This window comes from Stenella coeruleoalba (genome assembly GCF_951394435.1).
Source record: "Stenella coeruleoalba genome assembly, chromosome: 8".
In the NCBI taxonomy this organism is placed as follows: domain Eukaryota; kingdom Metazoa; phylum Chordata; class Mammalia; order Artiodactyla; family Delphinidae; genus Stenella; species Stenella coeruleoalba.
The window spans coordinates 107539470-107607974 of record NC_137154.1 but is presented as its reverse complement, the minus strand read 5'-3'; the positions used below and the strand labels follow the sequence as shown (position 1 = coordinate 107607974).

General features: G+C 58.0%; 1 protein-coding gene across 5 annotated transcripts; it reads left to right on the top strand.

Moving 5' to 3' along the window:
• The first annotated feature begins 12069 nt into the window (after positions 1-12069).
• On the top strand, positions 12070-59927 carry IGSF9B (immunoglobulin superfamily member 9B). Of its 5 annotated transcripts, none has more exons than XM_079930035.1 (20): positions 12070-12280; positions 21274-21471; positions 22920-23066; positions 27922-28073; positions 28322-28439; positions 29496-29637; positions 29915-30060; positions 32211-32353; positions 32640-32780; positions 32865-32981; positions 33226-33376; positions 34153-34264; positions 36306-36481; positions 37863-38089; positions 38795-38879; positions 40684-40845; positions 41103-41148; positions 41710-43359; positions 50552-50673; positions 53610-59927. In XM_079930035.1, the coding sequence occupies exons 1-20, from the start codon at positions 12217-12219 to the stop codon at positions 53816-53818; spliced, it is 4308 nt and encodes a 1435-aa protein (XP_079786161.1). In that variant the 5' UTR covers positions 12070-12216; the 3' UTR covers positions 53819-59927. The 5 variants fall into 5 exon arrangements, with proteins under 5 accessions (XP_079786161.1, XP_079786160.1, XP_079786162.1 ...); XM_079930034.1 differs by having other exon boundaries at positions 32637-32780; XM_079930033.1 differs by lacking the exon at positions 12070-12280 and having other exon boundaries at positions 20913-21471.
• Positions 59928-68505: the final 8578 nt, after the last annotated feature.

Below are 68505 nucleotides of genomic sequence, written 5' to 3'. Positions count from 1 at the left end.
CACTTGTGTACACATGCACGAGAGTATCCAGGAATGGGCATCAGACTACATGTCTCCACGCGAACACCTACGTGTGGCCGGTGCCCTTTGTGCACACACTCATCCGTGTGCCTTCCTGGGCACGTGCGCACGCATGTGTGCGTATGGGCCCGAGTGCACGTGCGTGTCTGTGTGCGCACGTGCTCACGTGCACAGTTTGGGTGGGCGGGTCTGTGCTGGGCGTGACCTCGGGCCGTCGGTTTCCTCGAGGGGAGTTTGTATTCATCCCCCTGCTCTGGGTCGATGGCATTGACCCAGGAGGAGTGAAGGATCAATTGTAATTTGGTTGCAGGGCTGGTGCCAGAGTGAGTAGAGCTGAAGAGCAGTTGCAGGGGCCGGGCCCTGCGCCTGACAGGCTGGTGGCCTGGGAGCAGCTGGGGTGCCGGGGAAAGGAGACTCATTCAAGGGGGTCCCAGCGATTCTGCCTCGAGCCTTCCTTCCTCGCTGGGCTTGGGACGGGCTCAGGGTGAGGGCTGGGGGCCAAGCTTCCTGGCTTTGGCCTTGCTGCTGGGGCACGAGCACGGGAGCCCTTGACAGATGCTTTGCCGCCCCCTCCCATGCATCGCTTACATAATAATAAAAACACATGTAATTTAGTCAAGGCTTCTAGCTTCTCCACAGGGTTTCACTCTTCTTTTCTCATTTGAACCTTAGAGCATAGTCCTAAGGTGAGAGAACAAGCATCACCCCATCTTACAGGTGAGCAGGCATAGGCCAGGTGCACGGGGACAGTCGAGTCACCGCGGACAGTTGGGGTGGAGCCGTGCACCGTCCCAGCCCAGCCTGGGGCTACACCAGCGATTCTCCAGTGCAGCACAGACATGCAAGTGTCTGGGGTGAAGGCTTGTGAGTAAGGATGGCTTTGGAGGCTGGTTCCCGCACATTAGGGCAGCAGGTCCTCAACGTGTGGGCCTGAGCCAGAGGGGGCTCTGCAGGGCGAGTCCTCAGGCCTTTCCTGCTTCTCAGGAGGGCTGGGCCCAGACCTGAGATTTTCACTGATGCTCCTAACGCAGGTGGACCCGGAGCCACTTGTGGAGAAGCACAGCGCTAGGGGCTGAGAGGAGGACATCTGGAAAAGCTTGTTCCAGCTCAGGGTGAGGACGGTCGGGAGAGGATGTGAGTGATGGGCACCATGTGGGCCTGCGGTAGGTGGAAAGAGAAGGGAAGGTGCTGGGGGGGGGGGCGGTCCAAGCCACGAATAAAGAGGGGGCAGGACAAGGACCCTTTAGAGCCAGGGTGTCTGGGGTTCACGGGGTTCCCAGCCTCCCCAGTTCAGCGCGTGCTCCTGAAGAAGCTCATTCTTTGGAATTTAGAGGAGGAGCTGCTGTGTCTTTCTTATGCATGAGGGCGATCCAGATTGAGTCGAGGGGGACACGACAGGAGATGGAAAAGGGGCGGGAGCAAGACAGCTGGGAGGCTGTGCACCTTCGTGGCTCTGCTAATCGCATCAGGCTCACAGCCATTCCTAGTGAACGGCTGGGTTCGTGCTGCCAGCTTGAGGGGCAGAAGAAAAGGACTCTGTCCTGATGGGTCATCAGCCAGGAGAGGAAGGCAGGAAGGACCAGGCTGGGGAAGATTCTGGAAAGGAGGGTTGGGAAAAGCAGGAGGTGGGGTGGTGTGAGGGGTTTAAAGGCCCCTCCGTCCCCGGCCAGTGACTAGTCTGTCTTATGTGGAGCAAGTGAGGTCGGGGGGCAGGGAGCTTCCAAAAAGATGGGGCTCTTCCCCACGTCTGTGGAGCAATTCATTTCTGAGAATCAGAGAATCTCCTCCAGGATGAGTCAGGTTGGGGTTCAAGGACTGTTCAGGGGTCTCCTTTCCCCGAAGTCAGTTGCAAACAGAGTTCCTGGTCTCCACGTCCTGCTTTTTGAGGCAGCAGGGGGGCCTGATACCCGCTCACCCTGGCTCTGCTATGAGACCCTCCTAGGACGCTCTGGGCTACAGCAGCAGCTGTCCCATCACAGCAACTCCCAAATACGCCACCGCAGGTGACACGGTCTACACTAGGGCTGTGGCTGCTGGGGAGGGAGCTGGGGAGGCCGCAGTTAGAATTGAGAGGAACTTCCTGGGAGACTTGAGAATGATCTTAACGCTTCACAGAGCCATTGGGGTGCCAGGCCATCATGGCCTGAGAAGAGTGTAGCCCCAGTGAAGGATGCTCACGGCTGTGGCGTGGAGCCCCTCTCTCCTGAGTGACGTGCCAGGCCCCGGTGGCACCGAGCCCGTCCTGTTTCCGGCACTCATCCCGGTTCTCGCTCCCGGGAAGTTACTCGGAGCACGAGCCAGGCTGGGAGGCATAACAACTGGCCCTCACGTTTGTGACAAGCCTTGTCTGCAAACTACAAACTAGGCCCCTGATGTCACTGGTGCACAGGACACCGAGGAGGAGGTGGTGCAGCATCACGGTTCCGAGCACGGGTTCTGGAGGCAGCTGCCTGGGTCTCAGCCCTGCCTCAGCTCCTGCCGCTGGTGGGATCTTAGGCAAGGGATTTCATTTCCTCTTCCGTAGAATGGGGATGTAACAGAGTGTCCCACCTAGTGTCACGAGAATTCAGTGATCTGCTCTTTGTAAAATGCTGGGAACAGGGCCAGTGCATAGGAGGCTCGGTTAGTGTTAGCTGCTTCGGGTCAATAAAACGAGAGCTCAAGACTTAGCGGGGTAAGCGAGCGGCCTGGTTTCAGAGCTAAAATTTGGCAAGGCTGGAGCTCAAACGCAGATCACCAGCTCTCAGTCCCTCTTACCAATCAGATCGGTATTCTCTGCACAGACTAGTCAGCTCCCGGGCTAGAGGGCCATGGGCTGGAACCCAGGGCTGCTGCCCTCGTCACCCTGCCAGGCATGGTGCTGGGGGCCTTGTGGTCTTCAGCTCATGTGACCCTCACAACAGCCCCCGTTTAGAAGACCCCAAAGTCCAAGGATTGGGACTCGAAAGTCTCTGACTCCAGTGCTGCTCTGGGTGCAGATCAGGGAGACCCAGAGTCCCCCCCTCCAGAATGGCCCAGGGGTCCCCGGCAGGTGGAGGCGCTGTCCGCAGTGCTGACTCTGCTGTAACAATCCTCAGACCAGGGGCTCTCGTTGCTCAGAAATTGGGATGCTGTGTAGCTGGGAGAGCCATCTCTCCTGGGAGCGGCGGCACCGAAAGCTCCCGGATACGGCACGGAGTGTGCAAGTGTGCATACACGTGACGCGGGTGCTGGGCACCGGCGAGCGTCTTGGAGGCATCTATCCGTATCCCCGTGGTTCTGCGCAGGGCCACATATATGTGTGAAAGCGCGTGGGCGGCAGGTCCGAACGTGGTGCCACAGCACCTGTCCGCGTGGGCGGTGAGAGTCTGTGTCCCTGGAGTGTGTGGCGTGGAGAGTGAGGACGGGGGTGAACGACTGCAGCGCGTGGTGCTGGCGGTGCGGCGTGGTGAGGAGCCCCGCGAGCTGGGCTTCATCTCCACCTCCGCCCCGAGCCGCTCACGCAGATGCACACACGCGCGCACACACACCTGCACCCTCAAGCCTGTCCACACCTGCGTCTTCCACATCCACGGGCACAGGCAGCCCAGCAGTTGTGCAAGGCACGCGCACACAGAACGTGAGAACGCGCGTCCACTCAGCTGCCGCCCTGCGCCTCCGCGTCCTGACCTTCAGCCCCTCTTCTCCGGAGCCCCTGTTCCTCGTGCTCCCCTCCAGCCCCTCGGCAGTGGGGGTCCTTGGCCTGGTGCTTGTGGCAGATCCACTCACGGGGCCCGGCACCTGCACGGCCGCTTTTCCTCCAGACGGGCTTACAGGCGGCTCCTGCTGGCGCCACCTGCTGGTGGCCTCTCCCCAGTGTCTGCACAGGTCGGGGTGGGGAGCTGGGCCCCCGGAGACAAGAATTGAGGCGAAGCCCAGAGCCGCCTGGACGCGGGGTTCAGGGCGAGTCTGACGAAGGTGGACGTCACTGGACAAGGCTCCTTGGGGCCTGACTTAGGCAAGAGGACCGGATGCCATGCTGGGCCTCCTGGCTGGGAAGGCAGCAGGTCCGTGCACGTGGGACGCTCGGGGGCGGAAGGCTGAGGCACCCACCTGCCGTGTGAGAGCTCGGGAGGATGTGCACTCCGCAGGCGTGTACAGAGGTGGACATGACACGTGCGTGGCTGTGAGAAGAGATCCTGCTTATGGAGGTGGGCACAGGCGTGTCCCGCATCACGTGTGTGATTTTTCATGTGTGAGTCCCTGCAAAGGTGTGTGCACTGTGTGTGTTTGTGGAGAGAGGTGGGTTCCAGTGGTACAAACACACCACGTGGTAAAGCCTTGGCGTTATCATGCCAAAGGCTTCAACCTAGGCAGGGACCTGGGACGGGTCCACATATTTTCCTGGGCTGTGAACCCCTGACCCCACCCTCTAAACGTGCTGCCCGATTTCCAGCTGCTTCTTCCCTTCTCTCCCTTTCTGCCCCCCTGTAAATACCCGTCGTTCATGGGGGACAGTCAGACGCTGGAATTCTGCATAGAGAGAACAGCCTCTCAGGGGCCTGAAAGCAGCGGAACCAGCCATGGACCCCCTTCTTGTCCACCAGGGAGGACCGTTGCTGCTGAGACGGCAGACCATCCACCCGGCCCCGTGCCCCGCGCCTTTCTGCAGGGCTCATGCCTCAAAGAACCTCCACAAAGGACAGCAGCCCCGGGCAGAGAAAGACTCTTTCTCCCACAGCAAATGCTCTTTTCAAACCAGCCCCCTCCTGTTGGAATGGAGCAGGGTCGTCTTGGTGCCCCTCAATTAACCTTGGGAGGCTGCCAGGAGAGCAGCCGTCATGACAGCCTGCCCCCCTCCCTGCCCTCTCTCTGCACAGCCCTCCTTCTATGGGCTTATTGTCTGGGTCCCCCATGGGATCTTCTCAGCGCCTCAACTGGCCTCTCCCACAAACCCTCCTGCCCTGGGCTTCCCTGGCAGCCGTGACTCCCCGCCCTGCAAGGCCATGGGCTTTTCCAAGTGGGTTTCCTAGAAAGGGAGGGGGGAGGGAGCTTAGCTTCGAAGCCTTCAGAAGTTGGGGCTCTGGAAGAATTCTCCTCCTTTCCAAAATGGCGCTCATCGCTGTTTACGTCTTTCTCCCACCCTACCCCAGGGAACACACCCTTCTCAGAACACACGCCAGAATCTCCCTATAGCTGGTTCTTCCCGGGTTGGGTCGGCAATCCTCTCCTGTGCAGATAAATCTTCACTCTGTCACATTGTTTCCTAGTTTCTAACCACCTAGAAACAGACACTGGGCTGCCAGCAAGGTTAGAGGTTCAGCACCACCTTCTAATTTTAACCGGCGCCGAAGCAGCTGCGTCCCACAGGGGCTCCTGGTACACCTCCTCCTCCAGCTATGGACTGGTCACTGCGCTGACCGTTAGCTCTCTGTGTTCTTCTGAACATCCCTATCGGCTGTTAGCTGTAAGTTCTGTGACAACGAGGATGCGTCTGCCTTTTGCTCATCCTGCACCTCGCGGGGTGTTTGGCTCACAGTAGGTGCTCAGTACACATTTGTGAGTGCCAGCTGCTGATTACATGGTTGGACGTTTCTGGAATTCCCAGCGAGGCTTAGGGAAGTCGCACAACTTTCTTAAGGATGCACTGTTGGTGAGACAAGGCAGGGAGGGGACTCAGGTCTCCTGACTCTGGGTCCAGCAACTGGTTCTTTACACCATATTTACCTTGTGTCCAAGCACCATGGCAACTTGTTGCTGTGGTACTCTCTGCAATGGATGCTTTTTCCAAGAATAAATCCGGTTCTGTCTCCAGGCTCCCCATACGACTCTGAAACCCAACGAGGGGAGGAACAGAGAGGAAGAGAAGGAGAGAAAATTGGGCAGTGAGGGCTCGTGATAGAGGGGGCAGTGAAAGAAGGAGGGGGCAGGGGCAAAGGGGTGGGGGGTGAGGGTGGAGCCGCTGGGTGCAGAGGAGCCTGGGGACGGGAGGGCGGGGCTGCATCTGCACCCGACCTCTGGCTCCTGTCTGGTCCCCAGCCCCCCCTCCTGTTTCCTGCACCTGGTAGAGCGATGCTCATGCCAAGGCTCTGGGGGAGGGGGGGCATGGAATAAAGATGCCCTGGGCATGTCCTAGCACTCCCGCACAAGGCCCTTTTGTGTGGGGGCTGAGAACCAAGTGTGGAGGGGCCCGAGAAAGAGAGGGCTGGGGGTGGGATGTGCGCCAGAAATAGACCCGCTCGAGCCCTCCAGCTGTGGCTGCCCCCACCCCCGCCCGTCCATCTGTGGGCCCAAAGAGGAAGCGCAGCCCCTCCCCTTTCACTGCCTGGGCCCCTCGTTCCCCCCGCTCCCCCACCGCCCTTGGCCCCTTGGTTTTACTTGAGCCGATAGAGATGCTTCTCTTCAGCCTTTCCTGGCCCACCGGTTCCTCAGTCCTCCAGTGCAGTCTCTGCTGTCCCCGTGTCACCGTACCACCCCGCCTGTAGGTCCATCCCCACGCACGCCCACTGAGCACCGCCGCCCAGCAGGCACCAGGGTACGGAGAGCAGAGAGTGAGGCAGGCCAACTCTGCCCTGGGGGCTCCCAGACCAACAGGTACCCTGGCAGCAGCCCCTGTTCCCCATCCTGCCTCCTCTGCTCCCTCCCTGAAGGTTTAGCTCATTCCTCACACCCTCCACTCAGCTCTCACCTGTCTCCACCTTCTGGAGGTTCGAGCCTGGACCACAGTCTCTCCCCAGGCCCCCGCTGACAGAGTAATAAGTGTTGCTCAAGGGCCCAGCCTGATCCTTCCAAATGGCTGCTAAGCTCCCGGGGGACAGGGCTGCTGGCTTGTCACTCTTCTGTCCTCCTCCTCGGTGCCTGGCACAGTGCTGACTGCAAGCTGGTTCCGAGGCTGCCTGTCAGTTGGAGAATTCCTTCTTCTGCTGCGCCTTGAGCCCTGCTCCTTGATCTCTCCATTTCCTGCGTGGTGGCATGACTTGTTCTTTGGCGGATTCCCCATAAATTCCTGATCCTCCGCTGACATCAATCTTTTGCCAATTTCAATGATGCCAGGAGCTCCAATCCATGGCTCCATGTGCCTCTGCAGAAGCTTCCACACTATACTAGAATCTCTGGTTGGTCAACGGTCTTGGGATGAGGCCGGGCCCAGCTTTTCTCCGATGTAATGCAGCAGGGGCACAGAACCGGAGACAGAGAAATAGCACATACGTCCTTTCAGATTCCTCTCCTGCAGACCCTCATCCCCATTACCTTCTCCTGTCCCCTCTATGGATGGAGAGAGTATGGCTCAGACAAAAGAATGACCCAGACCCCCAGCTTGTTAGGGCCAGAGCTGGATGGCCCCTTTAGACACCTGGAAACCAGAGCGTGGAAGTGAGGGCCACAGCTTTCCACCTGCTCCAGTGCCTCGCTGCCGGGCCTTTAGTTCCGGGCAGGCAAGGGCAGACTCAGGTGGAGTCCTGTCAATCATTTTCTGTGACGCAGCCTTTGGCATGGTGAGGGGTTTCTGAAGAGCGACGGCCGCATATTCCTGTGGGTACTTCACAGGGAGGGCTGTCATCAGGGCTCCTAAGCTCTGTAGGACAGATCTGACGCAAAGCGGAGAACCTCTTTCCTGCATTCTTACATTAAGCCGCAAAAACATGAAACATGTCTTCTTTGAGACTGTTCAGAGATGGCCTGGAAGGCCGTGAAGGAAGAGGAGCGTGGCTGGTGAGGCTGAGAGGGTTATCATCTGGTTTTCAGATAAAATCGTCCTAAATTATGGCTCTACTTTCTTCCTGGGGCAAAAACTTGATCTCTTTTCAGCCAGACAAGAAACGAATACAGTTTGGCTAAAATTCCAAGAACTGGCACCCACCTGCTATATCCCACCATACACACGGTTCTGCAGCATCACGCTCTGTAACAGGTGGGGTCCTGGTAGACCCCCTCCCATGTTTGGGGACCCATCTGGATGAGACATCATAAAATGATCCTATGTGGTGGGAACAGGTGTCTTAAGCCAGGAAGGCCTGGATCTGTCTCTGGGCCAGTCACCACCTCCATCTCACCAAGATGTGGCCTCCAGGGAAACTGTAACTGAGCAGGAGAATACTGGATATTCTGGGAAATTAGAATCATAATGAAGTTTGAGTTTTAAAAAGAAAAGTCTCCAGGAATTTATTTTTGGAGAGGACAAAGTGGACTGTTAGAATAGCTATTCAGGTCCAGAAAAACAACGTATGGCCAGAGGCTGCAGGTGCCTGCAAAGATCTGTGAGCATTTTGAGCTGAGATGGAAAATTCTTATGATAAGAAGGTTTAGAATCCTGCAAAGATTTTCCCCACTTCTCCTGCATCAGATCTTAAGATGAGATATTTATACTTCGGAAATCCAATTTCCTTTGTTTATTTTCTTCTCTCCTTCCAAGTTCTTTTAAACATGCTGACTGGTCTCTGGCATATTGAGAGAAAACAAGGTGAAAGAAGTTGCTTCATAAATGGGCTAGGCTTCCGTAATTGGTCACGCTCACATCCCTGTGTGCCTGGGACTGGTGGTGGCAGCTTGAATTCAAGCAAGAAAATTCTAAGATCTAGATGCTGTCTGTCTACAAATGCTTTCTTTCTAGGGATTTCCTCTAGAGTTCATTTTTGGCTGAATTTTGGAGACTGTTTTCCTGGCAAATTGTATCATTTCCCCAGTGGCTGCAGCACGACCTCCCATCCCACGAGCTTTGGGATGTGGACACTGCTCCTATCAAGAGGTAGCGATCTACATTCTCTGCCTTGGAATCGGGGCAGGGTTTTGACTCTGCTGGAAGTGGTGCTATGCGTCTTCCAGGGCTAGGACATAAAGGGAAGTCTATCTTCTGCCTGGTTCTACTGGGATGCCGGCTCTTGGAACCCGGCCACCATGCTGTAAGGAAGCCCAAGCATCCCGCGGAGAAGCCCACCTGGAGAATAACTGCAGTTCTTTGCCTGCAGCCTTGGCTGCCAGCCAGCACCACTTGCTGACCACGTGAGTGAGCCGCCTGCAGCGCTCAGCTCCCCTCCCCCGGTTGGTCAGATGTTGTACGAAGCAGAGAAGAGCTGTCCCCACCATGCCCTGCCCAAATTGCAGATTTGTGAGCAAATAAGTGACTCTTGTTGCTTTAAGTCGCTACATTTTGGGATGGCTTTTTTTTTTTTTTTTAATATGGCAAGACAACCGATACAGTTCCTGACTATAGAAACACTAAACACCCTCTCTGGTGCTCATTGGGGTAAATTACTTGGACTTGGAGATGCCTCTCTTCCTCACAAGCAACTGTTCTGATGGCCGTCCTCACCTAGATTCTACAAAGAGGTCTGGGATCACTGAGGAAGGGGGGATGACAGTGAGTGAACAACTGGTTTTGAGTCCTATGTGCTCAGTGGATGTGAGGAGGGAGTGAGTACCCCCTCCTCTTCTAGATTTGAAGCTTCCGCAGACACCTGTCCTTCAGGGCTCCAGGGGGATGTGTGGGTAGGTAGCTAGATGGTTTTACATGGAGGAACTGATAAGACTAGCATTTTGTATTTCCAAAATGTAGGAGGGCTGACATCTACTCCCTTACCTGATGTACACACCTGCATTATTAGAGACACTGGTGACTAACCAGCTACACCCAGGAGCTGCTCCCAGGAGTGGCTTACATCCTTCCCTCATGTCCGTCTTGGATGCTGGGGTCCATGTTCACCTTGAGTCCATTACTGGACATGTCCCATCCTTCTTGGGTCCCGAGATTAGCCACGTGCCAAGAGGGAAAGACTTAATTGTCTCATTCCTCACTGGGACCTGACATTGTACATCTCTTTTGAGTTGATATGAAACCAAACTGAGACATGTCTGAGGATGACGCTAACTTTTCCCTTTGAATCTCAACTTTCCTCCCTTTTCTCTCTGCCTTCACTCCCCTGTTCTGCTGCATTTCTGGTAGATTTATCCAGAAGAAATTTAGTCCCCTTTTCAGATCTTTTGAAACCCTTCCCAGCCGAACTCACACTCTTAAGCTCTTTATGTTATTTTTTTCCTTTCAATCTGACAGACAGTTTTAGTTCCCTAGCAGAAACTACCATGCTGAGTAGGACAAAATCAATGACCAAGCAAATACAGTCAAGATGATGATGAGAGTGGCTCCACCCCTTTCCTTACCCTTCAGGCCCCTAGAAGAATGTTTCCCACTCCTCTGCCGTGTTTATGCCTACAAAGGGCTAGGGACTGGGGCGGCCCTGGGGGACCCAGCATTTCTCTTTAGGCGAGCTAGCTGCTTAGGGGCTTTAGAAAGAGAATCCTGTTATCGTTAGTTCTGCAAAGGGATCCCTAAAGGCTCATAGCCCTAGGACCCTGGTCACGTGTATACGTTGAGGGCAGAGCTCTAGCTCCTGGACACACTGGCTGGGAATCAGCCCTTCAGTGGGGGACCAGAGCTTCCAACTCATTTCACATCCCCAAGAAAGGCATCTTGGCAGAGAAAGAGACCCTAAAGTGATGGCTCAGGGAGAACTGTCCCTGCATCACCAGAGTTATGTCTCATGACTGGAGAAGTTGGGCAGGGCAGGATTCTGGTTCTCCGGGTTATATCCAAATGCTAAACTTTACCAGTGTGTTTGCTGCTCTGCTGGGGAGGGGGTCCCAGCTTTCCATCTCCTAGCTGGCGGTGAGCTAAGAGGGTTCACCTTCCAGGGAAGGCTGTTTCCCCAGTATTCAGGCCACTTTTGATGCATGGTCTGTGTGTGCGTGTGTGTGTGCGTGTGTGTGTGTGTGTTTTCTTAGAAGCAAGTTTCCCTCTTGTTTTGTTTTTGTTTGTTTTTCTTTGAGCTCCATGTCCTAGAGCCAGTGAGCTCCCCTTTGCTGCCCCTCTGTCTCCCCTCTGTGGCAGCAGCCCATCCTGGGGAGCTGTGCCCCTCTCACCACTGCTCTCACTCCTTGAAAGAACAGGCATCTTCACTTCAGCCTCAGAACGCCCGTGTGAGGGGATTGTTTGTAGTAGATGTTTCCATGACACTCGTTTATTTCTTCTGCAAATACAACTGCACTGGGGGAGGGGATGAGATTGGGAAACATGAACACCTTCCAGTTTCCTCCCTGTCCTCTACTGAAGGAATAAGAAATCCACTTTCCCTGGGTCCCTCCATCCCAGACCCCTACACTGCTCCCCAAATCCATTTGGCTTCATGCTGCTGATGGGGCCAGGCTCCCAGGAGGGTGGGGAGGGGGGAGGAATCTTGTGCTTGAGGAGACAGCCTTTTTAGGAGAAGAACAAACACTTTCACTGCTCAAAGTCGAGATTTCGTTGTGATGAGCAACTATGACCCGCACTGGGGGTGGCAGTGTGCACACGTGTGTTCCCGACGGGGCCCGTGACTCTCCCGCAGCTGAGCCAATGAATCACCCCAAATCTTAGCGACTTTTAGAGGTCATTTTAGTCATCCCCCTGCCTTCGGGCTGGATGGAGCTTAATGTAATCTCACGTTTGGGTGGGAGGGGGTGAGTTGGGGAGAAAAGAGTGGCCGTGTGTGGAAGGGAGGGGGTTGGTGGCGGTAGCGCGTGACCCCTTTGAAAAGATATCCGGCGAAGGACGTTCCCAGCTTCCCCAGGCTGCCGTTCCCGGGTTTCCCCATCACTGAATCAGCACCGTCCTCCCGGGACGCCTTTTTGCCGGATGGAAACCGGATGCTGGGTTCACTAGGTGGGCGGGGGCGCCGACCCCTCAGACCTGCAGGGTACCCGAGACTCCAGGGTCCCGTTAGCCGGCCCGGCAGCCACATTCCCTCCCCCAGAAACTTGCCAGGCAGCGGGAGCAGGGAGCAGAACCAAGCGGAGACGCGGTAGCGCCTTCTCCCCGGCAATGCGCATGATTCTGCGGCTCTGGGCTGGCCACACGTCAACGCACCTTGAATGGGCTCGCCCCCCTCGCCGCGACGGGCAGGCGTCCCAGCCAATCGGGCTCCGGGTTTGCGAGCCGCGCCCAATGGGCGGACGGCGGGGGCGGGCCTGGGGCGGTGCGGCCGGGCTTCTCCTCGGCGCTGGCTGCGCTCCGCTCGGGCTCTAGTGCAGGTGCAGCTGCGCCGGGCGGGAGGCTACGCGCCGAGCCGAGCGGAGCCGCGGAGGGATGGGGAGCGGGCCGCCCGGTCTGCAAGAGCCGCAGGAGCCGCGGGAGCACCGGCACGGGGCGTAGGCGGCGCGGGGCACTTTGCGATAGGATGAGGCTCCTGGCTGGCGCGCGGTAGTACTATGATTTGGTATGTGGCCACTTTGATAGCAAGTGTGATCAGCGCCCGAGGTCTTGCGGCTCAAGGTGAGTTGAAGTGCAGTGTCCCTCCCCTGCGCCTCCCGGCGCTCTCGGCCCCGTCCTCCTGCCGAGCCCGCGCCCTCCCGGCGGGCGCGCTCCGAGCACCGCGGGGAGGGCGGGGGCCGAGGCCGCGGCCGGCGGGAAGGGCCTGAGCCCGGGCTGCCGGCGCTCGGGAGAGGACGCCTCGGGATTCGGTCCACTTCGCCACCCTTGGCCCCAGGGCTTCACAGCGGGTGCCGCGCCCGGTGCCCTTCGCGGGCGCAGCCGCCGCCCCGAGCGCTGGGGAGGCGGCGGCTTTCTGAACTCTGCCGCCGGGGAGTTTGCGGGTCCTCGGGCGGCTGCGGCACGCTGGACCCCGCGCAGCGCCACCGCTCCGCAGGAGAGCCGCTGTGGGGCTTGGCTCCGGCTCGCGTCTTTCCGGACCACACGTCTTGGCAGCTGGAGGTCGGGTCCCCTCGCAGGGCGGGGCGCACGGAGCCCCGCGAGAGGAGAAGAGTTGGTTCTGCGCGGGGTTCCTCGCCGGCTGCGAGGAGCGGCTGCCTTCGGCTGGCCCTGCCCGCGCCCCGCTCCGCCGCACCTGAGACTGGCCGGGCAAAAGTTCCCCGGGAGCGCGCCGCAGCCGGGCACAGCTGGCCGGGGGCGAGGGCGGCGGAAGGGGGTCCCCACTGCCGCGTCTCCGGGCGGAGGGAGGTTTTCCTCTTTCCGTTTTTCCGGTCTGAGCTGGGAAGAGGCCAGAGGGAAGCCCGCGCGTTGGGTGATGCGCACGTGAGCGCGCGGGCTTGTGCTCTGGAGACGGCAGAGCCACCTGCCCACCTCTGTGTGACACCCCGGCTCTCGGCCCTTGTATGGAAGTAGGAGCGGAGCCTGAAAGTGCCGGGTCTCTGAGCTCACGGTGCTCAGCGCGCAGACACGACCCGGCTGCGGACAGGTTCCTAGGGCCGGGAGGGATGGCTTCCGGGGAGAACCGCCGGGAGTGGGCGGCCGCAGGAGGACCCGCAGCGGGATACCCCGCGTCCGGCCGCGCTCGCGCAGGAGGGTCCTCTCGTCACCGTGTCTGGGGCTGTGTAGGGGGAGGGGAAGTGATTTGGGAAAGTTTCTGGAATGGAATAGGTCTCCGTGCTGTTTGGGAGTGTGTGAATACAGAGGAGGGCGAAGGGAAGGGTGATTTTGTTAAATGGTGTGTGACCTGGATGGTTTTAAAACTCTCCCTTTGTCAGGTGGGGAAACTGAGGCCAGAGTGACCGCAGAAGCTTGTGGAGTGGGGTGTGAGGTCGTTCGAACTGCGCTTGAGAACCCGTCTCCAGCCTCAGCCTCACCCCCTCATTCCCTTGTAGTCTTCCGATGCCCGCAGCTTCCTCCCCTCCAGTTTTTGGTATGTTCCTGCTATGGGACTGTGGCTGAAAGCACAAAAGGATGTGCTGGGATCTTTGAATAAAAAAGAAACTCCAAAGGGAGGCTCTGAAATAGCCTCCAAGCCTGAGACTTCAGGGGATGAGACTTCAGGGGAGGCGGATGGACTTTTTACAAGTTTAAGCACAGAATAAAGGAAAATGGGCTTTATTACAGCAGCACACAAGGCGGCTAGACAGAAGGAAGGACTTCCCAGCATTGAAGGTTGTTGGTTATGAAGCTTTTGCCTTCTGTCTGCGGTGGCTGGACATGAACCCCTGCCTGCCACCCCTGTGGGTCTTCGGGGTCTTTTTAGCCAAAGGGGCTCTGCGTGTGGTGGTGAAGGACCTAGGTCTAGTCACAGGACCTGCAGTCAAGTCTGGCTCGGCCACTTGCTGGCCTGTGACCTTGGACACGTTGCTTCGCTTCTCTGATTGTCACTTGCCTCATTGGGGGTTAACAGCCTGAGCTTGTAGGGTTTTTGTGAACATTAGCGTTCTTTAGTAAGTAAGAAAGTAAGTAAACGATGATGATGATGGTTTCATTGTCTGGGGCTTCCAGGCCCCCCTCTCAATTTCTTTCCTTTGAGCCATTCAGGGCATTGGGAGCTGGGAATGCCTTGGGGTAAAGTTCAGGTGCTGCCTCTGTCGGGAACCAAGTTCGGTTTCCCAGGTGGACCTCGCCCCGGGGAGATGTGGAGGGCTGCTCGGAAATCCTTTGAAAGATCTGTAAAACTGGAGTTTTGTCAGTGGCCAGAGCCTTGTGGGAAGGATGCAGGGAGCCCAGGAGGCAAGCAGCTCGTCACGCACAGCCTCCGGGGGCAGGAGACAGGCCTGTGAGGCTGCTGCCTGCACACTGCCAGCATTCAGATGCTGCTGTGTGAGCTCAGCTGTTCTCCGACTGGCAGAGGTGACTTCCGGGAGATTCCTGAGGGGAGGGACTCTGCGGTGCCAGCTTTAGGGTTGGGCTGAGCAGGGCTGCTCCAGCAGAGGGGCGAAAGGGTTGGGACAGAGGGAGGGATGAGTCACGTGTGTCCGGGGGGCAGTGGAGAGCTTGGGGAGGGTGTGCAGAAGAGCCTGGAAGATGGCTATTGGAGTCTGCATCCCAGACGTTTGCTGAACAAGCCTGGGGGGAGGACCCGGGCCTTTACCGCCAAGGCTGCCTCCTCCTGTTGACTACAAATCCTGCATGACTAGTGTCCCCAAAGAAAGTGGGTTCTGACTCAGATCCTGCTGGTAGCTGGACCAGTGCCTTGTACTCTTGGCCTGGCCGTGACCCTCCTCCCTCCCTTTGGCAGCCAAGGTGGGAGGGAGGAAGTTTAGGCCTGGAGGCTGCTAGCAAGACCCACGGGCAGCCTCTCAGCTGAGCAGGACTTGGCTCGGGACGTGGCCAAGTGGCATGTGTGTGCGTCCCCAGCACACACGCTAGAGGCAGGGGTGTGTCTGGCAGGCTGCGCTCAGGAGAAGCCGAGCAGGGTGTGTGTGTGAAGAATCAGCTTTCAGCTGCTGGCCCCAAGATCGGCGTGTGCTGGACCTGGAGCTGCCGGGTCCCAGGGCTGGTGGTTTCAGGTTTGAGGCTCTGAGACAGAAAGCTGGGATCTGGTTACCTAAGGAGCAGATGCTGCCTGGCCGGGAGGTGCTGAACTCCAGCCTTGCTTTGGCTGCCCTCTGTCCTGGCTCCTGGCCCTGTGCTCTCCTCCCTCAGATCTCCCTTCCTCGGGCCTGGCTGCCACAGCCTTGCTGCGCTGAGGGAGTGAGGGCGGACCTGGGCGCGAGGGGGTGAGGCCCGAGAGGGACGAACTCTCTCCTCTCTGAAAGGCTTCCTGCCCCCCTGCACGTCCCATGCCTCCTCAGGCTGGGCTCGGGTCTCGGGGAGCAGCTGTCTCCTGTCTGCGCCCGAGGATGGGTAAAGCAGCTTGTGTGAGAGTGGATCTGAATTGTGGAAAGAGCTGTCACTGGTGCAAGCTGCGTGTGCGCGTGTGTGCGTGTGTGCACGCAGTGTGTGCAGCTGTGTGTTTGCACGTGCACGTGAATGCAGCAGACAGGCGACCCAGAGTCTCTAGGAACGAGGTGGGGCATCACTCCCATCTGAGTGTTGGTGGCCGTGGGTGGCAGTAAGGCTAGACTTGGAGCAGACGCCTGACTTTCCCTGCCCCCTGCTCCACACCTGAGTCTGGGCAGCGCAGAAGCCCCCAAAGTTGGAGGCTCAGCCCAGGGGCTGGTCGAAGGATGCCTGAACTCCCCGAGAGAAAGCCTCAGTGGGGACACACACGGGCAGAGCCCCAGGGATGCAGAAGACGGGTCTGTCTTGTAAGGTGGGCTCTGGTCTCGGCTGCCCAGTAGCCCAGACTCTTGAGTGGAGAAGGGGCTGGGTCCCTGGGGAGCCGGGCGCAGAGGCAGCTTGTAGCCTGGCCCTGCCCATAGGGGAGAGCCCAGCCTGCCCAAGGCAGCTGACCTATTTTTCTTAGGAATCTTCCTGCTTTTCTGTTCTCTCTTGCGTGAATAAGCAGAAGACTGGTGAGCAGAGTCGGGGGCTCCATGAAGGTTTTGGAGAGCAGTTCCTCGTGGGCCAGGCTGTGAGCGAGGTCTCAGCCAGCCTGCCTGTCCCCCTGGAAGGGAGGGGACTGGGTGCTGCTCTCTGCCCGACCCCCTACCCCGCCCCGCCCCTGAGCTCCCTCCTGGTCCAGGCCCGGCCACCAGCTGTGGCAGGTAACTTGCACACACTACATGAGGGCAGCCGCTGTCCTGTTTTCTGGCTTCTGAGTAGGGAGTGCTGACGCTTCACTACGAGCAGACACGGGCTTCGATCCCCCGCTTACTCGTGACCACCTGGCGCCTTACCCGAGGGCTCTCCCGGCTCACGGGCACTTGGACCAGGCCTGTACCCGCCCGGCAGGCGGGCAGGGTGGGTGTCGCTGGGTCTGTCCATGGAGGAGCCGCTGCAGGAGCAGAGGGGAGGTTGGATTGCTGACTGCTTCCTGCCAGTGGCTCCTGGGGAAAGGCTCTTGGAAATACAATCTAGCCCAGAGCAAATTAAGGCTGCTAATAGCGTTGTTGCTGCCTCTCGGGCTGCCTGGGCCAGGAGGGTCAGGGTGGAGAGGCGCCCACGGAGGAGGGGGCCTGCAGATCCTGCCCCTCCCCCAGGGCCTCGAGAGAAAATGGAAAGGTTCCCAGCCAGGGCCAGGCTGGGCTCAACCGACCTTTGACTTGGGCCCTGAGAGTTTGATGGGGAGTGGGGGCCGAAGGGCCGTGAGGTCAGCACTGGGGAGACCGCAGAAGGAGGATCTGCCCAGGCGGGGGTGGAGGTCCTGGCCGGAGGCAGGCTGTCCCGGTGCCCTCCGGCCCACCTGCCTCCTGGGAAGGACAACCAGGGTGCGGCCTGACGTGGACATGGCCGTTCCTCCGCATCACACTTGGCTTTGGGTGGTATGTCTGTCCTCAGCTTTCCTCGTGCAAGCCTCTGGCTCTCCGCCCCCCGGGTAGGGGGTGGGTGCTGTTCCGGGGAGCCCGATCACAAGCTCCCTGGAATCTCCTGGAACCCCCTGGCGTGTCAGGGAGGAGGGCCTGGGGGACTGTTGGGGGCTGTGCCTTTTTTGGACTCAGCAGGGATTATTTTTAGGCTGGCAGATGGAGGTGGTGGCTGGCGCTGGTATTATTAGACAACAGGCCTGTGGTTTGGGAGCCTGGTGCCCGAGGGGGAGGGGGACGGGGTTGGGGGTTGGGGTGGGCGGGGGAGGGGAGACTCCCTGAGGACTTGTACTCACAGAGGAGGAGGCTGGCGCCGCCGCCACACCCAGCCCGAGCTCCCGGGTCCCAGGTGGAGGGGACTCAGCCCAGTGCCAGCAGCTGTCTTCTGACCCAGGCGCACCCCGCCGTCCTGCTTGGGTCCAGGGCTGCAGAGCTCTGGCTGTGAGAACCTGTCCAGAGTGTGCGGTGTGGAGGGGCTGGCCTGACTCAGCGGAGGGGAGGGGGCTGCTTCTTGGGTCGGCGTGGGAGGGGCCTCGTCCTTGGTCCCTGGGCCTGTGGCCCGGCCAAGGGGAGACACGGCAGCTGGAACCTGCTCCGACCTGCTGCCCGGCGGGCGGCTGAGCCAGCCAGGGGGCCCCCAGCCTGCTCATCTGTGAAATGGAGATGGTAGTACGCCTGTCAGCCAGCGCTGCGACCCAGCACGGGCCTGGTGTGTAGGAGCGGCCTAGAGGAAGCCGGGTTTGCCTGGTGGCCGGCTCTCCCGCCGTCAGACCTTCCGGTCCTGGCACCTCTCCTCCCCCAGCCCCGCTTGTGGAAGAGCCCCAGCTTGGGGGGTGGGGGCGTCAGGCCCTGGATGCCCCGTGGTCCTGTGCTCACGGGGGAGCCAGTGGCAGCCCTGGACCCGGCTACCCGCCGGGCACCACCTGGCCCAGAGAGCAGGAGGTTTGTCCCCAGTGGGCTTTCGGAAAGGTCAGCCAGACCGCAGGGGCACCGCGTCCTCCTTTGCCCTCTCTGCCCACCAGGGTGTGTCCCCAAGATGCAAATTTGCTCTGCTCCTCCGGGTACAGCTGTGTCCTGCCTTCTCTGAAAGGGGTGTGTGGCATCCAGGACACCTCCCACCCCTGCGGTGCTCACCCTGCAGACGCCAGCGTCCCTTTGAGGCTTGCGGCCTTGTCCCTCCGCTGCTGCAGGCTTCTGTGCTGGGGAGGGGTCTGGGGCCTCCCCCTGCTGCAGCCCTCCCACTCAGGTCACCACCCATCCCTGTCTTCCCCTGCCCCCTCCTTCCTGCTCCCCTCTGAGCCAGCCACCATGAGCAGCCTGCTGCTCCTGGACTAACGGCCTCCCTTCTGCCCCCTCCTGGCTCTGGGTCCTCTGAAGGCCTGTGTCTCTGTGTCCCAGGCTGAGTCCTATGTGCCTCTGAGATCTCTCTGTCTGTTTGTCTCTCTCTGTCTCTGTCTGTTCGCACCCTACCATCTGTCTCCATTCTTGCCCCTGGACTCTCTTTCACTCTTCGACTTGGGTCATGTCCTCCTAGGGTTGAGGTCATCTCTCTCCTCCGTCAAGCCCCTCTTCGGTCTCTGCTGCCAGCAATGTTTACTTTTTTTTTGCAGTGAGCTTTTCTGGAGAAAGTGTTTTATTAGACATGCTTGGCTCAGAAAGGCTCAGGCTGAGGGGGAAGTGCTCGTGGGTGATGGAGTGAGAGCACACGCTGTGTGTGTGTGTATGTGTGTGTGGGTGTGTGTGTGTGTGTGTGGGTGTGTGTTGAGGAGATGAGGGAAGCTGATAAATATTTTAGGATTCAGAAAGCCAGGAGGGCTGGTCTGAGCGTGGGAGCTGGGGCAGGGCCTCCCCCCACCACGCCCCGCCCCGGCCTTCTTCCTGGGAAGCGGGTCTCTTTTGGCTTTGCTCCTGTCTCTGGACTGCTGGCCTCACCGTGTCCTCTCTCAGCTGCCGGCCGCTGGTGGAAGGGTCCTCAGGAAGAACCGTGGAGGCGGGGCTGAGGCCCGAGTGGGCCTTGGTGGGGTGGGTGCGTAGCCCTGAGTCCAGGCTGGCGGGGGCTGGTGTGGAAGAGGCTGCCTCGCTGCTATGCAGTGAGAATGAGGCAGCCCAGGTGCAGACCCTCACCCCGCCAGAGCCTCCAGAGCCTTCGGTGTGAGAGGGGGGCAAGCGACCCTGCCCCCTGCCCCAGGCGCTGGGGCCAGAGCCTGGGAAGGAGCCCCTTCTGTGGAGGCCTCTGCCCCCCAGGTGACGGCCCCCGGGAGGAGCCCCCTCCTCTTACCCTGGTTCCTGTATTGCCTCTCTTCTCCTCCAAAGCCTACACACTCACACGTGCATGCACACACGTACACACGCGCACACACGCGCGCACACGCGCTGCTTTCCCTGCTTGCTCAGGTGGCCTGCTCCTTGCCCATCCCTGCAGGGTCCAGGAGCAGCCTCTGTGCCCGGGTGCTGCGCTGGGCTCTGTCCCCACCTGGTGCCCCTGGGGTGTGGTGGGGGTGCCTGCTGCGCTTTCCCTGAGGGGCTGGAATTCAAACTTAGCCTAAAGCAGGGCTGGGAGGGTTGGAAAACCGGCTGGGGCCTCAGGCAGGTGAGGGCAACAGTCTGCTCTGCTCCAAAAATACTCTGTGATCTTAGCTCTTTCTCTAGAAAACAGTGATGTCACCGGTAGCCAATCAGCTTCTGGAAGGGTTGCCTCCTCCTTCTTCCGCAATTTGCAGGAGGAGAGGGAGCTGGAGCCGGAGGGAGAAAAGGAGAGACAGACAGAGACATAGACCCAGAGAGGTGGAGGCAGAGCTCACCACGGAGACCGGGCAGTGGAAAAGCAAAACCCCTTCCCCGGCACAGGCGAACGGAACCCCACACGTTCCCCCAACACACACACGCGCTGATAGAGACATATAAACGGGGAGGTGGGGAGAGACAGGCAGGTAGACAGAATCACCCATGCAGCGGGGAGCTAGAGAGAAATGACAGAGACACAGCGAGACAGACGTTGGAGGAGGATCCGGAGCCGAACAGAGAGTCAGAAAGACACAGAGACACGAAGGAGAGACGGACGAGAGGTGCGGGGCCAGAGCCCCCAGGGGTGGAAGGGGTGGTCAGAATCAGGCCCAGAGGCACTCGGAGGACGGGGGCTGCTCTCCTGGGCGTCCCGGGCTGGGAGCCTCCGCGGAGCAGCCGCTGTCCCTGGTGCTGCCTGGAGGGGTCCAGCCGGGACTGGAGGGGAGGGGCGGGGTGGAAGGGCTGGGGTCTGGGGGGTAGTGTGGGTACTGGAGGGAAGGCAGCGAGAGGGGCCTCTTTCACTTTGGAAGGGAGCTGGACAAGGTGCCTTTGGGCTGGAGGTGGGGTTGCAGGCCTCGGGGCGGAGCCTGGGTTAACCGCTTCTCTCTGCGGCTGGGCTGGGGGTGGGGCCGCTGGGGAGCCTCTCCCGCCTCATCTTGCGTCCCTTCCAGTCCCTTTCGGGAGGGTGGCCGAGCCCTATCCAGCCTTGCGCCTCGTCCTCTGCCGGAGGTGGGGATGTTCCCCTTAGCTGGCTGAGGTTAGCAGCCCAAGGGTCCCCCTCCTGCGTCCCTAGTCTCCTGCGGTATTAACGGTGATGTCTGGGGCTTCGCAGCCTGATAGACTTGGGGCGTGGAAACTGGCGGGCTGGAGGCCCCTCCCGCTCCCTCCTCTGCGGCACGCGGCGGACCGAGGGAGGAGGGGCAGAAAGGCCAGCTCCGGCCCCCGGGGTTTTCCGTCTGCTGATGCCACGAGCAGCCTCTGCGCAGCCTGTTAGGGATTCCCCGCTCCTGCATGGAGCACTCTTGTTTCGCGCTGTGAACATCAGGCTGAGCTGGGGGCGGGGCGTGGGAGGACGGCTGCCTCTGCAGCCCCTGCCAGGCTCCATTGGGAATTATCCTGGTGCAGGAAGACGTCCCATGTTCACCCGCTGCAGCGCCCGGGCCACGGTGTCCACAGAGGGGCCGAGGCCCCTCCACCTTCTCAGTGGCCACGCTCCTCAGAGCTGGCGCGGGTGTCATGGGGGAGGGCGCGGTCGGGCTCCGCTCTTTGGGGTTGGCAGGGCAGGGGTGGCCTCTGGGGGGGCCGGGCAGGATCTCCTTTCACCTCCTTCCCTCTGTCCCCGTGTGGCTGTCCCGATAGGTGCCCACGGCCTGCGAGAGGAGCCCGAGTTCGTGACCGCGAGGGCCGGCGAGAGCGTGGTCCTGCGATGCGACGTGGTCCACCCGGTGACGGGGCAGCCCCCGCCCTATGTCGTCGAGTGGTTCAAGTTCGGGGTGCCCATCCCCATCTTCATCAAGTTTGGCTACTACCCGCCCCATGTGGACCCTGAGTATGCAGGTAAGGCCTTCCCGCCTGGCTCCAGGGCCCCCGCACCGTCCCTCCTGCCTGTGTCTCGTGGCCTCTTGTCTTTTCCGACGGGCCTCTTATCTCTGTTTTCCAGTCGCTGTCTCTGTCCTCCCATCCTTTGCACTCTGGTAGGTTTTAATTAAGTGGCGTGAGGAGAGGGACATGGAGGTGGGGCAGACACAGAGCTTCCTGCACAGCCCCGCTGGGCCGCAGGGGCCAAGGCCAGAGGAGGAGAAGGGAGCCCAGGAGCCTGATGTGTGGGAGAGGAGGCCGGCGGGAGGGCGGCTGGCTCGGCAGGAGCAGCTGCGTCAGAGCCATGGCGGCCGCGGGGTTTGCTCTGTCTGGCTTTGCCCACTCCCTCCCTCTGGCTCTGAAGTTGGGGCCTCATCCAGTCCTGAGTGTGGGGAAGTGTCTGGGCGCCTGCTGCACTTGCTGCCTCGTCCTCCGGCCTCCCTTCTCCCTCCTCCTGGCCCCAGTGCTGTCTTGCTCTGCAATTACTCCTGCCAGTGGTGGCCTCACTGAGTCACTGTCAGGGCCTGCCTGCCAGGGAGGAGGGCGTGGGGCGGTGTGAGTGAGGGGCGTGTGTGCCTGTGCGAGGGTTGCACGTGGGCTTGTGTGTGTGCATGCATGTCTGAGTGTGTGTACGCATGCACGTGTGTTGGGGTCTAAAGGAAGAGAGGAAACTGGTGAGACACAGCTTTTATCTTTACCTCTGATTTCTGAGGTCTGCATTGCATTTTTCTCAGCTTCTATTTTTCTCTCTCCCTCTTCCTCCTCCTGTGTCTGTGTCTCTTCGGCCCTGGTTGGTTTTGACTGTCTGGTTTGTAGGCAGATTGCCACTACCGAGGAGACAAGGAGGAAAGCACAGGAGGTCGTGACACTGGGGCGAGGAGTGGGCCTGAGTGGAGAGTGAGCGGAGGGGGGACCCCGAGGGCTGCTCTGGGGAAGGGAATGGAGTTAGGGAGGGCGGCTCGGGTCTTTGCTCGCCTGCCAGCCACTCCTCATTCTTGGGCTACAGGCCCTGCGGCCACGCTCGGAACCTGGGCTCTGGCTGGATGAACGCTCTGCTCTCTGGCCTCCGCGACAGGACTAGGAGGGGACGCCGGCACCCTGTCCCCAGCGGCCTCTTCTCTGCCCACCACAGGAGTGCTGGGCAGACAGGGTGTTGGGCGTGGCAGCCACGGGGACCTGCTGGGGCGGGGTCCCTCTCCTCTTCTTCTGGGCTCTCTGGCCCCCTTCCCACCAGCTCCGTATCCCTTCTGCCTTTCCTTGGCTCCAAGAGAATGGGAAGTTGCAGGGAACTGAGGCTTTCTCGGTGCAGCTGGCGGGCAGCGAGGCTGGGGCTCTCGGGGCCGCCCTGCTCTGGGCCTGCCCGGCGGCGGGCTGGGGTCACAAGGGTGCTCTGCGCGCCCCTGACCCACTTTGTCCCCTCTCCACAGGCCGCGCGAGCCTCCACGACAAGGCATCCCTGCGGCTGGAGCAGGTCCGCGCCGAGGACCAGGGCTGGTACGAGTGCAAGGTGCTCCTGCTGGACCAGCAGTACGACACCTTCCACAACGGCAGCTGGGTGCACCTCACCATCCACGGTGCGTGCGTGGGCCTGTGCGTGCGCGTGCCTGTGTGCAGGCATGAGAGTGTGCGTGCGTGCGAGTGAGCGGGCAGACGTGCGTGGTGCGTGCTTGCGTGACTGTGCACGCAGGCGTGTGAGCGTGCGTGCGTGCGCGTGCGCCTCCTTCCGGCGCTCCCGGGCTGGGGGCCTCAGGCCCCCTCGCTCGTCCTGGAGCCCCTGGGGGCCATGGGCACAGAGGCCTGGCAGCTCCCGGCACCAGGGCGTTTGCCGCGGGCGGGGTCGTCAGAGCCCAGCGCAGGGAGGTGGAAACCAGCACCCGAAACTGGTAGGGTTAAGGATCTGCGGGGCGGACTTGGGAGCAGCCGCAGGAAGGCTCTCTCCGGGCACCTCCCCGTTACAGCCTCCTCCTTTAGACCGTTCGCCTCAGTAACCGTTGGGCGCCAGTCTCCACGCTGGGTGATCCGCAGCAGCAGAGCGCACCCAGGGCCGGGCGGGGATCCTGCTGGTCCCGGTCCGGAGGGTACCTTCTGATGCCCGCGGGTACTTACCGCCCTCGTGCTGTGCCGTGCTTCCCAGGGGCCGGGGTTTCCCTGGACCGAGGGTCCCCTGTGCCCTTGGGAGCCCTCGCTTGGGAGGGGACATTCCGGAGGAGCCAGGGGGCGCCGGAACCGGCAGAAAGTGGAAGAAGTGGTCCCCATGGTGGAGGGGAGCAGGGTTTTTGCTTTGATTTTTTTTTTTTTTTTTTGTGGTACGCGGGCCTCTCACTGTTGTGGCCTCTCCCGTTGCGGATCACAGGCTCCGGACACACAGGTTCAGCGGCCACGGCTCACGGGCCCAGCCGCTCTGTGGCATGTGGGATCCTCCCGGACCGGGGCACGAACCTGTGTCCCCTGCATCGGCAGGCGGACGCTCAACCACTGCGCCACCAGGAAAGCCCTTTGATTTGTTTTTCTGACCATACAGTTACTTTTGCTTCAGTTTATGAGCCGACGTGTTCAGCCACCGCGTGTTGCAGACGCTGCACTGGTTATTGAGGTGTCAACAGGTGTGCTTTGGACACGCCCCCCACTGCTTGCGTCTTTCTGGGTGTGATGTCTGTGACCCTGGGTGCCACGGTCTGGAGAGAGCAATGGGCGCTTGCCTGGGTTGCAAGTTTCTCTGAGCCTCGAGGGTCCCTGCCTTGTGGGGTCGGGTCAGGCTGTGCTCCTTCCGCCTTGAAAACCCATCCAGGGCCCTGGAAGAACAGAGTATTTTAGCCAGAGCACTGGTCTCTGGAAAGCGAACTTAGGGACGGTGGCCCTGGGTCAGTGGTCCAGGCTGCCTGAGCCCCTGGATGCAGGCGCACCTGCTGGTCAGTCCCCAGAGACCGATTGGAGGCTTATTTTGAATCTTGGTTGGGCTGTCCCCACCACCCGTGAGTTTTTGAGTCATCCCTTTTCGATGCCAGCTGTTGTGTGTGCCCAGAATGAAAACGGCTTAATATTAGCCCAAGCAGAACATAATTAGGAAGGTAAACCTGCTGCTGACAGCGTCACTGATGAGCACCGAGCCAAGAGCCCCACGCTGCTTGCTTGCTTCTGCCCTTTCCCGAGGCGGGCCGACGCCTCCTGCAGCCTCACCTCCTCCCCTCACATCACTGCTGGGGCCGGTCCAGCAAGCAGAGAAGCAGGCATGCGCAGACACTGCGAGCCGGGACGCAGAGCTTCCTCCTGTTAGAGTCGTGTGTCCTGTTAGAGCTCGGGCTCCGTCTGCACCAGGGGGAGTTCGTGGCTGGGAATTCCTCATTGCTTGGGTGGACCGGCATGGAACGCGGCCCGATGAGACTCAGCTTATTTCACGGATCCACCGCGTTAGCTGTCTGATCCCTGGCACCCATATCATTTCTCTGAGCTTCCCTTTTGTGTTTCCAAGAACAAAGCCTGTTTGTAGGGCTGTTGTGAAGGTTAAGGGAAACGCTGTGGGTGAAGACGTCTGGCACCGCGCCTGGAAGGTTGGCTGCGCAGGGTCATCGTGTGCAGAATGCTGGTTATCCTCCTCCTTAGGGGAGAAAAAGATGAAGTCGGGTAGCACAGGGGGCGCCTCAGGTTGGGAGAGGTGGCCTGTGGTGGTCGGAGAGCCCTTGGGAATACACCCACAATCACCCATTCAACACACATTTCTGAACATCCACTTGGCCGGCTGTGGGGAAACGCAGTGGGTGTGACCCAGACCCAGCTCTGAAGGACACGTCACGAGGCAGTCAGGTCCAGAGAGGATTGCAGTATGGGCTTTGGGAGCATGAGGGATGGAGGGCTTCTCTGAGGCAGTGAGCCCTGGGCAGAGACCCTTCGGGGAGGAGGAGTCTGCCAGGTGCGGGGGCAGGAGGCGGGAAGGGTGTTCCAGGGCAGAGGGAACAGCATGCCTGGAGGCCCAGAGGAAGGAGAGCCGGCGCACTTAGGCAACGGAAGGGTCAGGCTTTAGCACTGGGGCTCATCATCGGATGCTTCCCCTCACCAGGGGCCTCCCTCTCCAAGGGTGGACACCACAGGCACCTCCCAACGTGAGCGATCTCACCCTTTCTTCCTCCTGCATTCTGAGGTTCCTTCCCGTGTAAATACTTCCATTATCGAAGGAAAGAGTTTGGAGCACCAACATTCCGTTGCTTCCAAACTAGAATATTTAATGTCAGGCATTTCTGACTGGGATCACCTTTGGAAGGTGAAAAATTAGAATCACAGATTGTCTTATTCTCCTTCTGTGTTTTCTCGAAGACCAGTTGGGAGGAAACAAGCCCAGTTGTTTCTTTATTGCATATAAAATACCTGGAAAGCCAGAGTGAAACCTTGCTTTAGGTCGATGAATTGCTTGGAGAGACCAGCCTATTTCTAACGTGCACGATTAATTATAGGGCATTTGTAGAGAAGAATTAAACCTAGAAGTGCAGCTGGTAAGCTCACACCTGATCCAGTAAATAATCCGGAAAACTCGAAATTGTTCCAAGTGCTTTCCTGATTAGCACCTAAACAGTAAAGTAATTATGTAATTAGCAATTAATTTGTCACTTCAGGATGTAATTTATCATATTATCTTTTCTTTAAGTGTGACGCAGAGGTAACAGAGGCCATGGCTGTGTGAGCTGGAGTTCAAGGGCAGGCGTGGCGGGAGGGCTCTGCTGGGGTGAGCGCGCGGCCAGGCCAGGAGGGGCCTGGGGTTCGGATGCCAGGTTCCCTCTGCAAGGACTTGGAATGAGTTTTACCATCACTTTTGGTGTATTAGACGTTGGGTGAGGATGGACTTTCTCAAGGATGTGTCGTGAGTGATGAAGCCTGCTTTCTGGTCACCCAGTCCTCACTCCTGTGCCCCCTGTGCGGCCACGCTCAGCGGAGGGGTGGGGAGATCGTCGAAGAAAGCCGTCTCGCCATGGTCTTGTCTTCGGTTTTGCGTTTGCATTTGTGTTGCTCTGCTGTGTGTGTGTGTGTGTGTGTGTGTGTGTGTGCGCGCGCATGTGTGCAGGTGTGTGGCTCCTTCATTGCATTCATCCGTCTGTTCAACCAATGTTTGTCGAGACTCTACTACGTGCCAGGAACTGCGCTAAAAGCTGGGCACATAGTGGGATTCTTGGAAATCTCTGCTCTCAGGAGACTTGGTCGTAAGTGCTTTAAACAGTCTTGAGGAGACAGGAATGCAGCAGGTGCCTTCCTAGCCCGGCTGACCAGGTGAGGCAGAGGTGGCATTTTAGCAAAGGCGAGCAGGCGCCGCAAGGGTGAGATGTGGGTCCAGCCCAGGAGGGGGGTGGCCGACGCAGAGCCCCCAGGAACGGAAGTCCTTGGCACGTGTAGGAAGACGGGAAGGCTGTTGTGTCGGAGCAGAGTTGAGGGGTGTGCAACGGGAGGTGAGGCTGGTGGCAGGTGGTGGGTGGCCGTGACCCCCGGCGTGTCCTGGGCCTGGGGCAGGGCAGCCTCCGAGGAGACCCCTCTCACAGCTTCTCGTCAGGGCCTCAGGAGCCCTGGGCGGCCGACAGCAATGACAGTGACGACAGAATGACCACCATTTCACATGTGTACGTCTTACCTGCTCCTTTCACGGACTTTACCTCGCTAATTCCTGCCACTGGTCTTGAGGGTGGGGTTTAGGTAGAGCCCAGAGTGGCTGAGCCCAGGGTTACAGAGCGAGTGGCAGCTGGATTTGAACTTGGAGCCTTGAGCCCGGTGCTGTGGACCCTAGGCTGGTGTCAGCAGTGCTCCCCACTCCAGAAGACCCCGCATGATCGTCCAGGGAGTTGGGGTTGATCAGGTGGCTTCTATAGGCAGCTCAGACAGGTGAGACAGAGTGTGTTATTCGTACCGGCTGGGATTTTAGTCAGAACTCCGAGGCAGGTGCTGGGGACAGTCTGGCACAGTCTTAGAGAATTCAGGAGCGAGGAGCCCGTGGACCGGGCCGTCTGCCTGGTGGGGGATCGTCGCTGCAGAGCCTGGGCGAGTCTTTGTCACCTGGCTTGAGATCCGTGCTAGGCCTGACAGGGCTCAGACGGCAGATGTCCCAGAACCGTGGGCCTGCTTGGGCTGGGGTTACAGAAGGAGGGGTGTCTGGACGATCGTGGGGTGACGGGTGCCTCATTCATTGCCGCATCCCTGGTGCTGAGCATGGGGGCCTCCCTGTGGGTGCTGGACAAACAGTCCTTTATTGGGAGTTGGGTGTGTGCAATGGGGGGAGTTTAGACATGGGATCCAGCCATGCTGAGTTCCAGGTCCCCCTGCACAAGGCAGGGCCTGCCACCTGTGTCACCTCCGACCTCCTGGAGGGCGCCGGCCTCGTGGGGTGGCCCAGCGCAGGGCCCTCGCTGTTCGCAGGGCCGCTGGCTGACCCCACCCCGCGCCTTGGGTCTCTTGCAGCTCCTCCCACCTTTACAGAAACCCCCCCCCAGTACATCGAGGCCAAGGAGGGCAGCAGCATCACCATGACCTGCACAGCTTTTGGGAACCCGAAGCCCATCGTCACCTGGCTGAAGGAGGGGATGCTGCTAGGTGCCAGCGGCAAGTACCAGGTGAGTGTGGGTCTGCCGCGGCCGCTGCACCCACTCCTCCTTGCCCTGAGCCTCCGTCCTTGTGACAGTTCACACTGCGGAGGCGCAGGTGGGGCTGGAGGCGGCAGGCGGAGCGGCTGGCACCCGTGTCCTCGGAGGGAGAAGCCTGCTTCCGTGTCCCCAGGTGCATGGGCCCCAGGCCACTTCCACCTGGGATGGGGTTGGCGGGCCCAGGGCTGGGAGCTGAGCCCGACTCTCCTCGGCCACAGGTGAGTGACGGCAGCCTGACGGTGACTTCGGTCAGTCGGGAGGACAGAGGTGCCTACACCTGTCGCGCGTACAGCATCCAGGGGGAGGCCATCCACACCACCCACCTGCTCGTCCAAGGTGAGAGCGATCTGGCCTCTATGCCCTGGGCCTCTGGCAGGGAGTTCCGGCCCCACTGAGCTTGGGGGGTTCTTTCCAGGGCGTGGGTGGCTCAGCTGGGGGTGGTGGGAGCTCCTCTCCATATCGTGGGGCTCCTTGGTGGCCTGCGGCGGCCCCCCCCGTGAGGTGGCGGGAGGCGTGCCATGCCGAGTGGGTTTCTGCTTTCTCTGAATGTCCGGAGGGCATCCCGCTGGGCCTCCTCCTTCCCCGGGGGAGGAGCCCTCTCTCAGGCCTCCACCCTCTGACGATGGCATCAGTAAATAAAGATAGGAATTCCGTCCAACCCCAGAGGGTTAAATAACATGGAGGGCATTTGGTGGGGCTGGCGTCTGTGGGGTCAGCACCTGAGATGCCGGTCTGCCTTGCCTGGGACCTCGAAGCCCCCAGAGGGGGCAGCCTCCGTCCTGCTCGAGGGGTCGGGTGGCGGCTGTGCGCTGCTTCTGCGACTTGGGCCTGTCTGGAAGGCTCGCACTGCTGGGGCTGCTGGAGCTCCACCCCTCTCCTCCCCTGCCCCAACCCGCCCACCACCCTTATCTGGTCAGCCGGAAGCCTCTTACTCCTCCAGAGGCAAGGCGGTTCCTTTCTCCTTGCTGCACATGTGCTGCCCTGGGCTCCACTGCAGAGAAGAAGGGGCAGGGAGGGCCGTGTGCGTGTGTGTATGTGAGTGTGCACGCCTGTGTAGGGGTTAACTGGCTGTTCGGAAGCCAGGTTTACAGCGGGGCTGTGCGTGGGGCGGGCGTCTACAGCAGGCTGGGAGCACACGGCCACACCTCCGGACCCCTTGCATCCCTGGGACTTGCAGGGAGAGGAAGAACCTGAGCACAGGCAGCAGCTGGATGCGTCTCCATGACAACTGCTTGGCTGCGCTGCCAGCTCCTGGACCAGTGCCTTCCCCGCTGTCCCTCCCAGGGCTTGGGGTGCCCCTTCCTGAGGGTCGGAGCCTCCTGGGAGCCCAGCGCTGTGGTCCTCCCCCAACCCCCCCGCCAGGAGAAGTCATGCTTGTTCCTGTCCCCCCAGGACCTCCCTTCATCGTCTCCCCTCCTGAGAACATCACTGTCAACATATCCCAGGATGCTCTGCTCACCTGCCGGGCAGAGGCCTATCCCGGCAACCTTACCTACACCTGGTACTGGCAGGACGAGAATGTCTACTTCCAGAAGTGAGTGCCCGCCCTTCCCTTGGGGCCCAGCCAGGCCCCCTCGGGGTGAAGCTTCCGAGCAGGGGCTGCCCTTGGGCTCTGGGAGCTGGCAGGGGTTGGGGGCATCCGGTCCATGTGTCCCTCATGCTGAGGCCAGTGTGTGTGCAGACGGCGCCTGTCCCCCTCCTCAGCCGTGCGGAGGACTCGCTGGCATGTCGTCCCAGTGTTGAATGGAAGACGCCTGCCCCCCGCCGCCAGCCCCCCCCGCCATTGTGTCCTGTGTTCTGTGTCCCTGCAGTGATCTGAAGCTGAGGGTGCGGATCCTGATCGATGGGACCCTGATTATCTTCCGGGTGAAGCCTGAGGACGCGGGGAAGTATACCTGCGTCCCCAGCAACAGCCTGGGACGCTCACCCTCGGCCTCGGCGTACCTGACCGTGCAGTGTGAGTGGGGCAGGCTCAGGCCACGCTGGCCACATGGGGGGCTGGAGGGCTGCGTGGAGGCAGTGTGGGCGGAGGAGGGGCCGAGGCGGGGACGGGACAGCGCGGGAGGAGGCCTGACCCGTGCTGGCCAGCGGAGGTGAATCGAGCCCCCGCCAGGCTCTTCTCCGGGCCGCACGGCCGCCCGTGTCCACTAATCCATTCCGTCAGCCTCGCCCCGGTTGGGCTCAGGGACAGGCAGGCCTTCTGGACGCCGTCCTCGTGCCGGCGCTGGCCAGCTCCTCTGTCCGCACCTTGAATGAGGTGTTTTTTTTCTTAGTATCTGAGGGCCATGTGGCTCAGACCCAGTGGGGCAGCTCTCCTGCCGCTCTCTGCTCCCCTGCTGGGTGGGCAAAGGGGACAGATCCTCTCTGGGGTGACTAATCCGCTTCCCCAGCAGCGGGCCCCTGGTGGCTTCCCTGCCGCGCCTTCCAGGGCTGCCCGAGACCCAGGGGAAGGGGCTGCTCTTGGGCCGGAACGACCGAGGGCTTTTGTGCAGCGTCATTCAGCTTGCTGGTCTCGAGTGGGGGAGAGGATGAGTGCCGAGGGCTAATCTCTTCCTCCTGATTGGAGGATGGCTCCGTCACTTTGACAATAAAGGCCCCTCTTGACGTGGTAGGTGACAGGCTATCCATCACACAAGGGCTCGTGTGCAAGAACCACTCCCTCCCACAACACGGAGGGGCGGGCGAGAGTATGACCATCTGGAGAGGCGTGGCCCAGAGGTGGCATCTGAGCTGAGGACATTAGAACAGCTGGTGACCCCGGGAGGCGGGCTGAGCATGGGCCTGGCAGTGGGCCCCCCGAGTCCCGACCTCACGCCCTCACGTGGTGATGCTGCTGGTGTGGGCAGAGGCCTCCTCTCCGCTGTCCACAGCCGAGGACGACTTTCAGCTGCTGTCTTATGCGTCCCGAGTTCTTAAGAGCTGTGAGGCCTAAGGAAAGCTGTGTGACTCAGAACCCCAGGCCTGTGCCACCCAGGAGAGAAAAAGCTCTGACAAGTTACTTACTGTGTGCCCAGGCTGTGAAGGTGCCAAGGGCGGGGCAGGCTCCTTGCGGAGCAGAACCTCTCTGCCTGTGTCACCCGGGCATGGAGGGGGCAGTGGCGGAGGCAGAGGGCCGGCAGGGGTGGTCTCCAAAGGACGATGATCCACCAGGACCAAGGCTTCCGTCCTCCAGGCTGTGGCCGTGTCTGCTGAGGGAAGCGTTTCTCTGTCTCCCTCTGGCACCATCACCCACTCCCACTTGTCGTTTTTTACCTCTTTCCTGCCTTCAAAGAGAACCTGTTGGGTGAGATTTTCAGGTGGGTGAGACAAGGATCTTTATTTCTGCTAAAAAGCAGTGTTCAGAGTATTTCTCATTCATAAACCCTTTGAAAACCTTGGAGGAGAAAAAAAAAAAAATCTACCATACGAAAGTAGGAAGCCATGTCTAAATATATACTTCGGCCTGGTATTTATGCAATGCTCTTCTCCGAAGGGCTCCAGATGCTAACAGAGCCGCCCATTCATCCTCACCGCCTCCCGGGCAGTTCTGGGTCCTTCTCCTCCATGGCCCTCGTGGGAGCCTGGGAGCCTGGCGGGGGGGGGCGGGCGGCTCACCCACGTCACAGAGCTGCTGCTCCTGCTGTCCTGAGAAACTTCCAGCAGCTCCGTGGCTGACTCTGCACCCCACCTGCACAGATGGGAAACCGAGGCAGGGCAGAAAAGCAGCCTTGTGGTTCCGCCCCTGGTCGCCGTCCGCAGAGGACGTGGGGCGAGGAAGGGCTTGGGGTCCCGCAGACACTCGGGAGGGATGCTGCTATCTTATGCGTCCCGGCGGCTGTTGCGTCTCCGGGCGGAGGTGTGTGGGGGGAGCTGCAGGCCGGCAGGAGCAGCGGTGCCTCCGTGCATTCAGACGGGTGTTCTTAAGAATGCAGGGCTGCACAGACAGGACGACGGTTGCTGTGGCCTCTGGGCGGTCAGCCCGGGGAGTGGGCTTTGCCATCTCGTGGCCCCCGCTGGGCCGACACCTGGCACTGCGCCGAGTGGGGGGCCCTGGGCTGTGGGGTGGCTCGCCCCCCCCCCGCCTGCCTTCTCACCTCTGCTTCCCTCCCCACACCCGCGGCCCTGCAGACCCAGCCCGCGTCCTCAACATGCCCCCCGTGATCTATGTGCCTGTGGGAATTCATGGCTACATCCGCTGCCCTGTGGACGCAGAGCCACCGGCCACCGTGGTCAAGTGGAACAAGGACGGCCGCCCCCTGCAGGTTGAGAAGGTGCCGGAGGGCCGTGTGCCGGTCGCGGGAGGCCCCCGGCCCTGAGGTGCTACCTCTGGGGATCTGGTTCCTGCCAGGGCCCCTCCCCTCCCCCCAGGATTTGGGGAGAGCAAAGAGCTGTTTCCCGTGGGCCGAGTCCAGCAGGGCCTGGCTGTTCTCGCATTGCGAGACGCCCCCCCCCCCCCCCCAGCCTGCACACGGAGGAGCAGCTGAGGTCCAGCTGAGGGGCCTGGGCCGAGCGCCGGCTCCTGACGCCAGCTCCCCTGCGCTGTCTGTGCCCCAGCAGAACCTGGGCTGGACCCTGATGGAGGACGGCTCCATCCGAATCGAGGAGGCCACAGAGGAGGCTCTTGGCACTTACACCTGTGTGCCTTACAACACTCTGGGGACCATGGGCCAGTCCTCCCCCGCGAGGCTCGTCCTGAAGGTGAGGCCGGGGCTGCGGGCCGCCTCCGTGCGGGCACTGGGCGCCTGAAATGCCCGACGTCACGGCCTCGCCGTGCTCTCCTAGGACCCCCCGTACTTTACGGTGCTACCAGGCTGGGAGTACAGGCAAGAGGCCGGCCGGGAGCTGGTCATCCCCTGCGCCGCCGCCGGGGACCCCTTCCCTGTCATCACGTGGAGGAAGGTACCTCTGGGCTCCGGGGCTCCTGGGGAGCGCGGTAGGGGCACGGCCTGGGAACGGCGCTGTTCCCACGGGGCGGGGGCTGAGTAGCGACGGTGACTCCTGGCGCGGGGTGGGGGCGGGCAGGGAGGGCTGCGGGCTGGGGCCCGGTGCCGCCCCTGTCCTTCCTGGACCCCTGAGTGTTGGTGGCTTCTCTTCTTCCCTGCCCCTCCTCCCACCCTCCTCCCCGCCCCCGTGTTTGGCCAAGGTAGGGAAGCCCAGCAGAAGCAAGCACAGCGCCCTGCCCGGCGGGAGCCTGCAGTTCCGCGCCCTGAGTAAGGAGGACCACGGGCAGTGGGAGTGCAGCGCCACCAATGTGGTCACCAGCATCACTGCCAGCACCCACCTGACTGTCGTCGGTATGGGGCGTGGGAAGGCGGGCCGGGCTCTGGGTGTGGGGCTGTCTGCCCCCAGGTCCGGGCTGGGCCTGGCACAGGGGTCCCCTGACCTGGGGCTCCGGGCACGTGTGCCCGCTTCCTCTGCCTGCATGTTTTCCCTGCCCCTCTGGGGACAGACAGCCACAGTCGTGACAACAGCCAGTGCTTTTTGAGCATTTACCACCAGCTTTAGGCTCAGCACCTAGAGGCGCCTCGTCACACACGTGTGTGAGGTGGGAGCTGGTGTTCCCCCCACGCTCGCTCATTGAGACCGAGGCTGGTCTGGGGGGGACGCCCTGCCTGGCGTCACTGCACTGAGTGGTAGGCCCAGGGCTCGAGCTCCTGCCGGAGGTGTTGACTGCCGTGCCGGGCTGGTGGGCGGCTCTCACGTTGGTGTTTGGGTCTCAGGCCAGAGAGCTGTGTGCGACGGGGGCCTTTGGGCTTCACCTGTGGCCGTCGGCTGCACTTGATGCTCTCCAGACGAGCGTGGGCCTTCTCGGGGCTGATGACCAGGGGCTGGTTTCCCTCCGGCCCTTATTCCTGATGCTCACGCATCTCCTGCTGGAAGGACGAGCCTGCCCGCGGGACGGTTTTCCTCCTCCAGCCCCATGACCCAGCAGGGCTGGGCGCAGCTCCTCGGAGCGTCCTTGTCCCGACGTCTCCCCCGGGGCACCGCTTTTGCCAGGTGCACGAGGTCACAGCCAGCCCGGCTCCGCGGGCTCAGTTCCTCCCGCCTGAGGTGTCCGCTTGGCCTGCAGGCACCAGCCCCCATGCCCCGGGCAGTGTCCGGGTCCAGGTCTCCATGACAACTGCCAACGTGTCCTGGGAGCCAGGCTACGATGGAGGATTTGAGCAGACATTCTCTGTTTGGTACGGACCTCTGTGAGTCACCCCCGCACGCCTTGCTCTCTGCTTATCCCCCCACCCCCACCCCTCATCAGTCCCTGGGGTCAGGGGGCAGGTTATGAGAAGGGTGTGGCTCTCCACCTGCCCTACCTCCCTCCGGATGGTGGGGTGTGTTGCCCGGTGACCAGGCTCCAGGGGGGTGGGGTGTCTGGGATGACGGCGGGGCTGGGGCCTGGATGGTCTGTCACCCTGTGCTGCACGTCCTCAGCTGATCTCGCGGCCCCTCCCTGTCCTTGGCTTGCTCCTCCAGCTTGCTCTGTTCTCTGGAGCCTGGAAGAGAGTCCGGATGTTCAAGGGCATCGTAAGACAGCCAGCCACAAGCATAGATCTTTTATTCTGACCCTGCACCAGTGGTTCCAGAAACCCAGTGTGAAGTGGCGCTCACCTTCCTGGCCTTTTCTGCACATGTGCATTTTCTCCCTAGGACCGTGTGTCTGTCGTCTTTGTACCTGGTTATACGTTCACTTAGCGAAGTGCAGAGATTTGAGATCTTTCCCAAACCTCGGGGCAGACAGACATCTTAATAATGCATGAAGCAGGCTGAGGACAGGAGGTGTAGAAAAGCTGGGAGGAGAGGCCTCAGCCGAGGTCCACCCCTCCCCTCAGGATTTTCTCTCCCCACATCCCTCTCCTGAGCCACGCACTGGCCACCTGCATCATGGGTGACATCCTCGAGTCGGGAGGGTGAGCCCTCACCTCCTCCTTTCCAGACCTGTCTCATCTGGGTGTGTAGCCCCAGCCAGGCTCACCAGGTTGGGTCGGGGGCGCCTGGAGATTCAGGGAGAGCCCTCCGTATACTTCTCAGCAGCAGGGAGTCAGAGAGACCTGGCCTGCTCCCCAGCCTCTGATTACCTAGGTGTTCTGAGCTCTGGATGCCCACTGGACCTAGGTGGTGAGCTTGGGGGGCTCGGAGTTGAAGCGGAGCCCCCTCCCATGCCCACCTGTTCCCCAGGGCAGGCGGGACGCTGCCAGGCGGCTGCGTGGCCAGGGCAGGGCGTGTGGCCGCCTTTGGGGAGGCCCGAGCTGAAGGTCTGGGCGTGGACTGTTCCCTCGCTGCTGCGGCTCTGCTTCGCTTTGTCACTCTGCTGCCTGCTGTGGTGCCGGCGGGGGAAGGGCGGTCACGGGGCTGGGGAGGCCTCCTTCCAGCGCTGGTTTCTCTCTGCTGTGCTTTCGGCTGCCTCCGCTCCGATTCCCGGGCAGAGGCTTGAGCTGTGAGCCGTGAGCCCTTAGCCTGCAGGGGCCTGGCCTCCACGGGGGTCCTCAGGCTGCTGAGGGACTGCGTGGCCAATCCCACGGGACGATGTGTCCTCCCCGTGGTGGCGCCGGGCGCTGCGCCTGGGCGCCGGCTTCATGGCTTGCAGGGAGTCAAGTGGGCTGCAGAGCAAGGGTCGACCCTTACCCCTGGTTCCAGTGTTCTGTAGCCACAGCGCGGCCTTCCTTGGTGACCTCTAACCCAGAAGCCGTAGGGGTTGGTCCTGGTCCCCACTGTGGGGAAGCACTGATTATTTCTGTCCTGCGCCCAGCTCCTCCTCAGTGACTCAAGCCCACTCGGACATATTGTGCCCTCGGGGTCACGCAGGTCCCACTTTGGCTGTCCCCGGGAGGCCGGGTGGCCAAGGGCACCCGGCCTCCCCCTGGTCCTGCTCATCCCCACTTTCCCACTTTGGTACCTGCCTTGTTCCCAGCGTCCTCACTCCCAGGGCTGCGCCACTCTTAGGGCTCTGACCAGGGTGAGATTCTCCCAGAATGCAATTGGTAATTTGACCAGTATCTCGAGCATCAGTAACGCCAAGGGTCCCTTTTCAGAGAATAGGCGCCAGTAGTGGCTGGGGACCTGGCTTCATGGGGACCGGCACAGCCACAGCTGGGGGGTTGTGACCTGCTCCTGACCTCTAAGCTGGGGAGGCTGGGGCAGCGCCCCCAACTCCAGCACCTGTGTGCCCTCTCAAGTCTCCAGTGTAACCCACCCCGCGCCCTCGTCCCCGATCCTCTCTCTCTCGGGCAGGATGAAGCGGGCACGGTTTGGGCCCCACGACTGGCTGTCCCTGCCTGTGCCTCCGGGACCCAGCTGGCTGCTGGTGGATGCCCTGGAGCCCGAGACAGCATACCAGTTCAGTGTCCTGGCCCAGAACAAGCTGGGCACCAGCGCCTTCAGTGAGGTGGTCACTGTGAACACTTTAGGTGAGGCCGGGCCGGGATGCTCCTGGAGGGGCTGGGATGGAGAGCAGACATTTCCTGCCCATTGTATGCGGGCGCCTTGCTAAGTGCCTTATACAACCAACACTGACCTCCCAGTAAGGGTCTATCCTACCGTCCCACGGGGTTTGTCCGGGCCAGGGTGCCTCGTGCCCCGTCTGAGCGCTGTGGGCTGCACTGACGTGTCCTCAGATGGATGGAAGAGCTTCAGTTCCATCGTTCCTTACTGGCCCCGTGTTTGCATCTTTCTGTGGCCTCCCGGGGTGGTGGGGGTCCTTCCTCCTCCTTTTGCACTCCCGCTGCTCCCTTCCTCTGGCCCCCGGCCTCGTCTGGTGGCAGGCGTAGGGCCACCTCTTCCTCCCTGACCCAGCGGCTCACCCTGCCCGCCTGCTGTTGCATTTGGCCCCTGTCTGCGGCCAGAGAGGTTGGCTGTGACCAGGCGGCCCCACGCCAGCCTTGTCCCACATTCTTTCTTGCCGAGGCTTGCCCCACCCCAAAGCCCTGTGCCCTGGGGCCTGTTTTTCCACCTGGGCCAGAGGGGAACGGATGGAGTGAGCAGTGCTGAGGGAAGATGTTCCTTCTTCCTTGGAAGAGAATGAAAGATACATTTTGTAGTATCTTTCTTTCTTTTTTAAGATATATTTGATGTGGACCATTTTTAAAGTCTTTGTTGAATTTGTTACACTATTGCCTCTGTTTTTTTTTTTTGCGGTACGCGGGCCTCTCACTGCTGTGGCCTCTCCCATCGCGGAGCACAGGCTCCAGATGCGCAGGCTCAGCGGCCATGGCTCACGGGTCCAGCTGCTCCGCGGCATGTGGGATCTTCCCGGACCGGGGAACGAACCCGCGTCCCCTGCATCGGCAGGCGGACTCCCAACCACTGCGCCACCAGGGAAGCCCACTTATGTTTTTTATGTTTTGGTTTTTTGGCCCTGAGGTATGTGGGATCTTAGCTTCCTGACCAGGGATCGAACCCACACCCCCTGCATTGGAAAGCGAAGTCTTAACCACTGGACCGCCAGGGAAGTCCCTATAGTATCTTTTCAAAGATACTGTCTTATTCAAAAGATAATTACATTTCCTTCTTCCCTGAAGTTCCTGACTCTTTTCCTTTCACGGGACCTGATGCCCTTGTGTGTGTCGTCAGAAGTGCTCTGGAAATGGAGTCAGGAGGCTCGGGCCCACCCACCCTGCCCCCTTCCCTTGGGTCACGAGGGCTCTTCATGGGACACGTGTCCTGAATTGATGCCTGCACCCTGGGGATGTGGCCCTCATCGCCCTGGGGTCACTGCCCCCACAGGGACGTGTGGGTAGAGGGGTTGCAGCGGCCTCGGCAACCCCGCCATCACCTCTCCCTCCCCCGCAGCATTCCCTGTCACAACTCCAGAACCCCTGGTGCTGGTTACCCCACCGAGGTGCCTCACAGCCAACCGGACCCAGCAGGGTGTGCTCCTGTCCTGGCTCCCACCTGCCAACCACAGCTTCCCCATCGACCGCTACATCCTGGAGTTCCGCGTCGGAGAGCGCTGGGAGACGCTGGATGACGCCATACCTGGCACTGATGGGGACTTCTTTGCTAGGGACCTGTCCCAGGTGAGGTGCCTAGCGTTTTCCCCGCTGCTTTTCTCAATTCCGGAAGTGACGTGACTCTTCCTAGAATCACTGGAAGCTTTGAGTGACCCAGCTCAGGTGTGTGTGGGCCGCTGCGTACCGTCCCACACCTGCACTCCTGTGCTCGCGGGTCTCCTGCCAGGTTTGGGATCCTCAGATCACTGCAGCTGAGGTCGGCCCTGTGGCCGCCGGGAGTGCCGTTCTCGCTTGAGGGGTCTCCAGGTGCCGACACGAGCCAGGGTGGGCTGGGGGCCCAGCTCCCTGCGGGAGTCTGACGTGGGCAGAGGCTTCCCAGAAGGGTTGTCTTCCACTTGCCCAGAGTAGGGTCCCTTCGTTAGCAATTCCGAGCCCCTGGAGGAGAAGACGGTGCTTTTTTCCAGCTGACTCCCCTTAACCCGGGAGGTCTCTCTAGTTGGAGAGGCAGCAGCGTATTTCTCAGTGGCCCCCCGTCCCACCTATGTTCCCTCTCCCTTCCCTGCACTCCTGAGAGCCCATGTGGCATCTCTGCCCAACTCTGCTTTCAGTGACCTCACGTTGGTAGCTTGAAATCGGCCACGGTGGGAGTATTCATCCCATGGAAGTCGGCAGATACTCCCGAGTCGCAGAGCTGGGGTGGGGGGAGGATGGGCGGCTGTCGCAGGTCCAGGTCGCTTGGCTGACGATGGGGTGTCCTCCCTGGGGCTGTAGGACACGTGGTACGAGTTCCGGGTCCTGGCTGTCATGCAGGATCTGATCAGCGAGCCCAGCAACATCGCCGGCGTCTCCAGCACAGGTACTTGGGGGAGGGGCGGCGTCTGTGGAACAGCTCTTATGGGAAGAGGTTGAGCTGGAAGTAGAGCGAAAGCGCCGGCTGAAGCCTGCCAGGTGGGTAGGATTTCTCCGTCTAAAGTGCTGCGTTCATGACCGTTTCTATAAGGTAACCACAGAGAGAAATCCAGTTAAGGTTCTTGTTAGAATAGTTGAAAAGGACTTAAGCCCTTTTGCTATAACATTTCTGTTCCTCTGGTGTCATCCTCTTGGGGGTGGGGGGCGAATTGGAGCAAAGAGACAGAAACAGGTCAGCAGTACTTACTGACGCCTCTCGTTAAGATGGCTTCATAATTAGGGTGTTTCATTTGGAAAATTGCTGTTTGGTGTTGTTTTCCTCCATTCCTTCCTCTCCGTAGATATTTTCAGGCTAAATAAAGCGAACTCCCCAGCATTTTCTCCATTTATCTTTCTTTCTCTTGGCTCTGGTCCCATTTCTATACATCTTTCTCCAGCTACACTCCCTCACATGTAGCAGGCCCCTCTCCCAGAAGTGGTTCCCTTGGTCTGGGAAGAGGTTTTTGCTTAGTGATCCAGCAGTGGCTCACGTCCTCGGGCAGCACTCGCAGAGACCCTCGGAGGCAGTGGGCAAGAGCTGGGCCAAGAAGCTCGTGCTCGGGCCCGGTGGAGATATGGGGGCAGCGGGGAGGGCGGGGGGTGGGCGGGCGAGAAAGCCGGTGGGGAGCGGCTGTGACTTCTGTCGCGTATACTAGGCACTGTGGGGCTGTTTTTCTCTACACGGAGGTGCCTGCTGTAGCAGCAGAGACGAGCGTACTTCTGTCTTGGCTTCCCTCCAGGGAAGAGAGCTGCAGCCAAGCTAGAAGAGAGGACTTGAGGGTTTGGGGGTGCCTCTCACGAACTGTTCTGCATTCGGTGGCTTTATGTCTCATTCCCGGCAGTCGGGAGGTTCCCGTGGTAAACAAGGATGCAGCTCCCTCGGCGTTCCCTGTCTTGAAGCCTCCCACTTCCAAAGGCTGAGCCCTTGTTTTCCACTCAGCCAGTCAGCACGATCTGGATTGTTTTAATCCCTCGCTGTCCTTGACATGGCAATGGATTCTGGCCAAATGTATCAAGATACATAGGCTTCCCCTTTGATGAGCCTGTAGAGCAGCACTTATTAACACAACTGTCAGGTGACACGTAACGCAGTGGACTGGTCCAGTCTCGGCTGTCACTCTGAGCTCTGCGGACCTGGGCACCAAGTGAGGCTCACTTCTGCCTGTAGAACAAGGACGTTGTTTGATGCCCCGCTCCGTGCCAGCACGTGCCTGTGGTGCCCAGGACACGCTGACCCCCTGCAGAAGTTGCCCGCCTGCACCGTGATGGTTAGAAAGGGGCACCTGCGTTCTGCAGCAACAGCCCTGCTGCTGCTGCTGCAGAGTTTCACCCTCTGGGCCCTGGTGCTATAGAGAGGTTGGTGGGAGTCACGATGCCCGCGTGACGCTTAGGCCCCTGCAGTGTCCAGTCAGCTAGTCACGGGTTCCGTGTAGAGCGTGCTGGTAGGTGAGGGTGGCAGGTAAGGTGCTGGGCCAGCGCAGACCATCATAGAGCTGGCGTCCCACAGGGAAGAGATAACAGATGGTGTTTCCTCTCCACAAGCAAGGTAGCGATTCCTCGGCTCTGTAAACGCCCTCTTCTCCGTCTTCCCGCCACGCCACCTCTTCATTTTTAGGGCGGAGCCTTAGTGATGTCTGTCCTACACAGGTGGGGAACCACCTGGGGCCCTGGGGAGGGAGGATCTAACCCGTGCTCTCCCCCTATCCCCCCAGACATCTTCCCGCAGCCGGACCTGACCGAAGATGGCCTGGCTCGGCCGGTACTGGCTGGAATCGTGGCCACCATATGCTTCCTGGCTGCGGCCATCCTGTTCAGCACCCTGGCCGCCTGCTTTGTCAACAGGCAGCGCAAGCGGAAGCTCAAGCGCAAGAAAGGTAGGTGTCGCCTTGAAAACGGAAACTGGGACCTCGTGGGCAGAGCTGCCGATGGGACTTGCTCTGATGGTGGGAGAGTCGGCTGGGACCGAAACGAGGGTGGAGGCAAGACCCGGTGGGGGCACGTGATCCTGGACCCAGACGTGCCAGGTGCTAGAGTGCTGCTTCCCTGCGGGGCTTTGGTCTGGGCCCTGCTGACAACTGGGGAGGGCTGTGTGGCGTCAAGCCTCAGCGGGCTCCCCTCTCTCTCCCTCCAGACCCTCCACTCTCCATCACGCACTGCAGGAAGAGCCTGGAGTCTCCGTAAGTGGTCTAGCCCCAGAGAGACAGGGTACGGCCATCTGGGGTGGAGGGTGGAGGGCTCGCTCCGCCCCATGACAGTGTTTCTAAGCTGTTTTCCCTTAATTGATCTGCACGGTAATTTTAAGTTGTCCGCACTAATGGGGGAGCAGTAGTGTAGATGACCCAAAATGGTAGATGAGCTGTTCATTTCTTGGATTTTTTTTCCATCCTAACAGATGTATCTTCTTAATGTGCCTTGTTTAAGTTACTCTTAAAATGAGCTTGCATTCCTTGAGCAACCTGGGAGTGAAGTTGCAGGTGTGACTGGAGAGAGGTAGCAAACATAGGAACAGGCAGAATAAACGCGGAAACGAGGTGTCCATTTGGAAAGTGGACAGCGCACGCCTGGACAGTTGAGAGTTGAGAGTCGGCCAGAGTATTTCACGCCGGCACACGCCACCCGCCAGCATTCCTCCTCCTCACTGGCATCCTCCTAGGCGCGTGTGGTACTTTGCAGGGAGAACGGAAAGCAGTAGTGTCCTCTGAGCTTCCTCACGCCTCCTGCTCTCTCCCTGTCCCCAGCTTGTCCTCCGGCAAGGTCAGCCCCGAGAGCATCCGCACACTCCGCGCCCCGTCCGAGTCCTCCGACGACCAGGCCCAGCCGGCGGCCAAGAGGATGCTGAGCCCCGTGCGGGAGAAGGAGCTGTCCTTGTACAAGAAGACCAAGAGGGCCATCAGCAGCAAGAAGTACAGCGTGGCCAAGGCGGAGGCCGAGGCGGAGGCCACCACGCCCATTGAGCTCATCAGCAGGGGCCCCGACGGCCGCTTTGTGATGGACCCCTCCGAGGTGGAACCCTCTGCGAAGGCTCGGCGCATTGAGGGCTTCCCCTTTGCGGAGGAGACCGACATGTACCCTGAGTTCCGCCAGTCGGACGAGGAGAATGAAGACCCGCTGGTGCCCGCGTCTGTGGCCGCCCTCAAGTCCCAGCTGACCCCTCTGTCATCCAGCCAGGAGTCTTACCTGCCACCACCAGCATACAGCCCTCGGTTCCAGCCCCGCAGCCTGGAGGGCCCTGGCGGCCTGGAGGGCCGGCTCCAGGCCACTGGCCAAGCCAGGCCACCCGCTCCCCGGCCCTTCCACCACGGCCAGTATTACGGGTACCTCAGCAGCAGCAGCCCTGGGGAGGTGGAGCCGCCGCCCTTCTACATGCCGGAGGTGGGCAGCCCCCTGAGCTCTGTCATGTCCTCGCCACCTCTGCACACCGAGGGGCCTTTCGGCCACCCCGCCATCCCCGAGGAGAACGGAGAGAACGCTTCCAACAGCACGCTGCCCTTGACTCAGACGCCCACCGGCGGGCGCTCCCCAGAGCCCTGGGGCCGGCCGGAGTTCCCCTTTGGGGGACTGGAGACCCCGGCCGTGGTGTTCCCCCACCAGCTGCACCCGTGTGATGTGGCTGAGAGTCTGCAGCCTGCAGCCGGCCTCCCCCGAGGACTGCCGCCCGCCTCCCTGCCGGTGCCCGCAGCCTACCCGGGCATCCTGTCTTTGGAGGCGCCCAAGGGCTGGGCTGGCAAGGCGCCGAGCAGAGGCCCTGCCCCAGTGCCCCCCACCGCCAAGTGGCAGGACAGGCCTGTGCAACCTCTGGTGAGCCAAGGGCAGCTGAGACACACCAGCCAAGGCATGGGCATACCCGTGTTGCCTTACCCCGAGCCGGCCGAGCCGGGGGCGCACGGCGGCCCCAGCGCGCTGGGCCTGGACACCCCGTGGTATGAGCCTCAGCCCCGGCCCCGGCCCAGCCCCCGGCAGGCCAGGCGCGCCGAGCCCAGTTTACATCAAGTGGTGCTACAGCCCTCCCGGCTCTCGCCTCTGACCCAGAGCCCCCTCGGCTCGCGCACCAGCTCCCCCGAGCTCGCCGCGCGGGCCCGGCCGCGCCCCGGCCTCCTGCAGCCTGCCGAGGTGTCGGAGACCGCCCTGCAGCCGCCGGCTGCCGTCAGCTTCTCGCGCAAGTCCACGCCGTCCACGGGCTCCCCGTCCCAGAGCAGCCGCAGCGGCAGCCCCAGCTACCGGCCCACCGTGGGCTTCACCGCTCTGGCCACGGGCTACCCCTCCCCTCCGCCGGGCCCCGCAGGGCCTGTGGACCACTTGGATGTGTTTGGACAGACGCCTTCCCCTCGGAGGGTGGGGGAGGAGCTGCTCAGACCGGAGCCGCCCCCGCCACCGTTACCTACCGCAGGGTGAGTGTGAGCCGTCTCTCCTGCCCACCGCCGCCTGGTCATCTTCCTCCCCTTTCCTCCCCTGCCCTCGCCCTTCCATCCACTGACTGACAGGGCTTGTCGGGACACGCTGCAGCATCCCTTCGGGAGAGGAGCGCTGGTCTTGGCAGCGGCAGGGAGTGGTCACTGGGGGGGGGTGTGGCTTACCTGCCCAGGTACCCTGCCAGGGGCATGAGGGGTCTTCCCCATCCAGCCCAGAGCTCTCAGGAGGCCATCCGGGGGCCGGGGGAGAGGACGTGGCCAGGGGATGTGTGGTGTGTCCCCATGAGTGGTCCCCCGGGGCCTTCTGGAGTGGAGAGCCCACCACGTCCCCGTGAGCCTGGCTTTGGGCGGTTCCAGGGTTGGCCCAGAGACCTTGTATCCAGCCTCCTTTTCTTCCTCAGCCTCTCCTCCTCGAAAGCAGGACCCTGGGGCTTGACTTCCCTGGACCACCAGGCTCCCGTCCCCACCCTCCTGCCCTTAGCAGCCTAGTGAGTGCCGCCTCCCGCCCCCACCTGGCCCCCCAGCCTCCCTGGAGGCTGCGTCCTGGAGGCTGGGAGCAAAACCTCAGGCCTCTGAACCGTGTGCCCGAGCCACACGCCCCACCCCAACCTGTGTGCCTCGCAGGGAGCTGCAGACAGACAGACAGACAGACAAGCCCCTGCGATCAGCCGGCCTGGGGGAGCCCACTGTAAACTGTAGCAGCTGGTGTGCCAGGTACCAGTCAGCCTGGACGCCTGCCCGTGTTCTTTCTCTCTGGTCTTTCTTCTGCTCTCCTCCCTCCTCCTCCCACTACTTCCTCCCCAAGTCCGTCCTTCTGTCCGTCTCTCTTCCTTCTCCATCCTCTTTGGGTTGGCCCGACTTGCTGGGAAGAGTCTGCACCGTCCGTAGTCCCCCATCCCTCCTGACCCCTGCCCCGGTTCCGTCCTTTGGTCTCTTCTTGATGTGGCCGCCTGTGCAGGGGAGCAGAGTCCAAAGGAGGCTGGCCTGGTGGTAGGCAGACGGGAGGAGGTCGAGAGGAGGGAGCCCAGCGCCCTTCCCTTGCCCCCTTCCCTCCCCCCCACTCTGGTACCTGGAAGCACAAGCCTCACCTCCCACCCCGGCTCAGGTGGGGAGCAGCTCGGGAGGTGGAGGAGAGCTGCGTGCTGTCTGTGCAGGAGATGCGGGGGGCTGTGCCCTGTCGTCTGTGCTTTGTGCAGCCCTCATCTGCTTCGTCCCATCGTGCCGTCTGGGTCTCTGTCTCTCTCCTTACTGCTCACCCCATTCTCTGGCCTCGCTTGTCGGTTCTCTGGTCCCTGTGCTCCTCCCCTTCCCTCTGGGTGTGCGTGGGTGGTTCCCCGCACCCATGTTGATAACCGCTTTGTTTCTGATTGATCTCAGCTATCTGGGCAGTGTTGTCGAGACAAGCCTCTCTTCAGCTCAATAGGTAAGGGAGCTCCGGCTGGGTGGGTGGGCAGGGGGCGGACCAGCGGACGGGCTTCCGCAGGGCCAGCGCTTCCTCCATAGGGGAATCCAGACCACAGCCCTCACCCCTCTGTGGGGCGGCAGCCTCCGCCCCGATGGCCCGTGGCTTCTGGGTCCCCACGCCCTGCTGCTGCCACAGCTGCCGGGCCTCGCTCGCACTGCCTCGCTGCAGCTTCTGAGCCCCTCCCAGAGCCTCCCTGCAGTTTTTGCACTCAGACACCTCGCCATCCTGCTGCCCAGAGCTTCCCACAGAAGCCCTTGGGGCCCTGCATGCACCCTCAGGGGCCTAGAATGCCTACGAGCGCTTTGCACCTCTGCACCTTGGAAACCTGGCCAGGCACGTGGTGTCTCGGAGCACCGGCCCCTTTCTGCCCGGTTTCCCCAGTAGCAGGCGTAGAGACCCCCTTCCTCCCTCAGCCCCCCGGGTGCAGATCTCCCCCTGGGGTGGCCGCTCCCTCACTGTCCTCTCGGGATCCTGCTGATGCTCGGTCCTCCCAGGAGCATACGGCTGGGCTACGGCCCTGCTCCTTTCCTCACCAGCCGGGTCTTTCTCAGGGCCAGGCCACCTGTGGTCCTCTGAGGGCAGGGGCAGGTCACCACTCCTAAGCCTGCTCTGCAGCCTGTTGGCTGTCACAGGACTGAGGCGTGGACCTCGCCCGCGGGCTCACGTTGCTCTCAAGGCCCCTGCAGTAGCCACTCCTGATGTCCCTGGGCCACAGCTCCGGGAAGGGGTCTTGGAGGAGCTCCGCCGGAGAGGACAGGCCCCCGGGCAGAAGGCAGCTCTGCTCTCCATATGGGCGACTCCTTCCAGGTGGAGGTCTCGGGAGCTTGACAGCAGAGGGGTGCCAAGTCTCTCTGAGAGGTTTTTGTGGTCCCCTGAGGCCTGCTCAGTCTCATGGCCGCTGACAAGATCTTCCTTTTGCCGTGGACGCCAGTCCCGTGCTTGTGGCAACAAGCAAACGCAGGCACCAGGCACTCAGATGGGAGAGGGAGCCTCCTCTGGGCGCTTCTGGCTTCCTGGGTTGAAGTCTCTGTATCCCTTCCCCACCTGGAGATGGCAGGAGGGCTAACGGTCCTGACTCAGGACCATCGGTCTCCTCTGGGCGTAAGGATGGCCTCCCGTAAACAGGACGGCCGTGCCACGAGAGTGTCTGCAGCCAGAGGTCGCGGGATTGTGTGAGGCTGGCCGGGTGCCACGCCGCAGCCATGAGCTCGGGGAGACCAGGGACGGTGTAGTTAGGAGCGGCCAATGGGGTGACAGTGATGGGACCGCCCTCCACCTTCCTGCTCTCCTCCCTGCCCCCAGTTGTGACCCCCCTGCTGCCCCCAGAGGAGTGATGACTCCAGGCCCAGCTCTCACTCCACTCCGGGAAAGTGCCTGGGCCTGGGCCCCGTTCTGGTTCGTGACCCCCTCCCCGGTGTCCCCACCTGCCAGACCTGGGGGCTGGGTGCCCTCTCACTGCTGTGGTAAACCAGGAAACCAGGGGCGCGATGCAGGGTGGTTTCCGCCTGGCCCGGCCAGCTCTCCAGCCTTGGGGAGTCAGGCCCTCACCGTGCTGCCTGCCGAGAGCTCTGGGTGGAGGCTGCTGGGCCCTTGCAGGAGCCAGGCTCCTTCTCGGGCGCCACCCTCACACTGCCTTTGCATGTGTCCCCGCTGGGTCTCGTTGGAGGTGGTGTGACTCGTCTCGTCCACGTGTGTCCTTGCTCTGTTCCCACTTCCTTTGCTCTCCCCTGTTCTGCTCCCGCCCCGCCCCGCCTCCTCTCCCCTTTCCTCCTCCTCCCAGGTCCCTTCTCGGACCTGTCCCTTTGTGGATGGGGCTCTCCGTTCCCTGTCTGACACCAGTAGCGGCCCTGTTCTTGCCTCCCCTCTGATCCCCTTTCCTGTTCATACTGACCTTGGCCTCCACGAGGCAGGTGGGTTGGGAGCGTGCTGGGGCCCCTTGTACTGGGTGAACCATGGGAAGGAGGTCCCGTTGGTAAAAGCCTCTGCCGAGTTCGGAGGCCACACACTTGCCCCACCAGAGGGGGGCTGTCTGTGGACGCAGTGGTGGGCACTGATCTCCGGACTCCTGGCTGGCTGTGCTGTGGCAGAGAGTGGGTTCACCCATGTCCTGGCTACACCGTGGATGTGAGTGGGTGTCCTCAGTCTCCACCTCAGTCCTGTAGTCAGATGGCAGAGTGTCCACTCAGGAGAGGAAGGAAGTGCTCCTTCATCACTGCTCTGTCACCGGGCACGGCAGCCGCCGGGGTTAACGGCCAGCTCTTGGGGCAGGAGGGCAGGAAAAGTCCGGAGGATTTCGACTGTCCTGCCCTGTGGTTTGCCTTTTTGAACCTGGCTGTGTCTTTCTTCCCCTGCTCTGGGTGAGCATAGAGATATGCACTAAGGCCTCTGGGGCTATCTGGTTGTGATTTGGATTTTGTACGGATTTTATAACAGGTGAGAGAGAGAAAAAGAGAGTGTTAAGGTCAGTTTCAGGCTGTCTTTGGTAGGTGTGAACCACAAAGAAACACCTGTGGGACAGAGAACTGGGGTTCATGGGGAACACGGTCCGGAGAAGCCCCTGGGCTTTAATTTCAGGCCTTCACCTTCCAGTAATGCTCGTACTTTCTGGGGGATGGGGTCCAAGTTTGCTGAATTCTTGCGTGTTCTGGAAGAACTGGGGCTGACTGGAAAGAGAACTCCGGCCTTGCCTCCCTGGAGGGCACCCCACTGGCCAGCCCTGGACTACCTGCTGCCCTTGTTCCAGAGATGGGATGCAGCTGCTTCACCCAGCCTCCTACTGTCTGAACGTCATCGGCATCAAAAGCCCATTACCTGAAAGTCCCCTGGGGGGCTTGGTGTTGATAGGGGACATGGCCCCCCTTTCCCCCTTCCCAGAGAAGGGAGGTGGTTTGATGTCTGCTGGGACACATTTCACGTGACTTTTCTACATAACTAGCTGAATATAAAGACCCATTTTGCCCCTTCCCCTGTACCTCCCGTCCTTCCAGACCCTTGCTTTTATTTTTTGCCTCCTGTACCGGGAGAGTGTTCCAGTGCCTTGGGGAGCCTTCTCCTGTCGTGCATCTGAGCCTGAGCACCAAGCCAAACGCGAAAACAGGTGGACAGCAGGTGCCTTGGAAGAGCTGGAGCTTGGCTGCTTCACAGGGGAAAATTGGCTTCCCCCACTCAGTGGATTGTTGCTGCTCGGGAATCATCGCCTGAGGGCATCACTTCAGCCAGCCTTCCCCCTCCCTGGTCTGCCTTCTCTGGCTCTGCCACCGAAGCAGAGGATGTCAGTGACCGTGGCAGCAAGTGCGTGCAGGGCAGGCTGATTGCTCAGGTGCACGCGAAAGCAGTGTTTTCCTTCCATGCAGCTTCTGCACCTGTTTCCCTTGGGAAGAAGCTGGACACACAGTTTATCTGATGTTGAGAGTCCTGGCTCTTACCCCATGATAACTGGATTATAAGATAGACTGCCTAACCTCTCTAAACTAACTTCAGTTTCTCCATCTGAAAAGTGGGATCAATATAGCATTTGCCTCTTAGGGATGTTGTAAGGGTTAAAGAAAATTATTGCAGGGAACATAGATCAGTGCCTGGCGTGGTAAGTGGTAAGTAAATGCTGTATGATGAAAGTGGTAATAGTAGTGACATGTTGCTTGTAATAATAATGTCCCTGGAAGTTTCAGCTGGCTTGGAGCATCCCTAGGAGTTTTCGGGGGCACCCTGTACCCATTTCTCTCAGGCCCAGAGGGTCACCCTGAATTGCGCTGTTTGCTTACTGGACCCTGGGTCCAGTTGCTTGCCATGCACCTCCTCAGACTGTACACCATTCATCTGTATGGCCTTTTGGAAGACTCTGGCCAGGACCAGGAGGCAGATGAACTGAGCTGTGGATTCATGTCTTTTTCCTTTTAGGCAGCACGAAGAAGCCTTAGTCCAGGATGAGCGGGGGGTGAGGACGTTGCATCAGCTCTGGGAAGTCATGCTCCCTCGTGCCCTGGCCATCTCCAACCTTTGTCTGCCTCCCAAGTTTCCTTCCTATTGCTGCTGTGCAGGGTCTCCATGGGTAGGCTGTGGGGTTTGTGAAAGAGGAAGGAAGGGGGAGTTGGCAGGCAGGTCTTCGGGGTGAAGACCCGACCTCCAGTGGTGAGCTGGACTCCTTCTCTCTGAGACCGTGTGTGCATGTAGCTGGGTTCTTAGTTCTGTGCTCTTAGGGGGCTGTTGAAAATTAATGTCTCTGACCTGAACTTGGGAGGAGCTTCTCCATGCTGTATCTACTAAAGGATGCTGGAATGATGGCATCCATCAAAGAAGATGTAGGTTACTTCACTGTCCATTAGCGCAAGAAACCCCAGGAACCAGAGGCTTATCTACAGTTAGTCTGTATGCTTTTCTTTCTCATCCCTGCAGAGATATCTGATGTTGGGGAGATGCGGCTGTAGTCTTCCCACCCCTCTTTTTTTTTTTAAACCTTAGATTGCTTGCTCACCACTGGGGGCTTTTTTTCCCCTCACAGGTTTGGCTGTCTACTCCTTCCTGTCAGCATTTACCCACCACTGATTGTGAGGGAGGTGGAAGAGGGAGGTGTGACTCGCCCCCATCCACCAGGGTCCTGGAGTGTCCCTGCTTCCCTGATGGCGTGCTAATGCCAGCACTGGAGGGAAAGAAAGAGCGACCTGTCTCCCTCTTCTCCCCCTTACTCCTCAGAGTCCAAGTTTGGCTTACTTTGAGAAGAAATGGCATTGATCCATGTCTTCTAGATTTTCTTCTTTTATGATCCTTGAACAGTTCTCTCCGGTAAGCGCAGACTGTCACAAACAGTCCATCCTCTCAGCTCTCTTTGGGCCCCTTTGTCACCTGGGCAGCACAGGCTCCAGTTAAGTTGTTGCCTTTGTCCTAACCATGCAGTTGCTCTGTTAGGCAAACGGCTACACCCACTCGACAACCGGGGCAGAAAGAGACGCTGACGTAGGTGGTCTCCTCTCCCATAACCTTGGTTTTTCTGTCGAATCTTAAAATATGGATCCACTGGATACCTGCTGCGGATATCAAGGGCTTTGCAAGCCTGCCTGATTTGGACACTCTCACCGTCACAATCCACTTCCATCCTCTTCTGTTCTCTCACATGACTGATGAAGCCTGAGCCCAGTCTGCTGCTGAAATGTTGGTGGACGACAACTGTTAGTTGCTATTGGCTGCCGGGGTTCTGCCTGAATCTTGGCGATGGAAGAGATGATTTCACTGGGCATTGGGTTCCCATCTGGCCCGGCCCTGTCTTTCCCGGAGGAGGACAGTCAGTGGGGTGGGGTTGTTCTTCCGGTCCTTTAATCTGCCCCTTTACTTTTCATTTCAAGGTCTTGACTGTGATGATCCACAAACTTCAGACATCCCAGCTGCTTCCTTCTCCGACTTCCTTGCCCCAGCTTGAGTGCCGTGTGATGGGTTCGCCATTAAAGCCTGTCTCTCCCTTTCCTAGGCCATCTGATGGCTCTACAGATTGGTGTCCACCTGCAGCAGGCCTCCCACTGCTGGAGCTCTCCATTGGGGTTCTCTCTTCCAGGAGCAGCAGGAAGGCAGGTGTCAAGGAGCTGGTCACGGGCACCTGGGACTCCGTAGAGCTGTGCTCTGTCTCCTCTGGGTCAGCTACTTGGCTTTCTTCCAGCTCCTCTTCCAAAGCTCTCTCGTCCGGGAGCTGACCTGTGCCTCTCCAATTGTCCCTTCCAGGACACATCCACCTGCTCCTGGGAATGCTGCTGTACCTGAGAGGCTGGAGGCTCTGAAATACCAACGGATAAAGAAGCCCAAAAAGTCATCCAAGGGCTCCTCGAAGTCAAAGAAACGATCCGGTAAATGTCGAGAAGCACCCTGCTCCTCTCTTCCCACCCTGACCCGCCACTACGGGCTTGTCTGGCTCAGGATCCCAGCCCTGGGTTCTCTGCACAATCGACTCCTCCAGCTTATCTCGTTCTTTGCTTCTCTTTAATACTAATTGTCAAGGAATACACAAATAGAATTTTCATATCAAAAAATGAGAAAAGTAAGGTTAAAAGTCTCAGATCATCCTCCCAGTTCTGTTTCATCCAACCTGGGAACCATCCTTCTTGGGGGTATGTGTGTTCAGAACCCTTCTGTGCATACGCCTTTAGAAAACATGGCATTGTTTCAGTGTATTTTTTTTTTTTTTTTTTTTTTTTGGCTGCGTTGGGTCTTTGTTGCTGTGCGCGGGCTTTCTCTAGTTGCGGCGAGCGGGGGCTACTCTTCATTGCGGTGCACGGGCTTCTCATCGTGGTGGCTTTTCGTTGTGGAGCACAGGCTCTAGGCGTGCGGGCTTCAGTAGTTGTGGCGCACAGGCTTAGTAGTTGTGGCTCCCAGGCTCTAGAGCGCAGGCTCAGTAGTTGTGGTGAACAGGCTTAGTTGCTCCGCGGCATGTGGGATCTTCCCGGACCAGGGATCGAACCCGTGTCGCCTGCATTGGCAGGCGGATTCTCAACTACTGCGCCACCAGGGAAGTCCCCTGTATTTTTTAACAACATAAATAGTACTTTTCTTTCTCATTCTGTCATATGCCTTGGACATATCCCTATCTCCTTAAATATTTCCTCTTTATCATTTCAGGCCTCTGGTTGGACATGAAATTCTGGGGTCCTACTCAGTGTTAAGGGGTCACTGTGGCATGGACTCAGCCTCTGCGGGCTGGCCAGACTTTTCTCCATGAGATAGAGTGAAATTGCCGTATTTCATGAAAAGGACACCACTACTGAAATGTGTGATGTTTATCCAGCAGCGATAGGTAGCTTCTAATACAATGCAAAAGTAATTCAGCCGTTTTTCAGACTTAGAAAATATTTATCACGTGCTGTCTTTTTACCAGTGGTTTTAGAAGTGCTGTGACAGGCCGTCCAGGAAGACCACTGCACAGCTTCCTTGCCAGTCTTCCTTACCTACCAGAGTGCAGCTTTCTGCAGAGGCTGGGTTATGGAAGAGTGACACACAGAGGCCCTTGAATCTTTGGGAGGCAGTGAGCACTTAGTTCTCACTTAGCCTTCAGGTGGTACTATTATCCTGTTAGTTTATAGGTTGGAATACTGAGGTGGAGAGAAAGAAAATGAATTTTTTAGGTTTTGGGAGAGAAATTAGAGCCCCAAGCTGAATTTTCAACCCATTTAAGCCCATTTCAGGTTAAGACCCATCTACATACCTACCTACCTACCTATCATTTATCTATTATCCTTTTTTTTTTTTTTGCAAAAAAGTCCCACGAGATGCCTATATTCTCTGTTGTTCTGCTTGCAATGGTCCTGTTTCCTGTCATATGTCCACAACTCGCAGATGCCCCCCGTATTTAGCCCAGATCTTGTCCCTGAGCTCAAGTCTCATATTTCCAGATGCCCGCTCCACATGCAGCTGGATGTCCTGTAAGCCTTTACCGTGTCCAAAATAGAGTTACTGATTATCCAGATGTGCTTCTCGGTTCTTTCCCAGTTTCATAAAAGGCACTCCTACCTGCCCAGTTGCTCAGGGTGCTTCATCCTTGACCCTCTTCCTTTCACGTCTTACATCCAGTCCATCTGGTAAGGTCTGTTGACTTAACTTTTAAAACACATCCTGAATCTGACCACTTTTTTCTGTCTCAAATGCTAAAGCTAGATTACGAGTCATTCCCATCTCTCACCTTGCCCAGAGCAGCGGTCTCCTCTCTGGCCCTCCTACCTCCGTCCTGGCTCCTGCAGTGTATTCAGCACACAGCGACCAGAGTGATTTTTAGAAAGTCCCGGGAGTGTGCACACACATACACGCATGCACACATACACACATGCTTCTGATTAAAACCCTCCAGAAGCTTCCCTTCCCCCTGCAATCAGAACAGACTTCTGCCCGCCCTTCCTGCCTCACCGACTTTGCTCGCTCTGAGTTACTGCGATGTCCTTCCTTCGGTCAGCAGGTCACATTTGCTCTCAGCCTGGGGCTTTCACACCATGGGAACACTTCTCCCCCAGGTCTGTGGAAGGTTCATAATTCAAGACTCGCCTCGGGGTTACTCCTTCAGAGTAGAAGCAGTGCCTCGTTCATTTGCCGTCTAGTGATCCTATTTTATCTTCCTTGGTAGCACTTGCAGTATCTGACGGTTTTATATCTGTAGTTTTTAAGTCTTTATAGTTTGTCTCTTCCTCCCCATTGCCACATTGAAGTATAATCTTCTAGAATGCAAGGGCTTTACCTCTGTGTCCCCAGAAGGACCATAAGGCAGAGGGATGGCCCTGGCAGTCCAGGGTGGGCCAGACCTGACTCTAATGCTTATGGATAAAATCTGTGTGACGTCCATCGCTGCCTGGGGGAGGCGGTGGGGGGGAAAAGTGTGCTGAGTCCCAACCGCAGTACCTAGAATGATGCCTGGTACCCAGGAGGCACTAAAAGAGACGTATGAATATTTCTTTAATATCGATAAATAGAAGAAATATTAGATAAAAGGTATTGAATATATTCAATATTAAATACAAGATGAAAAAGAGATGTTGCTTGACTAGATCTGTGAATCTGCAGGAAGTACAGCCACAGCTGCTGTTCTGCTTCCTGGCTCTCACTAGGACAGCACTTGGGGTGGCCCCGGGCACTGGCCCTTCGTGGTTCCTCTGCTGCACACTCTGCACTTGGGTGATTCCGGCGTGTAACCCTAGAGGCCGGGCACTGTGCCCTGCAGAGGACGGCTGGGTGTGTGAGGCTGCCTTCTCCCTTTCACCACTGTCTTCTCTTTTCCTGTGTGTGTGCACCTGCTCCTCCTCAGATGGTTCTGCCTCCCAGGCTCAGAACCTTCCAAACTCTCAGGTCCTGTGGCCCGACGAAGCTGTCTGCCTCCGGAGGAAGAAGAGACATTCCCGGCCCGACCCCTTTGCCCGACTCTCAGACTTGTGCCACCGCCAGCTTCCGGAAGACCAGACGGCAATTCTCAGCAGCGTGGAGCACGATGATCCTGGCCACGCCACTTTGCTGTGATGCCACAACTTAAGCGTCCCCTGGGCGAGGATGCTGGCCGAGGGGCAAGGGTGGGCACGGGTGATGGGTGTGCAGGGCTTCGTCCTCTCCTGCCAGTGGAGGGGTGGCCTGGTCGTTAGTTTCCAGGGCTGCTCAGACCCTGGTTCTGCTTGTTCTCCCTTTGGCCTGAGCGGGTGTCTCCTCTGCATCCTGGCCTGCTGGCCTCGTGTCCAGCAGAGAGGGCTGAGGGCAGACTGGCCGCCGTGGCTGTGTGTAGAGCTCGGGAAGTGAACTGGGGACAGGGAGAGCTATGCCTCCTCCCCCGCCTTCCCCTCTTCACTGGATGGATTTTTCCCACCTCCTCAAATATCTCTGGAGTGCAAAAGAGGAAGCAATGGCTCTCACTGCTGTCTGCTTCTGTTCAGTTTCTCAAGTCCTGAAAGAGGGCTGGACTTCCTGCCATCTTCCAGACTCTACATATATATAGATATAGATGCAAATGCGTATGTGTGTAGTTTGTGGGTTTCTTTATGTATATATATGTACGTGGAAGCAAATGCTGTTTACTTCTGTGGTCAGTGGAAGGAGGAGGGAGAGGGCAGCTGGCATGTGGGCTTTGTGAGGGGCTCGTGGGGGCCCTGGTGTCTCTATCTCGGGAGTGAGTCCTTCTGAAGTGGGATTCATGCCTTCTCAGCTGAATTCCCCGTTTGTCTTGACCTTCTCCCATTCAGAGTGGAAGTAGGGGCTTGCCATGGTTCCTGCTGCCTGCTTTGGGGGGTTCAGCAGTGAGTTACCACAGAACTAAACATAGCCTTTATTTCTTGGTTCTGGGTGAAGAAGGGTGGCTGGTGAACGGCCAGACAGGCATCTCTCTTCGTTTCATGGTTTGGCTCAGAAGTAGAAGCTGCTTAGCAGCGGGGCCGGGAGGTGGCCCTGTGCTCAGACTCAAGCTCATCGTCAGCCCGTTGGTCCAGCCGGGCTTGGAGCCCTGTGGCCGAGGGCCTCCCACTCTGGAGCCATCTGTGCCGAGCACCAGGCGCCGTGGCTCTATTTATATCCCAGCCTGGCTCCGCACCCTCTGGAGCGCTGTTCCAAAGCCCTGATTGGATTCCTCCTTTCCTTTTGTGGGAGCTAATTCCCCAGATTGATTAATTGCCACGTGTGGGGAGCCCGCCCGCGCTCCTCTCCATGCTTCCCACGTGCAGCCCGCCGCAGACCTGAGCTCCCACAGGATGGGATCAGATAAAGCTGGGGGGCCTCAGATTCTGGGTTCTGGGGGTGCTCAGGCCCCTATTCCCCCAGGTCTGTTTATATAGAACTGGCTGAGGCCTGGGAGTGAAGCTGGAAGGGGTGGGAGGCAGGAGCCAGGCTCCATCCTTTCCCTGCCGAATTCTTGTCCTAACTCAGACTCTTAGCACCCAGAAGCTTCTGCGAGGTCGTCTTACAGTGACTACAGATGTATCTCTCTCTTCCAGTAAGGTAACGGCGCTGCCCTCGACGGGGCAGAAGGCCTCAGTGTGGCTGGGGTGCGTCTGGCGTCCTTCTCCTCCTCTCGTGCAGGAGCCTGCTCTTCCGGCCACCCGAGAATCGAGGGGGCTATCAGGTTCTGCCAAGTACTTCCTTCTTGGTGCTGCTGTCTTGGTGGGTTTGGGGACATCCCTTGTCCCCAGATGCCTGCTTGGATGTTGGCCCAGTCAAAGCACTGGAGACTTCTGTGGCTCTCAGCCCGGTGACCCAGGCGAGGCGGCCCGAGAGCAGGCAGCTGCACATCCCGGGGAGCTTCCATCCTAGGGGTGAATCTGCTGCCACGCAGACCCGCCCCGTGCTTCCTTCTCTTGCCCAGCGAGTGGGGACCAATTCCACCCTTGAGGCTCTGCCTCAGAAGTCACAAAAACCACAGTTTCTTTCCAAACGCGACACATCGTGGAGAAAGGAGTGGGAGGGGCAGCACTTGTAGCCTCGCCGTGTCCACTGCCCAGCCCCCGGGTGGAACCTGCGCCATCTGGCCAGTGCACTTCGCTGGGCACCAAGTCCAAGCCACCCTCCGGGCGGCAGCTCCAGCGAAGTAGCGACTCTGCTTCCTTCCTGAGGCAGCACTACCTCTGCCACCGTGCCCGACAGGGGACACATGGGCACCTCCTCTGGGCCCTGGGGTCGGTTGTGGCCTTTGTGCGCACTCTCATGGTGGCTGTTTCTCGAGCAGAGCAGATCCTGCTGGACTGTACGTGGGACGTCAGGGCTGTGTGTCTTCAGGGTGAACTAGGCCACCCTTTCTGAGCCCCGTGCTGGGACTGTAGGCCCCGAGGTTACAACAGAAGAGGAGATGGGGGAAGGCTCTGCTGCTTTACGGTGGCATACAGGGCCCCGCCCATGAGCCATCCCCAGTGGTGACAAAGGTGCTGACTTCTTCCTTCCTTCCTTTCTCTGGCTGTGCCCTGTACCTCAGCAGATAAGACCAAATGGTTGGAGCTGTGCTTTTTGCTGGCCACTGGGTGGCAGCTGGGCTGGGTGTCCCCAAAGCTGGGGAAGGACATAAGGCCGACCTATCTCTCAACAGCTTCGGACTCATTTCTCCTCCCAAGAGGGCTTCCTTCTTGTGACAGTGTGCATGGAGACTGGCAGCCTTCCTGCACCTTGGGGAGCTGGTTCAGTACTTCCTGTAAGGATTGCGATGGAAACTGGCAGAATACAGTTCCCTCTGTCCACGAGATGGAGACAGGGATGTCACAGGCACACACTGAAGTGCTGAGTGTGAGCATGTGCGAGAGGGTGTGCTCGTGAATGTCTGCATGGTGGGGTGCAGCCGTTTCTAAGGACCAGATGTCCTTTGCGCTCTGCCCTTGAACAACTGCAGTGACGACTCTGAAGCTTCCTCTGACTTTCACGCTCCAGTCCATGGGAGATCAGGTGTCTTCCAAACTGCCCCTTGGATGATCTGGTAGCCTTGCATAGAAGTAACCTGCCCCTTCGTCCTGCGTCTTGCCTGGAGACTGCAGCTGTTTCAGGTTAGGTGACTCGGAGCCCGGGGAAAGGGTAAAGTGATGCCATAAGCTGTTTAATAAGGAAAGTGGGTTTCCTGTTTCTTGATTCGCTGGCTGACCAGCTGGGGTTGAGTGTGGGCCCCGCCCAGCACGCGCTGGTCAACTTTGTCTGTGAGCTCCCAGCCTGTCTCCCTCAGCTTTCCTCAGAGACACGGGTCTGAGAGGCCTTCTGAGACTCCGCTTTCTCCAGGGGAAGGATGCTTCATCCCACAGGGCGGGCAGGGTCTGCGCCCCCTTTGAGGAGGAGCCCATGTCCCATGGTCGTGTGCAGGGGGGTGTCTCAAGCAGGGGTGGACTGGAGTCATTATTAATATTTTTCAATACTGTCTTTATTTTTGATTTGAGATCTAAAATATTTGGGGTTAAACTGATTTCACCTGTTTTCCTTTGCCCTTTTCATGCAGAGGAAACCTGGTAGGATTAACAGGTGAAATTTCCTGACTAGGGTTTGTTTTTTTTTTTAAAGGTTGACAAGATAGCTTCAGGGAGGAAACAGACTTCACAGAGCATCAGGGCGACTTTGCACTCGCCAGGATTAGAATTCGGGGCCAAGGTGTGCATAGCTGGAGCTGTTTCTTCCAATTTTGTTAGAAAAAGCCTTTTGGTGGATTGGGGTGGGCTGGGGGAAGGAACTGTACATAAAGTACATTTTATTACTATGTAGAGAAACATAGGGAAAGAAAAGCTCATAGTTAACCCGAGGCTTGCTTTGCTTGCGTGTGACAGAGCTTTCGGCGGGGGCATCACAGGGATTGTTGGGGAACAGCAGGAAGGTAGAGTTCCTGGGGGCTCCCCTGAGTTCGTCCCCCAGCCCCTCTGGGAAGCGGGCATCCATGGCTCAGTTCTACCTTTCTATCTTCAAAATAAAGGGAGGCTGGAGGCTTGGAGTCCCGTGGGTCTGCATTGTTGCCTTGAGGAGAGGACCCAGGAGTGTTTTGGGAAGGGCGTTAGAAAGCTGGAGTGTGGAGAGGAGGTCGGCTTTCTGCCGCGTGTCTGTAAGGCCAGAAGGGGAGTAGACAGCCAGGTCGGCCCCGGAGTGGGAGGCGGGGATGGATGTGACAGTAAGACCAAAGCCAGGGACATCAAGCTTACCTTTCTCTCTGGTAACTTAGTTACTATTCAGGGTGCCGTGTACAGGTTGGGTGTGGCCCCAGGAAGAGAAAGAGGAGAGGCTGCCCTGGGGTGGGGTGGAGGCAGTGAAGACCTTTGCGGGGGGCGATGCAGTCATTGAAAGAAGCCTGGGGGTGAGTCTTGGATCCCGAAGGGGTCTTGCTTCTTGGCTGGACGTCCTTGCTCCCTCTAGAGTCAGCCTACGACGCTGAGTGCCCAAACCAAGCATGGATGTATTCTCTGTGATGTCAGTTTGTGGGGACTCCTCAGGCCCAAAGCTGGGAGACTTCTCTTGAGGTCCCTGTGCTACCAGCAGCTCTGTGTTAGTGGAGAAGGAAGAACTGTTCTTAGGGATTTGCATCTGTTCTCATAAGGAGAAGGGCAGCTGGCCTCTTCCATGATCTGAAACTGGTCCTGAGACTGTCGCTGGGGGTGGAGAGGAGGGACTGAGGCTGGGTTACACCTTTCCTCCTGAGGGGGCAAGACTGCAGCAGATCACAGAGCTACACAGTGGCTGTGTTCCTACCGCTTTCGTCCTCACCTCTCTTCTTTTGTGAGATGAAAGCTACCAGTCTGGTGGACGTAGGAGGGTGAAAGGGTTCACCCTGAAATCAGACCAGCCATTCCTCTGTCCTCTTTGATGTCTCCAAACCTGCCTCCTTTCACATCAAGAGGCAGAATTTAAAAAGTTGATAAACCAAGGATCAATGCCCAGATTGGACTTCAGCGCTTTAGCAACTCGATGTTTGGTTAGGGGTGTCCATTACCACCCCCTCTGACTGGCAGTGAATCCACACTGGTCCAGTGCTTTATTTCTGGGCCCCCTGTCTGTGCTTTCAAATAAGTTTTTCATGAGCAAGTATAATATTTTGTTTGTTGGGTTACTGAGCGGGTAGAAGTGTTTCTATGACCCATTTTAAGCTAGAAGAATAAATCAATAGGTTGACTCTTATCCAAAGACATTCCCACACCCCAAGGGTTTCTGTGTAGGATGAGGAAAAGTGAGGCATAAGTGCAAACATCACTGCTGGCTGCCCATACGTTCTAGAAGAGCTGGTGCATCTTGACTGCTAAATACTGGGGTAGAACAGCAGCCATTAATAAAATCACTTGGACAGTCTCCTCCGTGGTGGGTCAGCAGTGGTAGTTAGGGTTTCCGAAGAAGGCTGATGAAACAGTCATTAGCTTCAGATCACTGGCTGGGAGAGCTGGACTGGGGGGTTAGGGAGAAGTGGTACAAGTCCTCAGTTCCTGTCCCTGGTCCTTTGCCATCTGTCCTTCCCATCCCACTTGATGGTGACATGAATGGCTGCTGGGCCTCTTCTTTTGGAGCTTGAAGAAATATGCTCTACCAATCCCTCCCCTCCCTGGCACTGGATTCCCCGTCTTTATTGTAGGACCCAGGCCACCCTCTCCCTTCCGCCCCATATACACACCAGTTACTTCCTTTTCCTTCCTATCCCACTTCACGGCTCCAGGGATCCTGACCTTGTGCATGGTTTATGATGGGGAAGTGGTTGGGTGGGGAAGGGAATCTGAGAGGGGAGAAGGTTTGGGCTGGGGAGGGGGGATTTGCATTTTCAGCCTTACAAACACTGCCAGCATGCTTTTGATGATATGCAACATACGTAGAAGGAAGGGGCAAATGCCGACTTTCCTCCTATTGGTTGATGAGGGCTTAGGGGCTTTTTGGTCCTTTTTGGCTTATGGCATCTAAGAGACCTTGTTTCTGGTGTGGGGAGTAGACCTCCTGACGGCCATCTTGCAGTCTTTGGAAGGGAAATTGTCAGTCAGTCTCAACGAATATTTCTATTGCCTACTGCGAACCAAGAGGGGTCTGTTGTGAACAGACAGTGTCCAGGCTGGGGCAGAGAGGTGGGATTGTCTCACCTGTCTCTCTGCAGTCACCAGGCTATCTCCCTGGTCTCTAGCCCCAGCCAGCTGTCTTGTCCATGTTCCTTTCCTGGGCTCAGGAAGTGAGTGAGAGAGAGAGAGAGAGAGAGAGAGAGAGAGAGAGAGAGAGAGAGAGAGAGTCCCCGCACGCATGCATGTGGTATGTGACGTTTGCATGGTGTGTGTGTGTGTGTGTGTGTGTGTGTGTGGGGTGTGGGGTGTGTGTGGGGTGGGGTGTATGTGTGTGTACCTATGCATGTAGTATGTGGTGTGTTGTGTGGTGTGTATGGTATGTTTGTGGTGTGGTGTGTATGTGTGGTGTGTTTGTGCTATGTATTTGAGTGTGTATATATGTAGAAGAGATTTGTAGGGACACACTAATTGGCCTGAGTAGCCTCAGGCCTAGGAGATCCTCTTTTTGGTTGACTCTTTCTTTGCGAGGCAGCTCCTACTTTGGTAGGAGGGTGAAATGAGTAATATACCACCTCTAGTGTATTTTTTATGGAGATTGTATATAAAATTATATAAATATATATAATTTGTTCTATTTCAAGGAGAGAGGGGAGCTTGTGTAAGGGGGGGCGGGTGCAGGGATAGAATGCAACAGTCATGATTGGGAGGCTTCAGGTAGTGGGACATCTGGGGAGTGGGAAATGGGAGGGCAAGAGACTAAAGCTGGGCGAGAGGATCGGGGATTCATGCCCTTGGCACACATATATAAATGGACAGAAAGCCTATATAAAGTCTGTCTATCTAGCTTGTCTATATATCTATATGCAGTCATAGTTGGCTTTATTTTTGTACTTGTGCTTAGAGTTGTGTGGGCAGGACCACCTGGGGTGACCTGGGATTCTAGCTCATGCCTTGGTGCCCCCCCTTCACCGTCCATCCTCCATGCCTCGTCTTTTGAGACTCTCTCTGTTCAGAGTTGCTTGGGTCTTTCTGATGGAAATGTGTATGTAAAAGTTAAAAAAATAAAAAAACAAACAGTGCTCCCGCAGAGAGGACAAGTGAGCCGAGGGTTGTGGGAAGCTACTGGATCTGATAGTCCTGGAGAGCCAGGATCCACAGCGTCTCTTGTTACTGGGAGGAGACACTGCGGCTTGAAAGCTTTGGCACAGGTGCATAATATAGTGAGTGTGGAGAGGGGAAGACTCTGAGTCCGTCTCTATATTGCTGGGGGTGGTACCCTCATCGAGGTTACCTGGGGGCTGACAGCAGTACCTATCCTGGTTTGCAGCACTTTGACGCAGCACCCCTGCAGGTGTTTGCAGCACTTTGACGCAAGCACCCCTGCAGGCATCTCAGGAGAGTTCTGTGAGGCCTTTGGCATGGGCTTGGTCTTGGAGAAGAACACCCTGGTCATTCTTGCTGCAGGTTCTTGGAACCAGTGTGGGTGTAGTGTCTGGTATAAATACATCATAGACGCTTTTTCCAGGTATTATTTTAATTGGAAAATAGGTGGCATTGGAAACAGAATGGTCCAATCCTGGGACACTGAGTGGAGGAGGAGAAGTGAGAGGAGAACCTGGGGCATAATGGGGAGGATGGGGCCGCTGGACCCTCCTTCTGGCACCTGGCCTGGGACTTCCGGAACTGAACAGTGTATCAGTAGAGTCTGACCCAGAACTGGAGATTCTGGGGAGTAGGCACTCAGTGGCACTTGAGCAAGAAACTTTGTGTGCCCTGAAGAATACCTCGCTGAGAACTCAAGACCTCAAATATGCTGCAAGGACCACGTACCCTGCAGCCTCAGCAGTCGTCTCTGGGTGCTAGCTTTTTTGTCGACTTGCCAAGAGCTCAGAGTGATGTGTTTGAAGCTGGTGCAGGGCCAAATGGTGCAGACAGCCAGGAGAGACCTGTGGAGGCAGTCTCTCTGCCCACACCCTGCTGGTCAACTAAAAAAATGCAATACTAACCCCTCCTCCCCAACTAGAGTGTCATGCTAGCCAAGGGCTTTTGTCTTGTGGAATCTGGTCATTAGAGGAATTCAGATACCTCAGCCATGGGAAGGGCATTTTTTTTACATTTGGGATATTAATGGGAAGAGTAGGTAGGGGTGGAGCTTGAGTTTGACTCCTGACCCTTCTCCCACCATACTGTAGACTTAAGGGGCCCTGGCATTCACTCAGGCACTGTCCTTAGTCCCTTGCATTCCTGCTCAAGACATTCTCATTTCCCAAGGATACTGAAGGAAAATGGGCTCTGTCCATGCAATACCAGGGGAGCTCCAATACTGGGTCCCACTGGCTGTGTGTCCATCCTTGGCAGGTAACTAATCTTTCCTGCAGTCTTCTCAGGAGGCCAAAGGAGGATATGGCCAGATGTTTCTTGTAAGATTTTTCAGGGAGGTTGAACAAGAGGAAAAGCAGCACATTCTATGTCCCTTCCCAGCTTGCACCCTTTTCCAACCTGCCAAAAACTCCACACCAAGAGGGCTTTCCATTACTGTTTTTTTTTTTTTTTTTAGCTCTTAGAGCGATCCTCTCTCTCCACAGACCCTGTCCCACTTCTGGTACCATGCAACCAGCGAAACAAATCACCTCGGCATCACAGGCCCCTCAGAGGGTTAGTACCCCACTGGGTCTCGGGTTACTCTCAAACTCTTGCTTCTTTCCATATGAAAGCCTAGATGTGGTCCTTAGCATCAAGGAGTCACTGACCTGTGCATTCCCATCCCATCCCTCTACCTCCAATTGGAGTCTTCATTTATGGGAAGAAAAGTGAAGACAAGGGACATAGCCCTACCTTGAGATTTCAGAGCTTGGAAGGGATGTGATGTATCTCTACCTGGTCTGTGATCCTGGCCCTGAGTCTCAGAAAGATGGCGAAACGGTAGACATTGGCGGGGAAAGGATAGATAGCCCAGCCGAGATCTCCAGTTTCTCTGAAGAACCAGCCTTTCACAAAGGCAAGTGGGGCAAAACGGATTGAGATTTGATTATATGTGGAGTAAGCAAAGTTTTCTGTCTTTGAACCTCTCAGTTGCTAAGACAGGCGGGTGGGATGGGTGCTCTGGTTAGGTCTTTGGGGGCTGGAGCCGCGCGCCGGCCCACGTGCTCGTGCCGTACTCCTCGGTCCCCATGTGGTGGAAGGGATACTGAATGTTGGTGCTTCTCCCTGTTGGTAGGTGGTGGGGGCATCTACAGAGTTGTTTTAGTTTTGCTACCTCTGTCCGCTCTATGGAACAGGGTTTGGAGTAGACAGATGCACTGGGCGTTGCTCACCCAGGGATCAGCGTGGGCCGTATCCTTTCTCCTCGGTCATCGAGTAGTAGCTTGGGGAAGCGGGGTTTGCCCATTGCCCTCTGGCCCTTCCGCTCCTCTTTGCTGTAGGTATTCATGCTGACCCACTTTGGGCAACGTCAAGGCAGAAGGTGGGAGAACAGGAGAACCCACATGGCACATTCCCTGTCCCTGAGGGTCTGGCCCCGGTGTTGGCACGTAGGGGTCTCTTCTGTGCCGCCATGCCCAGGGCCTGGGAGGGGTCGCTGTGTGCAGGGGTCTTGATTGCTGGGACTTTAGACGGAATGGCTGGTTTAGGGAAGAATAGCAGTTTAAAGCCCCCCTTGCCAAGTCGTATACATCAGTCTCCAGAGGTCTTAATGCCTCGTTCAGATTTCATTTCCGAACCGTCATCTGCGGGGCCAGAGGTAAGGGCGCAGGTGGGTGTGCGCTCACCAGTTGCTCCTCCTTTTCACAGCCGCTGATCCGAAGGGACTCTATCGGCTTCATGTCAGTGATGCCCGGTTCCTCTCGTCTCCAGCTTTTTCTCTTTCACCAGGAGAGACTCTATCACCCTGGGTATGATACTTACATTGCGCACCTGGAAACGTGTGTGGATTTCTTTTCCTCATTTCACCCAGTGGCTTGTAGACACGGAGCGGGGCGGGGAGGGGTCCCGCGGCCACCTCACCACACCCCAACAGCCCTGCGCCTCTGTCTGCCCGGGACCTCTTGCATTTTCTTTTCTGAGGAATCTGGGTATGACTCTCGGTTTGGTCATGGGAGTTCCTGCTCTCATAGCAAACGCTTTTTCCTTCTTCAGCTTTCTTTGGGGGTTGCCCCCATCCATGCCAGGTCTTCTCGTGAAGATCCTTCAAACCTCATTTCCATTTCTTGAATGTTGAGTACTACAACGTAACTGCGCTAGGGTGCTTTATGGTGCTGTTCTTGAAGAGGCCAGCTGGGCTGAACCTCCTTCGTCCAACTGGTTCCTTAAATCTTGCTGTATTTTGTCCTCTATTTGATTTTTCCCCTAGGGGTTTGGGGTGGGAGACGTAGGGGTGGCTTTTGTGTTCTCACTCTCTCTCTCTTTTCTGTATGTATGCAGTGGAAAAAGTCAGTTATCATGGGCAGCTGACTTCATGGTATTGGTTGGCTGACTTTGGTTAACCATTAAAGACAAACCAACAAATTGTACAGATGCACACAGAACACCTTTGAGTGTGAATCTGAATGGCAACTAGAGGCTTACTTTTTGAACTTCAGGTATGTAACTCAAAAGTAAATAAAAACACTATTTTTTCAGTAAGCTTTTTTTTTCTTCTAAGAGACAACTTAGAAATCAAACGATAAGAACATTTAATCGGTGCTGTACCAAAGCCTTATATGAACATATTCTACACTCTGTACAACCTGTCTCTGGTGAGTGCCCTGTTCTGTCACCCTCTTCTCAAAGCCTGGGAATGCCAGTGTGTGCCAAGCCTGGGGCCAGGTCTTGGGGACCTGGGGGCCAAGGAGACCCCTTGGAGCGGAGGATGATGGTGAAGATGGGACACCATTCTGCTTCCTGAGTAGACTCTGGAAAGACACCAGGCATTTGTGTGTGTGTGTGTGTATGTGTGTGCATGTGGGGGGGCTGGGGTGTGTGTGTGCATATGTGTGTAGGTGTGCTACAGGTGCACAATGCCAAAGTGAATGCACCAACCGGGGGCCTGAAGGGGAGACCCAGGCTGGCTCTGGGAGTGGGCTGGTTGTAATGAGAGGGGTAGGGTGTCCTCCCCCATTTCCTGTCTCCTTCCCTTTCCTCTCTGTCGGGGAATGGAGGTTTATGGAAATAGCTACACTCTCAACCAGGTGCTTTTTCTTCAAAATCTCCAAAGTCTAAGCATTTATAACGGGCCCGTCCAAGAGGCAGGCACCTCCAACCACCAAATCACAGGACGGGCAGGAACCTTTCTCCTTCCCAGCTCCAGCTTGCTTTCTTGGAGAAGGGGTTCCTCCTGCAGGGTCCCCTGGCCTCCCGTCCTGGTCCTGGGCCTGTTCCAGCTGCCACCCCTTCAGGCTGCCCAACCCCTTCTTCCCAATCCACAAAGAAGACCCGGCCAGAGGTGCCCCTTGGCCACGCCTGCTCTGTGGCCTAAGCAATAAAGCCTGCCCTGCCTACCACAGACAGTGACCTTTGGCCTTAGGCTCTTGCCAGTTGAAAGCTGAGTGACACCCCAGACTCAGGAGAGGACCTGTGGCTAGCCTCGGCTCAGGTCACTGTGCCAGGCTCCCCTCGCTGGCATTTCCAGGCTTGCTGGATACTAACCAATGCATCGCCAGTAACACTGCATGTTCATATAGTGAGTTAAAGAGCAAAACAAGCAAACACAGACATGGGCAAACAAGCAAAGGGAAAAGAAAGGGCACAATGGGAGACAAGATGTGTAGCCAGTGAAGGAATGCCGGGAGTGTTGCAAGTTAAAATTAAAGAAGTTTAGGATTTAACTGCTTCTCATGTAACATTACTCTGCTTCAGAAATGTTTTGTATTTTGATATAAATAAACATTTGCTAAAAAAGTTCGTTTTCTAACTTTTATTTATACCTAGGAGGTACTTTCTGATGACATCTAATCTCACCTCTCTGGCTTTTGGTCTCCTTAATCGACCCCAGATTTTAAACTCATGGCTCAACGTGATTGTGAAAGGATTTGAGGCTGGAGGTGAAGGAAATACTCTTCATTCACTGAGCAGACGTGCACTGAGGGTAGATCATGTGTGGGTCACTGTACAATTCACTCGGGATCCATCATGAACAAGTAGGCAAGGCTCCTACCTTTCTAGGCCTACATTCTAGTGGTAGGGAGACAGACAGCAAGCAATTATCGCAGTAAGAAAATCACATGTTGTAGAATAAGGTGATCCTAGCTTTGGGAAGAAACTAGGGCAGGATGAAGGGCAGGTGGAGTGAGGAGGAGGTGTGGGCGCAGTTTGAATCAGTGCTGGCGGGGGGCCCTCAAGGACAGAAGTCAGCCCCTGAGTAAAAGCTGAACGGACCACTCATAGAGTTTTTAACTTGCAGACTTCACAATGCCTGACATCTTTAAGAACAGGGAGAAGACAGCTGACACTTCAGTTGTGTGATGAAGACAGTCTTGGGGCCTGACTCCACCTGTCTGAGCGGGTCCCAGCTCTAACGGGCCTGCGGCAACATTCACGTACAAGTCAGCGGTGCAGCGCCTCCTCCGACTCGGAGAGGCTGTCGGCCCTGCGGTGGATCTGCGGGACCAACTGCGAGATCAGCTCACCTTCCTCTACCGCACCGGCACCCCTCCTCTTCTTTAACAGCCTCTCTTCCTATGTTCTGTCTCGGCAATACTCTGGTAATCTATCAGCTCCTACTATGCTTATTTTTAGTTTCATCTGGTCTTTAGGTGGAGGGCAAATACCAAAATATGATACTTCTATTTATGCTCATGGTTCCAAGTGAAGAAAAAAACAGCCAACCCACCAGCCAAAAAAAAAAAAACAGGTCCATCTACAAATTTAAAAACACCTGCCGTGGTAAAAAGTCTCCATATAAATGCCCTAAAAGCTGTGCGCCCCAGGGCTGCTGTGCCGGGAGAGCGCCTCCTAGTGTCTATCTGGCTTTCTCTGCCTCAATGAACTGTCACAATTCTCCTAGTGTCTGTTTCCTTGGTCCTTTTTCTTTTTGAGCCTTAATGAAAATCTTTTTGGTATTTCATATACTCTGGTCTTAATTTTTGAAAGCAGATACTTAAAGTGTTTTGTAGTCTCCCATTTTCACACAAAAGTGCCAACGCTTCAAACTCCTCTGCACCAGGCTGTGAGCCGGGGCAGACCCCTGGATGGCTGAGAATATGGACAGAAATGAACCTTTTTGTTTAGATCTGTCAGCTCTGTGGCAAAGCTAAGTTTTAAAAAAATTAAGTAGTGAGGAGAAATAAATAGTTTAGGTCAGGAGGCCCTCCTCTGTGTTAAACTGTGTTACTTAAGGGCCTTTAATCTATTTTTAAATTGTCCCTAACTTCATGCTAACCCAGTGCTCCACACTTTAGAACATTCTTTTACATGTATTTCATTTGGTGCCCATGGTGACCTTATGGATTAAGTAAAACAGGTGGTGGTCTCTCTTTTTTAGAGACAGGAGTGGGCAGTGAGACCCATTAGAGCCAACCAACCAATGTCCCTTCTTTCCTCCCCCCCCCACTGCCTATACCATCCCTCCGTTCTTCCCTCCCTCCTTCCCTCCCTCCCTCCATACTCCTCTTTGTTCCACAAAGGCTTTAAGGCAGCAAGAAGTTGCCTAGAAAGCAAGAAGAGGCCTCAGTCTTGAGTCCTGGTCCAGTACTTTTTCCTTTAGGCTAACTTTCAGTTAACACAAACCAGTCCCAGGATATCTGTGTCCCCCAGTGAGATCATGTAGGGGAATGAGACTCTGGAGCCCTACTGAGCAATGTCAATACACCTATTAATGGGAATTCAGGTAAATTACGGTGACAAAAAAAGGTGGGAGAGACCATGTGCCAAGGAAGCTTCATGGACTTTATAAACCTCAAGAACGCTGATTTCAGGGATCCAGACCCTTTGCTTTTAGGTTGCGGGACAGACCGGGCTGGTCCTGGTGCAGGAAGGGACCCTTCGTCACCTTGTGGATGGCATGGTACAGGGTGTGGCCGGGTCAGATCTGTAAACCAGCCAAAGCTCCTTTTGTGTCCCCAGCCTCCCCTTTTGGGGCCCTTTCCCTTATTTCCACTGAATCCTTTCCCTCTATGGTCAGGGGCCTCAGACCCTTTGTCTACAAACATGTTGTCAAGGAAGGATTTCAAGATGCTTTGGTTTCTTCACCAGCCGGGGACAGTGGACCCTGAGAGCTCAGCTCCGGATCACTCTGCTCTTGAGAAACCGTGCCCTTCTCCTTGATGCCTCAGCCCCAGCCCCTAAACCATCTGCATTTACAATGTCGGCTCCCCATTTAGTAACTGATGAACGCGGGCAAACCATTTAACCTTTCTGAGGAAGTTGGTCTTGCCAGGTTCCCTCCTTTAGAAACACGGCGGGGTGCGGGGTGGCATACAGGCTCAAAAGTCAGGGGTCAGGGGCGCTGGGCAGTCCCTCAGGGCCCCCCTTAGGCCCTAGGTTGAGTCACAGGCTCTGTGGCTCAGCCACTGGCCATTCCAACGAGAGAGATGACGAGATGACGCGCTTTCCTGCTGGGACGGGTTGTCCTGGAGCCCTTGTTTCATTTGGCTCTGAGGGGAAGCACACCCTTTCTGAACCCGCACAGCGAGGAGAGGATGTGCCAGAGCCTTTACAGTCTCTCCTTGCAAGGCAGCCACTCTGCACTGGAGCCTCCCCAGGCTGCAGAGGCCTGGTGCATGGTGCTAGGGCCGACCAGGCTGCTCCTTGGGAGGGTGTACCTGGAACCGGCCCTCT

Coding starts and splice junctions, on each gene's coding strand:
- IGSF9B (XM_079930032.1), top strand. CDS start 21,051: ATGTTCACCCGCTGCAGCGCCCGGGCCACGGTGTCCACAGAGGGGCCG. Junction 32,982..33,225: donor CTGTCATCACGTGGAGGAAG/GTACCTCTGGGC, acceptor TGTTTGGCCAAG/GTAGGGAAGCCCAGCAGAAG. Junction 38,090..38,794: donor TTGCTAGGGACCTGTCCCAG/GTGAGGTGCCTA, acceptor CTGGGGCTGTAG/GACACGTGGTACGAGTTCCG.